Here is a 72089-nt window from a genome sequence, read left to right on the forward strand (position 1 = left end):
TGTGAGATGGGATGAATGAATCTCTCTGAATCTGAGGGCTTGTGCTTCAGACTCCAGCCACCACAAAGGTGGACAATGGAATGAATCTGTCTCTCAGTCCCACCTTGGCTGAGTTTGTCCCAGTTTATATGCTCTATTACAGTTAAATCCATTCATCATACTGAGTGTAAGTCAATCATTATATCACTAGGGAACCCTTATTTGTTGTAGGTTAAATCAATCATACTGAACTAGAGAACTATTAAGCACCATGCTAAACTAGATAACCATTGTTTCATCAATTCCACTGAGTTAATACCTTGTAAGAATCCTTGTTTCAAATACAGAGTTCTGGCCCATAACATTTAAGCATACCTCCAAATTGCTCTGTGACTTATTTTTTTCCTGCTGCTTTACAGTTAGCTTAGATCCTTTCTGAATTTTAGGTCCCAATTGTAGCACCCCTTATACTCTATCTTTCCACCCCAGGGTTGGCCCTCAACTTGGCCAGCTTATCTGCCTTCGGGCTCCAAACTGGATTACACAGAGACAGACAGACCAGCAAGTACAACCATTCTGTCTTTATTCAGTCATCCTCTCAGTGGGGGTAGCAGAAAGCATGAGCACAGGAGTACAAGAGTGCAGGAGTGCAAGTGCAAGAGAGTGAGTTCTGCTCAAGGCTGTCTATTTATGCTGTCTCTCTTCTGGTATTGTCCATGTCCAGCCACAGAACTGCATAGGTGAACCCCTCAGATAGAGGCTTCTAGAGTTAGTGCTGTATCCCAGGAGGAGATCTAGCAAGAGGACACACCACTTGCCACCTCAAGAAACCTATTAGAAGTTCCTTTAACTCCTGCCTGCCACAACCTCCTGCATCAGAGGCCAAGCCCTTTTTTACCTCCTGGGCCCGCCCTACCAGCTGACATGGCATACAGGCTCCACGGCACATCTCAAAGAGCGAGCAATGCTTCATTGCCCCTTACATCTCCCCCTCTTTTTATTAATAAGACCAAGTGTTCTCATGTTGACTAATGAGAAGGTCTTCTTTAAGCACCTCTAAAGAATTTTTAGGAATTCATATAAAGCATCCTAGCAAAGCAGGCAAAAGCAAAAGAAGTAACAGTACAAAAATGGCTACATAGAGCCCATGGGATACAATAGAAGAGGATGGGAAAGGAAGTATGTTGGATCCAATCACTAAGTCAGTCTGATAAGGGTGGTCATCTTTCAACTATAGTGCTGACTTGGGCATTTCTTAGGTCATTTCCTTCTCTTCTTCTTCAACCTCTGTTTTAATAGAGGCAACTTTTCTTTCTGGAATCCAGCAGCCTTCAGGATCTGCAAGACATAAATATCCCGGCCCTCTCCAAAGTACTAAGGATGGACCTTGCCCATGTCCTTCCTTGTCTTTCCAAAGCACCTTTTGAATGTTCTCCAGCACTTGAAGTGCTATTTTCCTGGGGTCTAGTTTTCTGTCCTGTCTGTAAGATTTTGTTAAATATATAATTCCTGGAGAGAGGCTGGTATCCCTATCCAAGCACCAAAAAATTGTAAGTATATAAGGCCTTATCCAAGTCCGCCTGTGTGGGCCATTGGGGATTCTGTCTCCTTCCTTCCCCTTTCTGTTTAATAAGGGTGGCCTTCAGAGAATGTTCAACTTGGGTCTGACCTTGTGGATTATAGGGAATCCCTGTAATATGTTTAATGGAGAACATGACCTTCTTAATGGTGACTTTCCCTCTGTTTGCTTTCTCCTGCCTCGTCTTATAACCCTCTTTTTTTCTCAAGATCATATTTCCCTCTGTTTACTTCCTCATTCCTCATCTTATCCCTGCCTCCCCCTGTTCCATCATATCTATTTCATGTTTCTTCCTCTTTACTTCCTGCCTCTTTCTCACTACCTCTTCCTGTAACATCACATCCACCTTCTTCGTCTTCTTGTTTACTTCCTGGTTCATTCCCACCGCTAAGATCTCCTGCTCCATTTTATGGAAGTGGCTAGTCCTGGTGAGTGCCAGTTTATGATCCTTATTTGTTTTATGACTCTCTTTTTGCACTTCATTATTTACTTTTAATGGATTGCGGCTTGCACCTCTTAAAGTGCTTCTATGGCTCCCTGTGTTTCATTATCATAGGAGGCTATCTGATTACCTACTACCTCCCACTTTTTAAACTCAATTTCCAATCCTGCTTGTTTTACTATTCTATAAACTTCTTTCCCTAGCACCTCCTGGTCTGGGACCCTCACTATAGTTTGTCCCGTACCTAACATTCCACCCACTGGAGTAGAGTAATACCTCCCTTTCCACCCTGTAGACCTGCTACATGGTGAGGTCCTAGCCACATAGTCCCCATTTGGTCACCACATGAAGTGTCCCTTAAGGCTACTCTTATCTACACACCCATTGGTGGGCCAGCAACTAGGCCAGCTTACTTGCCTTCAGGCTCCAACCTGGATCACACAAGATAGACTGGAAAGGAGGTGCAACCATTCTATCTTTATTCAGTCATGCTCTCAGTGGGGGTAGCAGGAATCAAGAACAAGAGAGCAAGCTCTGCTCAGGGCTGTCTATTTATGCTGCCTGTCTTCTGGGACTGCCCATGCCCAATGCACTCAGAACTGTATAGGTGAAGCCCTCAGACAGGAGGCTTCTGGAATTAGGGCTGCACTTCAGGAAAAGATCTAGCAAGAGGACATGCTTCTTGCTATGTCAAAAAACCTATTATCAGTTCCTTTAACTCCTGCCAAACACAACCTCTTGCCTCAGAAGCCAAGCCTTTTTTTAACCTCCTGAGCCAGCCCTACCAACTGATGTGGCATACAGAATCTGCAGCATATTTCAAAGAGAGAGCAATGCTTCATTGCCCCTTACACCAATAAAGAAACTCTGCCTGCCTGAACTCCAACCAAGCTTGGAATCAATCAACCAACTTCTTCATCACATCTGGGTCTAATTAGGAATGCCTCCTTCCACATCTGGCACTAATTAACTGTCCTCATTCAAGCCCATTCTTAGGTTGCTATTCAAGCTCCAACTTTGAACATTTTCTTTCCCCAACATATCTCCCTCAATTTCAAACAGGTTGAATTCCTTGCATGTTTACATGCATTCACTTCAGTTTTTCTGGGTACCATTCTTCAGCTCCAGAACTTCAATGGATCATCAAGGCCACATAGCACTTCATTTTATGGTTGTTGGAACAAAGACTTAGAGAGAGCAGGATCACACAGGTTATAACAGAAGCAGGATTCGAACCTTCCTCTTCTCACTCCAAATCCAGGGCTCTCCCCCTGTATCACTAAGTTGGTCAACTAAAAATTCTAAGGCACTGATATTCAAAAAAGAACACAATTTCCGCCCTCAAGGAGTTCTCAGGGAAAACAGCATGCAAACAATCCTGTGCAAGCAAGCTGTGGAAAGGATATATTGGAAATAATCAACATTATTGATATTAATAATAATCTAGAATTAAGGGATAATCAGGCAGATTTCCTGTAGGAGGTGAGCTTTTAGCTTCACACTGCTGAATTATACTGGCTTTGCCAGATTATTAAAAACCCAATTCTTTCCCACATAAACATGATTTCTATAATATTATAGGTGCAAGGTAGCTGGCAAGAAATGGGATAGTCTTGGTGATAGTTTCCAAGTGATTCTTATTGGCCAAAACCAGACAAGGGACCATCTATCCTTGGAAGGTCACCACAGGTGCCCAACAGCTCTCCATTCTCTGCTTCCCATGGTCTGGGGTCTCCGTTCTCTATTCCTAATCAATCTCTCCCCTTCTTTCCTTTGCCAACAGCCACGCATTGCCCACAGAAAGCCTTAGAACTGTGTTCTGGGTGATGAATTTTTATTATAGATAAAAATATTTGTGGGTAAACAGAAGAAAGGGGACAGATTACAGAGAGATGAAGCATCCTTCCCCACCACAGAGTCTGACTGGGAGGGTCAAGGGTGGGTGGAGGACAAATAAATGAAGCCCCCCCTCCTCAAAGCTGAGTCTGGGCAGGGCTAGTTGGCTGACTGGGTCAAGGGTTGGGGTAGGACAGGTAGATGAAGCTCTCTTCCTCCCAGGTGAGCCTGGGCAGGGCTGGCTGGCTGGGTCAAGATGAGGGGAGGGAGGAAGATAGCCATCTTCCTTCTCCAGGGCAGCCTCCTCAGAGCTTCTTCAGCTTCAGGTGGATCCCATTTTTGGATCTGAGGACCAGCTTGGAGGTGATCTCTGGGGGCTGAGTGTCATCAGGTGCCAGGTAGAAGTGGAGCAAGGTCAGAGCCACAGCCACCTTGATCTCAGCCATGGCAAACTGCTGCCCAATGCAGTTCCTAAGGACCGTGGACCAAAGGGAAGAGAAGCAAGGCGGGTTCAGTAGAGCCTGCCCCCCCAGTTCTTTTAAAGCCTGCCTCCAACCCCAGCTCAGAATTCCCCTTTATCTCCTCCCACTCCCACTTTCCTCTACCATAGACACTCACATGGGGTTTCCTCTAGATTCCATGACTCCAAGTCACTCTTCTCTCTATCTGCGCCCCTCCCACCCACTCTCCAAGGCCCATCTCTTCCAGGAAGCCTTCCCTGATTTCTAGTCTCCACTGATCTCACCTGTGTCTGAACAAATGCTACTCACCTTATCTCAACTACACTCTGCCGTGTCTAAGTAGTGTCTACCCAACCAGGAGCTGGATTGGTCAGGGAACAAATAGGAGGCAGGAAGAGGCATTAAGAGAGTGATCCAAAAGGGCTGAGAGAGGGGATGGAATGAGAGCTGCAGCAGCCCTGTAGGTCCTCTTCCCTGGGTGACCCCCCAATAATCCCTCTGTGCTCCTCCTAGGACTTGGCACTGCGAGAAAACTTCATTGCATTCACCAGTGTAGAAATGAAGGCTCCCAAATGGCAGTGACATGCCTAAGTGACACCGTGACACTTAACTGACCAGTCATTAGGGGCAGAGGCTGCATTACAACCCAAGTTTCCAGCTGCTCATCCAGGCTGCTCCACTCTACTATAGAGTGAGAGAGGAGGCTGATGGGAAGCTTGGATCAGCAGATGAGGGGGAAGCAGCAGAAAACAGGTGGTTTGGGGCTTGTGCAGAGTTGTGGGGGGATCTCGACATGGGTGCATGGAGCCCACACAGCCAGATGTATATAACACACAGATTGTTACCCAGACACTCACCTGGCACCAGCAGAAAAGGGAAGGAAGGCATGGCTGTGCCGGGAGGCCGAGTTCTCTGGGGAGAACCGCAGAGGATTGAACACCTGCCAATCAGAGCCAGCATCAGTGGGAGGCAGGAAGAAAGGCCATTCTCTTCCCCTGACCCCCCCCCCACCTCTGCCAACTCCAGGCCCTGCTTACCACCAACCTTTGGCATCCTTGGATCCTACTTGAACCTCCCTCTCTTTGATTTGATGCCATCCTCTGCCAACCCCTCAACTGTACCGGACTTATTCACCAGGCTTTCAAGCATTCTCCTCCTCTCTCCTTTACTCTTCATCCTCCAGTTTTTCAATATTCACACTGATCTCAGACCTTGCATCTCTCTGAACTACACCATGACCAAGATTGTGAAATCTGAAATTCCTCTTCCCCACTACAGCCTCCAGTCCTGCCTCCTCTCAGCTTCAACCTAAGGCTACTCTTAAGTAGGGACTTTGAGCTACCTGGCCCCTACCTGGATCCACATTCCTCTAGGTCCTAGAAGCTTTTATGACTCGGATACATAGGAACTGGAGCCCTCCTGACCAAATATCCAGGGTCCCTGACTGCCTGGCTACTGCCATGTTTGTGCCTCTCCCTTCCCATTCTAATCCCTCACCTGCCTCCACGTTGGCTTTGCTCCATATTGGTTGGCCCTTTCAACCTCTCATTAGCTGCTACACCCTCAATTAGAATCCCTTCAGTTCCTTCACTCTGCCCTGCCCTGTAGGTCCTCTTCCCTGGGTGACCCCCCAATAATCCACCCTCTGTGGTCCTATTCCAGGGTTACCCCAGAGGCAACTATGAAATGGAATTGATTCTATTCTATCAGCTACAGATTCATGGCTCTCCTGCCTCTGATGCTCAGTGGTCATATCACCTTCTAAGCCTCAGTTTCCTCACCTGTAAAATGAGGGGAGTGGGCCTTTGTGGCTTTCGATTTAGAATTCCATGACCCTCCCTGTTGCTTTCACTGCTCAATCCTTCTCTTTACATTAATTACTTCTTTAATTCCCCTTCCTTACTACCTATGGCTTCTCCTCTCCTTTCACCTCCAAGTCCAGCCTCAGATAGCCTACCCCCTTTCTGATCCTCCTCAGCTCAATATTTCTTCATTCCTCAAATTCCCTCCACATTTGGAAGGAGATGTCAGCAAACTCAGCAGGTCTCACAGTTCCCTAGTTTCATCACCACTTTATTTACCCAGGGTTTCCTCTGTCAGTCAGCCTTTCCTCCTTCCCTCCCTCCCCATCAATTATAACAGACCCTTGAGCCCATCCCCTTTGGGGGCAGACACACCTCTGGTTCTGGCCACACAGTGGGATTGTGGTGAAGAGCATGTATGTTGAGAGTGACAACTGTTCCTGGAGAGGCAAAAAGAAGCAGCACTTGAGAAACTGACACTCCTAACAACAACAAAAATAATAACAGTTAGCATCTATAGAGCATGTTTAAATTATTAGTCTTTTCAACACCATTAGCATCTTCCTTTTAGAGATGAGGAAACTGAGGGAGGTAAAAATTAAATGTCTTCAGCAAAGTGGCTACAGCAAAAGTCAAACTCAGGTTTACCTGACTCCATGTCCACCAGTTTTTCTGCTGTTCTACTTAGTAGCCCATAGGTGCTGGGCCCTCAGTCTACCCGGTTGGGAGCAGGGGAGGCACAAACATGGCAGTAGCCAGGCAGTCAGGGACCCTGGATATTTGGTCAGGAGGGCTCTAGTTCCTATGTATCCGAGTCATAAAAGCTTCTAGGACCTAGCCAGATCCCACTGGTACCTCGCTATCTCCAGTCATGATTGTGAGGGGGGAAGGGGGGGATACAGGCAGCCAGGGCACTGATTTTGGGGTTTGAGATTAGAAAAGTGCTCAAGCCCTTGGGAATCCCTGCTTAGCCTCAGAACAAGATGGAATCTAGGACTTGGCACTGCGAGAAAACTTCATTGCATTCACCAGTGTAGAAATGAAGGCTCCCAAATGGCAGTGACATGCCTAAGTGACACCAGTGACACTTGACTGACCAGTCATTAGGGGCAGAGGCTGCATTACAACCCAAGTTTCTAGCTGCTCATCCAGGCTGCTCCACTCTACTAGGGTGGCTTCCAGGGCTACAATGGACTTCCTGGCTCACCTCCATCCTCTGAATCTCCATGATCCACAGATCCCCCAATACTAACCCAGCCTGACTTTTCCTTTTTTTTTATTATAACTTTTTATTGACAGTACATATTCATGGGTAATTTTTTACATTATCCCTTGCACTTACTTCTCTTCTGATTTTTCCCTTCCCTCCCTCCACCCCCTCCTCTAAATGGCAGGCAGTCTTATACATGTTAAGTAGGTTATAGTATATCCTACATACAATATATGTGTGCAGAACAGAACTGTTCTTCCACAGGAAGAACTGGATTCAGAAAGTACATATTATTTGGGAAGAAAAACAAAAACGCAAACAGTTTACACTCATTTTCCAGTGTTCCTTCTCTGGGTGTTGCTGATTCTATCCATCATTGATCAATTGGAACTGAATTAGATCTTCTCTTTGTTGAAGTTATCCACTTCCATCAGAATACATCCTCATACAGTATTGTTGAAATATATAATGATCTCCTGGTTCTGCTCATTTCACTCAGCATCAGTTTATGTAAGTCTTTCCAAGCCTCTCTGTATTCACCCTGCTGGTCATTCCTTTTTCTTTTCTTTTTTTCATCCTAAAGTGATTTTTTTGTATTTTTTCCTTTTTTTATTTTTATAGCTTTTTATTTACAAATATATGCATAGGTAATTTTTTAGCATTGACAGTTGCAAATCCTTTTGTTCCAACTTTTTCCCTCCTTCCCCCAGAGGGCAAGGTTGACCAATACATGTTAAATATTTTAAAGTATAAGTTAAATATAATATATGTATACATGTCCAAACAGTTATTTTGCTGTACAAAAAGAGTTGAACTTTGAAATAGTATACAATTAGCCTGTGAAAATGCAGACAAACAAATATAGAGGGATTGGAAATTCTATGTAATGGTTCATAGTCATCTCCCAGAGTTCTTACCCTGGGTATAGCTGGTTCAGTTCATTACTGCTCTTTTGGAATTGATTTGGTTCATCTCATTGTTGAAGAGGGCCACGTCCATCAGAATTGATCATCATGTAATATTGTTGTTGAAGTATATAACAATTTTCTGGCCCTGCTCATTTCACTCAGCATCAGTTCCTGTAAGTCTCTCCAGGCCTTTCTGAAATCATCCTGCTGGTCATTTCTTACAGAACAATAATGTTCCATAATGTTCATATACTGCAATTTACCCAACCATTCTCCAATTGATGGGCATCCATTCATTTTCCAGTTTCTGGCCACTACAAAAAGGGCTGCTACAAACATTCTTGCACACAGGTCCCTTTCCCTTCTTTTGTATCTCTTTGGGATATAAGCCCAGTAGTGACGCTGCAGGATCAAAGGGTATGCACAGTATGATAACTTGTTGAGTATAGTTCCTAATTGCTCTCCAGAATGGTTGAGTTCGTTCACAATTCCACCAACAATGCATCAGTGTCCCAATTTTCCTGCATCCCTTCCAACATTCCTCATTATTTTTTCCTGTCATCTTAGCCAATCTGACAGGTGTGTAGTGGTATCTCAGAGTTGTCATAATTTGCATTTCTCTGATCAATAGTGATTTGGAACACCCTTTCATATGAGTGGAGATAGTTTCAATTTCATCATCTTAAATTGTCTGTTCATTTCCTTTGACCATTTATCAATTGGAGAATCCAGACTGGCTTTTCAGTTAATGTTGGCTTTCCTCCCAACTCAGCCTGTTTCCTCTTGCCCTATGCAAGGATTCCTACAACCTTCCAGTGTGCAAACGCACACCTGATCAGCAATTTGCCCATTGACATGTATTCTCTAATCTTGAGAAAGATGAGACATTCTTAGGGTGGAAAGTGTCAGCCTTGCTGGTTGAGAAAACATTGGGGGAGACACAGGACACCCTCAGGATAAGGGCTGTCCATAACTAGATTTCAGGGTCACTTCTCCTCAAACCCTGTACTTTGTCTCTGTCTGGGCAGGAGGTCAGTAAACTCCAGAGATCAAGATCCACGGGACTAGAGGAACACTGACTACTATTATCTCTGACACAGGGATGATAATCTGTGGGTCAGGGAGACAACAGTGAGAGGCAATGATCCTGAAAGGGGTACCAACTTCCCTCATACTCCATGAGCAGCAGAGGCAAGGAACCAGGTTGGATTGTGTGCTCTATAAGATTTCAACCAGCTGTAAATCTAGAACACCTCAATTAATACACCTGGAGGATACTCCTTCCCCTTTTGGATCTCTCTGATTTGGAGGAAGTTTTTCCTGATGTCAGATCTAAATGTGCATATCTAAGACATCCCACCCTGTCACCAAGAATAAGTTACTTTGGACAAGTCATCTAACCCCAACTGCTTTGCAAAAAACAAAACAAAACAAAACAAAAAGCATACACACATCAAATTGAGATACATATATACTACACAAAGTTAGTTGAAAAAGAAGAAATCCAATCTACCAAAAGACAGTCCTCCAGACAATTGAAGACAAGAGATTATATTCCCTCTGAGGCTGGGGGAGGAGGAAATAAAAACAGCAAAGAATGGTGGGAATTGAGTAGGCTGACCACACTGATTCCATCTTGTGACAATTCTGGAGCCAAATCAGTTCCCTTTCTATTCAGTCACAGATCTAATCCATTTTGTGTCTTGTGTAAAAACTTAATTCAGTTGTAAGAAATTGCAAGAACTACTGTATTGCACTGTTTGAAACTAGCCCTAAATGGTGGGAATCCATTCATTTTCCAGTTTCTGGCCACTACAAAAAGGGCTGCTACAAACATTCTTGCACACAGGTCCCTTTCCCTTCTTTTGTATCTCTTTGGGATATAAGCCCAGTAGTGACGCTGCAGGATCAAAGGGTATGCACAGTATGATAACTTGTTGAGTATAGTTCCTAATTGCTCTCCAGAATGGTTGAGTTCGTTCACAATTCCACCAACAATGCATCAGTGTCCCAATTTTCCTGCATCCCTTCCAACATTCCTCATTATTTTTTCCTGTCATCTTAGCCAATCTGACAGGTGTGTAGTGGTATCTCAGAGTTGTCATAATTTGCATTTCTCTGATCAATAGTGATTTGGAACACCCTTTCATATGAGTGGAGATAGTTTCAATTTCATCATCTTAAATTGTCTGTTCATTTCCTTTGACCATTTATCAATTGGAGAATCCAGACTGACTTTTCAGTTAATGTTGGCTTTCCTCCCAACTCAGCCTGTTTCCTCTTGCCCTAAGCAAGGATTCCTGCAACCTTCCAGTGTGCAAATGCACACCTGATCAGCAATTTGCCCAGTCATTGACATATATTCTCTAATCTTGAGAAAGATGAGACATTCTTTAGGTGGAAAATGTCACCCTTGCTGGTAGAGAAAACATAGGGGGAGACACAGGACACCCTCAAAATAAGCGTTTTCTATAAATAGATATCAGGGTCACTTCTCAAACCCTGTATTCTTCCTCTGTCTGGGTAGGAGGCCAGTAAACTCCAGAGATCAAGATCCATGGGACTAGAGGAACAATGACTTTTACTATTATTACTGAGAAGGGATGATAATCTGTGGGTTGGGAAGGCAACAGTGAGAAGCAATGACTCTGAAAGGGGTACCAATTTCCCTCACACTGAATGAGCTGCAGAGACAAGGAACCAGGTTGGATTGTGTGCTCTTTAAGATTTCAACCAGCTGTGAATCTAGAACACCTCAATTAATACACCTGGAGGATACTCCTTCCCCTTTTTGATCTCTCTGATTTCAAATCTAAACTTGCATATCTAAAACATCTTACCCTGTCACCAAGAATAAGTTACTTTGGACAAGTCATCTAACCCCAACTGCTTTGCAAAAAACAAAACAAAACAAAAAGCATACATACATCAAATTGAGATACATATATACTACACAAAGTTAGTTGAAAAAGAAGAAATCCAATCTACCAAAAGACAGTCCTCCAGACAATTGAAGACAAGAGATTATATTCCCTCTGAGGCTGGGGGAGGAGGAAATAAAAACAGCAAAGAATGGTGGGAATTGAGTAGGCTGACCACACTGATTCCATCTTGTGACAATTCTGGAGCCAAATCAGTTCCCTTTCTATTCAGTCACAGATCTAATCCATTTTGTGTCTTGTGTAAAAACTTAATTCAGTTGTAAGAAATTGCAAGAACTACTGTATTGCACTGTTTGAAACTAGCCCTAAATGGTGGGAAGCTGGACCATTTATTTCTACAAGCTGCTTAGAAAGTCTTAATTAAGGACCTCAGTTATGCTGAACAGAAACCCAGCCAGTTACAAAGAGCGATGTAACCCATATGTCTTATCTGCACACTGCTCTCATGCTGGTTAGTTATTGTGTCTGTTCCTTTGATTGCAGACACTTGGGGAGAGTGGGACACCTCTTTTTCTGATTTCAGAGTATTTCATCTGTTCACTCTCCTGCTCCTACTTGGAAAATCCTTAATTTTTCTTCCATTTAGAAATCAGATTGCCTGTCCACTGTTAAACCTTTGTTTTCCCAGTCACTTCCCGTAACACAGGGTAACCATTCCCAACCTCGCTCCAGTCACTGGCTTTCAGGCTTCATTTTGGTCCTCCCAATAATTCCCCATCCTCTTCCCTTGAAGGGGACTCTTTCTTAGAACCATAAATGGCATTGGAGTGAAGCAGCAGATGGAGAACTGGACCTGAAGTCAGGAAATCCTAAGTTCAAATTGGACTTCAGATACTCATTGTGTAACCTATGCCTCAGTTTCCTCAAATGTAAAAGAAGCATCATAATATAATTTGTAAAGCATTTAGCACAGTGCCTGTCACATAATAATAGGTCCTCATAAATGTTTATACCCTTATCTTCTCTAGGGAGTACTAAGTGGGGGAGGGGGGACTTTGTGGAACTTGGACGGTCCTATGACTCACTTTTTGAAGAGTTTTCACCACTGTTCTCTCAAAGTTGTCAAGTCCAATCTTCCAGATACACTGAGGGCCCCATGAGCTAGTAGAATGAACAAGTGGGTGTGCCATATTACCTGCAGGTAGGGAGCGGCCATCAGGGAAAGTAAGAGGCTTGCTGAGCTCCCTGTAGATGTATGGTACTGGAGGATAGAGGCGGAAGGATTCCTTGATGCACATGGTGGTATATGGCATCTGGCTCAAGTGCTCCCTGAAAGCACAAGAAAACTATGGGACAAAGAGACTGATGATGGGCTCAGGAAGGGGAGTTTCAGACTAGGAAAGGGACAACTGGGGGACCAAAAATTTGCTCCTCTGGAGGACAAAGAGTGAAAAACAAAGCAGACCCTGATCCCACAGCCACTCACCAAGTGATGGATTTCCCATCTCCCAGGATGCCTCTGATTTCCTCCCGGCATTTCTCCTGGTGCTCAGGATTCATGGCAAGAGAATAGAAAAGCCAGGAGATGCCACTGGCAGTAGTGTCGTGACCTTCAAACATGAAAGTGTCCACCTCAGCCCTCAGCTCCTCATCCGACAAGCTGTCTCCATTCTCTTTCTGGGTGAAGAGAAGTCACTAATGTCAGGGACCAATCAGCCTTTATCAAGAGTCTTCCATGTGCCACTACTTGTGCCAGAAAAGGAGTGAAATTTAAAGGAGATCTTAGCGAAGACCCAGACTTTGCCCTGAGGAAGCTTACAACCAGCCCAGTTGGGAGATAAGAGTCAAGTGCCCATAATGCCAAACTCCAATGACAAGTAACTTTAAAAGCTACAGAAAGGTGTAAATCAATAGTGGCTTCAGGCAAGTTTTCTGGGGGGAGATGGCACTCCATTTGGGCATTGAAACATGATATTTTTATTTTTGTATATTAGAGTGCCTGGTATACTTTATAAGTTCTTTCTGAATTGAAGTAGGAAAGAAAGGTAGTTTGAGAAATATAGATTATGAGTTCTAGTTGAGACATTGAATTTAAGAATGCTACAGAAAATCCAGTTTAAGATGCCAAAAAATCATCTAGGAGTTCAAGAATGGAGCTCAAGGTAGAAGATAAAGCTCAATAAGATAAAAAGGAAAAGAAAAAAACTTTAATGAATAGTGAGAATAATTAATGACTGGCCTAAATGATCCACTGATTTTCTTGAAATTTCAAGAAATCTATAGGAAGACCCCAATCTCTTGGGTGAACTCACTAAGGAGAAATATGTATAAGAGTCTCCCATACCATGGATGGGCTGCAATCAGCACCATTGGGAGTACATGAAGAAGAAATTTCTTTTTATCAAAGCATGGGCTTAGCCAAATCAGCTCAGAGGCTTTCCCTCTCTGTGACTAAACCAGAACGATTTCCTGGTGGTGAGTGGCAGGTTCTAAGAGAGCAGATCACAGCTATGAGAAGATGATTTAAGATATCCTATGTAGCTAGACCCATCAACTGCATAATAGCTCTAATAAGAAGGGACACACCCACAAGGTCACCCAGGTTCACTCTGGTCCCAATGCCTCTCAGGGCATCAACATAGGGAAGGGGAAGCACCAAAAAAAGAAAAAGAAAACAGGAGGAATGGAGAAGGGATGGGAAACTGCTTTCTTCCTGCCTAAAGGCAACCCCCAGGCTTGGCCAACTCTCACCCTGGCACAGAGGAGGATGTCCAGGAAATCCAAGTGTCGTTTCTTCAAGACAGCCTCCAAGGTTCCTTCCTGTTGCAGGTGCTGCTTCCTCTTCCTAATCACTTTATCTGCAGGAAAGTGGTTCATGCTTATGGGTCAGAGAATAAACTCCTTTGTCAAGCTGTGAGCTCTGTGCCCATGCATTATTGGGTTACACACACACAACTCTCCTTGTGCTGCTTCCTTGGGGAAGAGAGCACTGGATTTGAAGTCAAGAAGAATCCGGTTCTAATCCTGCCTTGGACATTTTCTAGCTGTTTGACCCTGAACAAGTTATTGGGCAGACCCTGTCTGCCATGGTTTCATCAACTGTAAAATGAGCAGGTTGGATTCAATAGCTTGAAATCAAGCTATGATCTTCTGAACTCATGCTTTTATCTCCCCTCCACAGAAGAATTCTAGGAGTAATATTGTACATGTGTATGTATGTATTCTTTCATGAGAGATTGTTTTTGAGATTAGCATTCTAAGTACTTTGTTTCTGAAATTACTTCCCATTTACCCTGTACATTTCATGTATGGACATAATTGCATATTTGTACATATTCTTCGTACCTAGTACATCATAGGCACCCAATAAATGCCTCTTGGATTGAATTTCAAAGAGCATTTGCTTTCCTTGGCATCCCATAGACTTAGCATTGTGTTTTGTATACAGCAGATGTTTAATAAATAAATGCTTACTTAGTTTTTATTAATGAATATTGAGTTGAGTTGAGTGTATTTGATTATATGAGTATGTGTGTGTGTGTATTCATGAAAGTGTGTGTATAAGAGTGTACAAATGTAACTGGGGTCTTAATTTGATTACATGAAACTCTCCTCATTGGTGGAGAGATCCCCAAAGAGAATCTGGAAGCAAATACCTTCTTTCTTTAAGCAGAGCTGGAAGACTGAGAATTTGTTTTCTCAAACTCTTGCCCTCAGGCAGAATCAGAGCACCAACCAATCAGTCCCCACCAATGAGGTGTCTTATGCTATTGGGCTTGAACTATTGCTTACATAATTATGGGATCCTGCATGTAGCCATCAATGAATCAATAAAAAAGAAGTTTTAATTAAGCACCACCAGGTATTGTGTTAAGGAGTGAAACAACTTCTTACAAGTAGTGTTTGAATGATAGAATCTCAGAGCCAAGACCCAATCAAATACACAAATATACACTCTAACAGACTTGACACATTGCCATGGTTTAGTTATTAGCAAGGATTTCTTGCTGTTCATCCAAAACCAGTTTCCCAGTAGACAGGACTATTCGAATGGAGCCTTCCCTCTGAGACAAACAAAGGTCATACTCAGAGATTTTTTATACCCAGATGAGCCAAGCCTCATTTCTGTCACCCATCCTTCCACAAATCTTTTCCTGGATCTAGCAGATACTAGGCTCAGTGGGAAAGATGGGAAAGACTAGAACCTCTCAATAGGGATTCAGAGTTCAGGGGATCATGAGAGGATCAGTTGTTGTCAGATAGTCATCTTGGAGAAAAGAAGGCTCAGCAAGGCTAGAATCCCTGGTTCCAATTGTCAGAAGGGCTGTGGTATAGATCTGGCCGAGAACCTAGAACTGGGCACTCCAATTTCAGCTCATGAGAAGCAATAGGCCAGCCTGGGAGTCCATGACATCCCCATCAGGCAGAAGCTAGATGAGAACCTGCTAGGGATAGTAGGGAAGAGGGTTCTTCACTGGTTGGTGTCTTTTCCCTTCTGAGATCCCTCAATGCACAAATTACTTTTGCTCTCAGTACCTGTGTGTTCATGGGCCCAGCGAGCAGCCTGGCGAGCCTGGTAGCCCTGGGGAGTCAACCAGTAGATGAAATCATTGTGATAGAGGGCAAACCGAACGCGAGCAAATATCAAGATTGACTGTTCCCACACAGCCTGGATGTAGTAGTTGGCATTCCTGTAGAGAAGAATGGCACTGGGTAGGTGAAGGGCCCAGATCAGCCAGAACTGGGAAGGAGCACTTTGTGTGGCAGGAAGAGCAGGGACAGAGATTGGGCCTGTGATAATAAAATCAGGTAACATATAAAAGTCTTTGCAAACCTAAAAATGTCGTGTAAATGCTAGCCATTCATGGTATTATCATTTCATTGGCATAGGGAACTTCCTGGTGTGAAAAGTCTTTTCCCGATGCCATTCAGCATCTTAACTAAAATTAGAGTAGCATGGAGCATTGAGAAGTGAGGTTATTTGCTGGGATCAAATCTAGATCATTTCATGTTGGAGACTGGGCTTGATCCCGGATCTTACTGGTTATGAGGAGTTCTAACCATTGTCCCACACAGCCTCTTGACTGTTCAGAGATGAAATTCAATTCTAGAAGTATTCATCAAGTGCATATGACATGGCAGGTACTGGGGATATGTATAAAGATAACAAAAATAAACCCATCTCTGTCCTGGAGGATCAGGGAGAAATTAGGGAGCGAGCCTGAACAAAGAAAATTGAACCTAGATCAATTATTTCTGCAAGGTGACTTGGAGAGAGGGGCAGCACTGGTCACTGGCAGTAAAGGAGGTACAGCAGGCTGGGCTTCCTGTAGGAGGTGATGAGGGAGATGGGCTTTAGAGGAAGGGAAAACAGGGACCAGACCAACAGTAGCACCTGGGCTGCCCGGGGAGTGTGGCCAATCCGGCCATCACTGACCTCTCCATCTGGCAGTTGCTTTCATGGCTAAAGGCACATTTCATGATGGTGTCCAGGGTCATCAGGCTGACATGATCAAAGACCTCCAAGCTCAAGCCTTGGCTGATGAGCTTTCCCCATTTATTCTGCAGCAGAAGAAGGCAGCTCTCAGCATACATGACTCCCCAGCTGCAGGCAAATCATCCCCTTGTTCTCCATCTCTGGCAAAATGGATATCCCATACTCCACCTCTCCCACCCTCTCCTGTGGTTGCTGACACCATCCACCAGGCCTGGAATTCCACTCCTCTCAACTTCCCAAGGGTCTTGATTCCTTCCAAGCCCAGCTCATTTGCCACAGTCCTCCCTAGAAAACCCTCCATCCCCACATAGGAAAGGGATCACCCCTTCCTCAACTTCCCCAGTACCTGTTGTCTAGATTTTTTTGCATTTGATCAGAGACAAAGCCTTAGACTCAGAGCTGAGGTAAGAAGGGAAGGAACAAAAATAAAATAAAAATTATAAAAAATAAAAAAGGTCAGAGATGAGAGTGGCCTTAGAGCAGAGAATATCAGAGCTGGGAGGGAACATAAAACAAGGAATGTCAAAGCTAGGAGGGACCTTAGGAAAAAGTGTTTTCAGAGCTGGAAGGGAACTTAGAACAGGGAATGTCAGAGCTGGGAGTGAACATAGAACAGGTAATGTCAGAGTTGGGAGGGACCTTATTAAAGGGGATGTCAGAACTGGGAGTGACCTTGGAAAAGGCTACCAGGTCAGGCAAGATCTGGAGAAGTATCTGCTTCAAGCCACCAAATCAAGGCTGTAGTTATTCAATCTACTTGTAGATATACAGGAAGAAACACTGTGATGGGCCAGAACTCTGGAGAAAGATATTAACTCAGTGGATTTGATAAGACAATGGTTATCTAATTTAGCATGGTAATACTAGGTCAGTATGATTGAATTAATCTTACAACAAATAATGGTTCCCTAGTAGTATAATCATTGGCTTATATTCATTATGATTAATGGATTAAATTGTAATAGAGTATTTAAGAGGTCAGAGTCAGACCTAGAGGGGGGAATAGACTCAGGGAAGACAGAGGACTGGAGGCTGGAACCCAAGCTCCTGGACTCAGGGAGACTTCAATTCTGAGACCATCATAGTGATCCTTTTGCCTCCCCCACAAAAACCAAGACACATTTCTGGAGGACCTCCAGAAAGCTAGCCCAGCCCAGGCTGGGAAGGAGATAAAAATTTTTGGACTTTATCTCTGGCTATTCTTGTGGTGATTACTCTGTTGAAATGAAGGCTGGTTGTACCTGATCTAAAATTAAATTATAAAGCAGCAGTCACCAAAACCATTTGGTATTGGCTAAGAAATAGATTAGTGGATCAGTGGAAAAGGTTAGGTTCACAAGACAGAATAGTCAACTATAGCAATCTAGTGTTTGACAAACCCAAAGCCCCTAACTTCTGGGAAAAGAATTCATTATTTGATAAAAACTGCTGGGATAATTGGAAATTAGTATGGCAGAAATTAGGCATGGACCCACACAACACCATATACCAAGATAAGATCAAAATGGGTCCATGACTTAGGCATAAAGAACGAGATTATAAATAAATTAGAGGAACATAGAATAGTTTATCTCTCAGACTTGTGGAGGAGAAAGAAATTTGTGACCAAAGATGAACTAGAAACCATTACTGATCACAAAATAGAAAATTTTGATTACATCAAATTAAAAGGCCTTTGTACAAACAAAACTAATGCAAACAAGATTAGAAGGGAAGCAACAAACTGGGAAAACATCTTCACAGTTAAAGGTTCTGATAAAGGCCTCATTTCCAAAATATATAGAGAACTGACTCAAATTTATAAGAAATCAAGCCATTCTCCAATTGATAAATGGTCAAAGGATATGAACAGACAATTTTCAGAGGATGAAATTGAAACTATTACCACTCATATGAAAAAGTGTTCTAAATCATTATTGATCAGAGAAATGCAAATTAAGACAACTCTGAGATACCACTACACACCTGTCAGATTGGCTAAGATGACAGGAAAAAATAATGATGAATGTTGGAGGGGATGCGGGAAAACTGGGACATTGATGCATTGTTGGTGGAGTTGTGAACGAATCCAACCATTCTGGAGAGCAATCTGGAATTATGCCCAAAAAATTATCAAATTGTGCATACCCTTTGATCCAGCAGTGTTTCTATTGGGCTTATATCCCAAAGAAATACTAAAGAAGGGAAAGGGACCTGTATGTGCCAAAATGTTTGTAGCAGCCCTATTTGTAGTGGCTAGAAACTGGAAAATGAATGGATGCCCATCAATTGGAGAATGGCTGGGTAAATTGTGGTATATGAATGTTATGGAATATTATTGTTCTGTAAGAAATGACCAGCAGGATGAATACAGAGAGGACTGGTGAGCAGAACCAGGAGATCATTATACACTTCCACAACGATATTGTATGAGGACATATTTTGATGGAAGTGGATTTCTTTGACAAAGAGACCTAACTGAGTTTCAATTGATAAATGACGGACAAAAGCAGCTACACCCAAAGAAAGAACCACTGGGAAACGAATGTGAACTATCTGCATTTTTGTTTTTCTTCCCGGGTTATTTATACCTCTGAATCCAATTCTCCCTATGCAACAAGAGAACTGTTCGGTTCTGCAAACATATATTGTATCTAGGATATACTGCAACATATCCAACATATAAAGGACAGCTTGCCATCTAGGGGAGGGGGTGGAGGGAGGGAGGGGAAAAATTGGAACAGAAACGAGTGCAAAGGATAATGTTGTAAAAAAAAATTACCCTGGCATGGATTCTGTCAATATAAAGTAATTATTAAATAAAAACTAAAAAAATAAATAAAATAAAATAAATAAATAAAAATAAAAAGAAATGAAGGCTGGTCCAGAAACCTCCAGAAAACTAACCAGAATATTACATTTTGGCGTCTGAATGTGGGTCTAAGGATTTACATTCAGAAGTCCAGACTGACACGATCCTGAGTTCAGTGAAAAAGTCTCCATGACCCAGAAATTAGAGTGAGTACAAAAATAGACAAGAAGGAAACTTTGTTAAGGACTAAACTAATGTTTCAGCTGAAATGGGACAAATATTTAGAAAACAGCCTTCTCTGTAGTATGTAGAAAGCAGTGTTAGACTAATAAAAAACCAAGGTTTGATTGTAACTTGGGTGCAGATCATTGAACTTTTACAAACATTACAGTACTCGTCTCCTTGGTTCACTAAGGAAGACGAATTAGATCTAGAGAAGTGGAAACTAGTGGGAAAGCAATTAATTGAATATTACAATGATAATGGTCCTGATTCAATTCCTAAAGAAACATTCTATATATATAACATAATACAATTGGCTTTAAGGAATTACATAAGTTTTAAAAGAAGGAAAAAGGAGAAAGAACGGAAGGGGGATACTGACAAACTAGGTGAAAAACATGAAGAATTAGACAAAAAAGGAGTTAAATATAATGCTGATGAAATTAAGGAATGTGATGCTTCATAGCAGGAGCCATTAGGGCATTTCCCCATATCCTGACCTACTTCCCTCAATTAACCCTTCATGGGTAGAGAAAGAAGGAGGAGGGGGAGGGGCAGTCACATCATCCGCATCATTCATGTAGGAGCTTTGTCCACCCTCTATGACAAAATTACAAATGGCACTAGTTAAAGCTAAAAAAGGACAGAATATATCTGATTTAATAGAAGCATACCCTGATATTCAAGAGTTTGACTCTTCAGGTTAAGAAAGGAGAAGATACACTCCTTTTGATCTGAAAATTATCAAAGATATGAAAAAGAGTTGTTCTCTTTATGGGACTACATTGTCTTATGTTAAAATGATATTAGAGAATTTGGATTATGAAATTTTAACCCCTAGTTATTGGAAATCTATAGCAGGGACATGTTTAGAACCTAGACAAAACTTGTGGCTTTTGGAGTATAGTGAACTATGTAGAATACAAGGCCAATGAAATAGGCAAACTGGAGTTTTATATATACAAGTTATCTTTAATCAACTAGCAGGTAAAGGTCAGCATGCAGAGACTTCAGTACATATTAATTAATTACCCTTTGATAGCATGTGAGTAAATTGCTGCTGCTGCTATAAAAGCATGGGATATCATCCAGAGAAAATAAGATAGAGGGGAAGCCTTCACAAAAATAGAGCAAGATCCAAATCAACCCTTTGCTGATTTCGTGGGATGTCTGCAGACAGCTGTCATACGAATTATTGGTGAAAAAACAGCAACAATAATAATGGTAAAACAACTTGCTAAAGAAAATGCTAATGAGTTTTGTAGAAGAATTATACTGGGACTACACAAAGATGCTCCTTTAGAAGAGATCATAAGACATTATACCACAGTGGGGACAAATGCCTTTTATACCCAGGCTATGATGCAGAACATGGGAAGACAGGGTCCCTCTTGGCAAGGGACTCCCAGTGAGACTCATCAATGCTTTCAATAAAGTAAAGTAGGGCATCTGAAAGTTCAATGTTGGCATAGAGATAGAGAGGATAAGGTGAGAACAAGACCCCAAACCTTATATCCAACATGCAACAAGGGCTTCCACTAGGCCTCAGAGTGTAGATTGACCCAGAGAAACGAGAGATAGAGCCCAGCTTCAAGACCTCAAACAAAAAATAGGTGGAGCATGATGGCAGCTGAGGTTACACCCAGAAAGTCTTTAGAAGTTCAGGATTCTGATGTGATCAATCAGCAGAGAAGCAATCAGATGGGAGAAAGAGATTACAATTAAGGAGAATACAGGCTTTTTAATCTGAGAGAAGGGCAGTGTCCAATGCAAGCAGCTCCAATATAATCTCCAGGTGATGTAGAGAGATCCAGAAAGTGGTGAATTGAAGGGACCAGATAGGCTAACTGCTTGGTGGAGAGAGTTTGCTTGTATCTCTACAGATGGATAAGGAATCAGATGGGTGCCAATGAACACTTTGAGCCAGAAAAAAGAGAAAAATCTTGAAACAAAGGAGAAGACTTAAGAAACATCTGACACTAAAAGAGCATGGTTGATAATGAGACTGTAACAGAACTGCCAAACCCGCAGGAATCATTGGATTCCCTACATATGTGAGGTAATGAACAATAGATTGGATTTGGACTATTTCTAGAACTTAAGGATGTGTATAATTTCTCATATTGATTCATGTTGTTTGTTACATTCCTAGCCTGAGTTATATGATTGTGTGCTTGTATAATACCTCCCATGTTGATGGATTTATGTATACCTGTTTCAAGTGAGACCCTTCAGAAACCCGCTAACAAAATTTGGTTTGACTCTCCATTTCCTTTTGGTGTTTTCATCTCTCTTCCTAAGAAGTCAGGGAGGGCATGATCACCTTCTTTTTTGGTGTTTTTATCCCCTTTTCCGAAAAGTCAGGAAGAGCATGATCACCTCTTTTTTTAGGTTCTCACCTCCCTGAGAAGTCAAGGAGGGAGCAACCACCTATGTTCTAAAACAAAAGAAAGCAAGAGATGTAATGGGCCAGAACTCTGGAGAAAGGTATTAAGTCGGTAGAATTGATAAAACAATGGTTATCTAGTTTAGCATAGTGATTACTAGTTCTCTAGTTCAGTATGAGTGAATTAATTTTACAACAGTAAATATAATGATTGGTTCATACTCAGTATGATGAATGGGAGGTCAGAGTCAGACCTAGAGGGGAGATTAGAACAGACTCGGGGAAGACAGAGGACTAGAAGCTGGAGCACAAGCTCTTGGACTCAGGGAGAGTACAAGACAGAAACCATCATGGTGGTCCTCCTACCTCCTCCACAGAAACCAAGACACATTGCAGAAGACCTCTAGAAAGCTAGCTGGGATGGCAGGTAAGCAGACAAGACTGTGAAGGAGGCAATAAAGACTTTTGGCCTTTACCTCTGGCTATTACCATGATGATTGCTGCTGAAATGAAGGTTAGTCCAGAGACCTCCAGAAAACTAACCACAACATTACAGAACACTGTCACACTACCCTGAGAATAACTGTCAATAGGTAGTAGGGTTCCATGATCTCCTTTGAATCAAAGATGTTTGTTAATTTGGCCTCTAGATTATAAATTCTTGGAGAAGAGTTATCTCTGGGCCTTGTACAGATTACTCATTTAGTAAATACATTTTTAATCAAGTTAATTTGTTTAGACCTGTGTCTGACAACTGACCTGATCTTTCAGGTTGTGAAAGAAGGGCTCACAGTATATGCTTAGGAAGGGTACACCACTTGAATTGAATTGTGAATTTTCAGGGAACACTTTCCTTTCAGTGGTTTTATGCAGTAATTTATTGATTTTATCAGTTCACAATATACAAGAGTTACCTGAAGTCATACACACAAACACACACACACACATGTGCATGCACTTGTGCACATGTGTTTTGATGGTGCTCTGTCTTGAAGAGCTAGAGAGTTCTGTATAAGTCATTGTTCTGATGGGGCACACTACATAACAAGATTCTCTTGTGTCATCTGAGCCAACCCTGCTAAGTGACAATATTTTTGCTCTTTCCTTCAAAAAAATGCTTCAAAGCACTTCAGGGGTGGTAAATCAAGCAGAGCCCATCAAAAATGGAAGGATTCACTTTTTGATAATCTCTGTATGAGAAATAGAATCAAGGTCCTTATAGGGTATTGAACTTTGGTGATGACGGTGGTGAAAAAGAGTTGAGAATTGAGAGGGAATGTGAGCCCTCTTGATGGAGAGAAGTGCTGGTTTTGGACTCTATAAGTCATTGACCCTCAGAGACTTCAAAGGCCAGGAGAATCCAAGCCTAAAGGGAATTTTACCCAGACTCTCTGAAAGGGGAAAAGAACTAACTAATCAAGAGTTTTGAATTACAGGATTGTGAAAATCTACATAGAACCAACAGAAGGGATGGAATGTATATGAATAAGTGTTTGAGTCACTGGATATCTGCACAAGGGCTAACAGAGCTTCATCATAGACTTTGAAGCAAATTCCCAGACCTCCACAATGATTACCAACAGGCAAACATATATTGCACATGCACCATGGACTTGACACTGCTTGACCAGTCTCCTCATTACTTACTCCACCCTGCTATTCTCATCTCTCTGGCATGCATTTTGAATCTATTGTCCTTATCCAGAACAGTAATTTAGAGTAATGGAGAGATTATTTTCCTTTTCTTCCCTAATGCTAGACAGGAAAGAATCAATATGACTTTTGTTTTTATGATCATAGATTTAATTTTTATCTTGGAGATTGTCCTTGATATTGTGAATATCTATAATGTCCTACTTGCTTAAAAAAAAGTATATAATAAATCCATTCTGTTACTATCCTCTCTGGGGGAAAAAAAGAGTTGTGAGTTACCCCTTTGTCACATATGCCCTTTGCATGCATGCTTCACTACTTCTGTGTTTTAAGATTGTGCCCATTCTCTCCATGGGTGCTATGTATATTCGTGGAAGAATGTGCCCCAGATTAGGGAGGACAATGTTTTTGGTAACTTCTATTCTTGTTAATGTCTTAGTAAATGTCTTTGCTAAAAGCCAAAAAAATTCTGCCTGATAGTTAGTGGAAAGCACACTAGTTGGGGTTCATGAGCAAAGTACCAGAAATCTAACCCCTTCAGAACCCTGAGGAGGAGGAGCGAGCAGCCCACTGGAGACTCAGCCTAGCAGTACAAATGTAGGTTGGGTGAGTAACCTAAGCAGGATGCTATGCTTACCAAAGACTCCTTAACTGAAGAGCCAGAACAACAGATTTTCAGAAAATCAAGCCCCCAGAGCCATGTGATTATATTGGAGAAGCAGCTTTTGGCTATTACAACAGGTTCTTCTTGATTCAATACTAACTTCTTCTTTAGATTGGAAGCAGAGAGGATGGCCACCAGAATCCCTCTCCTGCCATGACTACCCACAACTGACCTGGTCTGGGTCTGGCCTTAGGCCTACATACATGTGTCAGGCTCCATTCCCCACTCAGCTTTCATGCTTAAATGCTCTGCTCTCACTTCACGGTGGTCACAAGCGATACTGTCCCCTGCTTCTTTCCATCACCATTTCCACGGTCTCAGTGGTGCTCTTTGTTTCCTACTTTCTACCTCGGCTCCCACAGTCTTTCTTTGGACATAAAATATCCCTTCAGAAAATGGTGTGGACCTCCTTACTTGCCTTAGCAACCATTTCCACTCTCTCACCATGACTGAATTCCATTACCTTTCTTCAGCTCAGTGCTCACACAGAGTATCTACCCCTGAGTCAACATCTCTGACTGAGTCTTTGGACACTGGCTGCCATTTGCCTTTTTGTCTCTCATCCTCCTCCTCCTGGATTGGGGATAATCCATGAACAGTAAGTACCATGAGGTCCAAAGAAGCTCAAGAAACCATGAGAAACATCATTGGAGGAAGAAGGGAGAGTGGATAGCCTCCTCCAAAAGCCCTGCTCCCCTGCCACAATGTGTGTTAGATGGGGACTTCCTGAGGGTATATACCATGACTGCCCAAAGGATTATATTAACAAACACCCCCTCACTGGAAGTCTGCAAGTAGAGGCTGGGCGGCCTCTTGTTGGATATTGTAGTGGGGCTTCATCTCTAGGTATGAGGGGTGCCCTAGCTAGCTTTCCAAGTCCCTTCCAGCTCGGGGATTTTATGAAGGCAAGGGCATTGTGAGTTGATATAAATGTGTCAGTGTGCATTGGCCCATCAGGGTCTATATGTCCACCTGTGCATGTGGGCACCCTTATGGGAGACTCACCAGCATCACTCGGACAGACTCAGCCATTAGTACCACATAGTACTTCAGGATGTCATAATGGAAGGCAGGCGTCAGCAGCCGCCGGTGCTGGAACCAGGTTGGCCCATTCAAGATCAGGAGCCCTCTCCCTGAGCTCAGGAAATACAGACAAAGGGTCAAAGGTGAGGCAAGGTGAGAGCTTCAAGGGTCCAGGTGGCCCGTGGTCTGAGAAGAGAGAATGCATGGGAGGACTCTCCAAGGAGAAACTTGAACACATTCTTACCACTGGCCCATCCCTTGGGATGCCTTTTTCCCTTCTCCATTAAAATCCTACCCTTCAAGGTCCAGGTATCATGTTACCTTCCCCAGGGAGTAATTCTTCTTACCTGGCAGGCATTTCTCCCTCCTCTGTACCCCACAAACACTCTCCTTCAGCTCTTCTTACTTTCTCATGCATCATGGGTACAGCCCATATCTTTTCTAAGAAACTGTGATTTCTTTTTGTGACAGAGACCATGAACATGTCTATATCCCCTCTTCAACACACACACACACACACACACACACACACACACACACACATCCCAAAACTAAACACTGTGGGAGTGCATGCAATATTTGTAATGAATCAATAAATAAAAGAATTGTGCCTTGTACATTTTTACAACCACAAACATGGGATTGTGGGAGGGAAGTATGGGGAAAAGCAGTGGTATTTCAGGTAAAGGATGGATAAAAGTGCTTTGAATAGAAATCCCAGGTTGTGTGCAAGGGATAATGAAAGGTGTCATTTGGCTGGCATAGCAATGTATGTGAGGGGGAAGGGAGGACTGTATAAGGCTAGAAAGGATTTTGTGAGTGGATTCTATGGGAGGTCTACATACTGTGGACTTTATTCTCTGCTGAGGAGAGGAGAAAGAAGGAAATATGCATTGGTCAAGTACCTACCAGGTGTCAGGCACTGTACTAAGAGCTTTACAGATATGATCTCACTGGATTTTCCCACATCATCAGTGAAAAACCGATGAAGGCTTCTGAGGAAGGAGAGGCAAAATTGGAGGGAGAACAGGCAGCAGGTAGGGAGGCTGGTTAGCAGAATGCATCAATAGTCTAACAAGAGTGAAGGAGATGAGGCAGCTCAATGGAACAGTGGGTAAAGCCCTGGCCCTAGATTCAGAAGGACCTGAGTTCAAATCCGACTTCAAATACTTAACATTTCCTAGCTGTATGATTCTGGGCAAATCACCTAACCAGAAGTGCCTAGCCAGGAAAAAAAATTAATGAGTGTCCAGAACAATGTGGCAACAGGTGGGTTGAAGGTAATATAGGGGGAAAACAAGGACTTGATAGAACACAAGTAGTAAATGGGGCCCCAAAAATCTTGGGGACTTGAACATACCAATCCAGGGGATCAAGAATCTGTAGATTAAATTAGATTTTGGATCTGAAACATAAAAAAGGGAATATACATGATCTGAAAGGCAGCCCTTCCCAAACTCCCCTTCCTTTAGAGATTCTTCCCAGGGGCAGGTGGGGACACACCTTGGAGCAATTACCCATGAGATTGGGGAGGATCCTATAGGGGAAGAAAATGGGAGGGATTGGATTGGTGGGGATGAGCAGAAAATATGGGGAATGGATAAGGACAGGACACCTGTCAGAGAACTGAGATGGAATTTTTGAAAAGGGTCCTGAGGGAGAAGGAAATGAGAAAAGGACATATAGGGGTGCTCTTCTCACCTGATCTGCCCAGAACAATTTTCATGTAGTCAGGGTCATAGATTTGGAGAGTGGCCATAAACCCAGTGAACCATCGAGGGAAGGCACAAGGGAATTTCCGTGCCCAGGACACAATCAGCTTTAATTCTTCTTTCTTCTGAAACTGCAAAAGAAACAGCCATAGGTGAAGGGGGAGGCTCCACTGTGTCCAGTGAGTGAGGCAATCTGTGGTATTTGTTGTGATCTTAGCCCTCAATCGCTGTGAGAGCAACCAGGGGAGATGCCAGTCCTCCCAGTTCTCTGTGCCCTCTGCTTCTGGCTTAGCCCCTAGTACTGAGTCTTGTACATAATCAAAATTCAGGACCTCCAGGATTGAGCAATCAAGTTGTCGATTGAATTGATAAATTAATATATTGAGTAATATAATAACAATAATAATAACTAGCATAATCTCAATTGATTCTCAGAACTCTGGGATGTAGATTCTTATTATTCCCCTGTTTTACAAACAAGAAAACTGAGACTTAGATTCTTTTGATTGATCCTGTCTATAATTTGTATACACATGTTTACACATAGTCTTCCTCCATCAGACTGGGAATTCTTTGAAGGCAGAGACTGTCTTTCGTCTCTTTTTGTATCTTTAGCACTTAGTACAGTGCCAGACATATAGTCTTTTTTTAAATTATAGCTTTTTATTTACAAGTTATATGCATAGATAATTTTATAGCATTGACAATTGCCAAATCTTTTGTCCAATTTTTCCCCTCCTCCCCCTCCACCACTCCCCCAAATGGCCGGTTGACCAATACATGTTAAATATATTAAAGTATCAATTAAATACAATATAACTATACATGTCCAAACAGTCATTTTGCTGTACAAAAAGAATCGGACTTTGAAATAGTGTACAATTAGCCTGTGAAGGAAATAAAAAATGCAGGCGGACAAAAATAGAGGGATTGGAAATTCTATGTAGTGGTTCATAGTCATCTCCCAGAGTTCTTTCGATGGGTGTTGGCTGATTCAGTCCATTACTGTTTTATTGGCACTGATTTGGTTCATCTCATTGTTGAAGATAGCCATGTTCATCAGAATTGATCATCATATAGTATTGTTGTTAAAGTATATAATGATCTCCTGGTCCTGCTCATTTCACTCAGCATCAGTTCCTGTAAACCTTTCCAGGCCTTTCTGAAATCATCCTGCTGGTCATTTCTTTTTTTACTTTCTTTCTTTCTTTTTCTTTTTTTTAAAAATTTTATTTATATGTTTGGATCATTTTACAGCATTCTGCTGGTCATTTCTTACAGAACATTTCCATAATATTCATATACCACAATTTATTCAATCCTTCTCCAATTGATGGGCATCCACTCAGCTTCCCATTTCTGGCCACTACAAACAGGGCTGCCACAAACATTCTTGTACATACAGGTCCCTTTCCCTTCTTTAAGATCTCTTTGTGATATAAGCCCAGTAATAACACTGCTGGATGAAAGGGTATGCACAGTTTGATAACTTTTTGAGCATAGCTCCAAATTGCTCGCCAAAATGGCTGGATGTATTTACAATTCCATCAACAATGTTTCAGTGTCTATTATTGCTCTGTAAGGAATGACCAGCAGGATGAATACAGAGAAGCTTGGAGAGACCTACATGGACTGATGCTAAGTGAGATGAGCAGAACCAGGAGATCATTATACACTTCGACAACGATATTGTATGAGGATGTATTCTGATGGAAGTGGATTTCTATGACAAAGAGACCTAACTGAGTTTCAATGGATAAATGATGGACAGAAACAGCTACACCCAGAGAAGGAACATTGGGAAACGAATGTGAACTATTTGCATTTTTGATTTTCTTCCCGAGTTATTTTTACCTTCTGAATCCAATTCTCCCTGTGCAACAGGAGAATTGTTCAGTTCTGCAAATATGTATTATATCTAGGATATACTGCAACATACTTAACATATATAGGACTGCTTGCCATCTTGGGGGGAGTGGGGAGGTGGAGGGAGGGAGGGGAAAAAACGAAACATAAGCGAGTGCAAGGGATAATGTTGTAAAAAATTACCCTGGCATGGATTCTGTCAATACAAAGTTATTATTAAATAAAATAAAATTTAAATAAAAAAAAGAAGAACCAAAAAACAAATAAACAAACAAACAAACAATGTTTCAGTGTCCCTGGTTTCCCATATCCCCTCCAACATTCTGCGTTATCTTTCTCTGTCATTCTAGCCAATTTGACAAGTGTGTAGTGGTATCTCAGATTTGTCTTAATTTGCATTTCTCTGATTAATAATGACTTCGAGCATCTTTTCATATGGCTAGAAATAGTTTCAATTTCTTCATCTGAGAATTGTCTGTTCATATCCCTTGACCATGGATCAATTGGAGAATGGCTTGATTTCTAATAAATTAGAGTCAATTCTCTCTTTATTTTGGAAATGAGGCCTTTATCAGAACCTTTGACTGTAAAAATGTTTTCCCAGTTCATTGCTTCCCTTCTAATCTTGTCTGCATTAGTTTTGTTTGTACAAAAACTTTTCAATTTGATATAATCAAAATTTTCTATTTTGTGATCAATAATGATCTCTAGTTCTACTTTGATCATAAATTCCTTCCTCTTCCACAGTCTGAGAGGAAAACTATCCTATGTTCCTCTGATTTATTTATAATCTCATTCTTTATGCCTAGGTCATGAACCCAATTTGACCTTATCTTGGTGTATGGTGTTAAGTGTGGGTCAATGCCTAGTTTCTGCCTTACTAGTTTCCAATTTTTCCAGCAATTTTTGTCAAACAGTGAGTTCTTATCCCCAAAACTGAGGTCTTTGGGTTTGTCAAACAATAGAGTACTAAAGTTATTGACTGTTTTGTCCTTTGAACCTAACCTATTCCACTGATCAACTAGTCTATTTCTTAGCCAATACCAAATGGTTTTGGTAACTGCTACTTTATAATATAATTTTAGATCTGATACAGCTAGGCCACCTTCATTTGATTTTTTTTTTTCATTAATTCCCTTGAAATTCTTGATCTTTTGTTTTTCCATATGAACTTTGTTGTTATTTTTTCTAGGTCATTAAAATAATTTTTTGGGTGTCTGATTGGTATAGTGCTAAATAAATGGATTACTTTAGGTAGTATTATTATCTTTATTATATTTGCTTGCCCTATCCAAGAGCATTTAATATTTTCCAATTGGTTAGATCAGACTTCATTTATGTGGAGAGTGTTTTGTAGTTTTGCTCATAAAGTTTCTGATTTTCTCTTGGCAGATAGATTCCTAAATATTTTATACTATCAGTAGTTACTTTAAATGGAATTTCTCTTTGTAGCTACAAATGTTGGATTTTGTTTGTGATATATAAGAATGCCGATGATTTATGTGGGTTTATTTTGTATCCTGCAACTTTGGTAAAGGTGTGGATTATTTCTAATAGTTTTTTAGTAGACTCTCTGGGGTTCTCTAAGTATACCATCATATCATCAGCAAAGAGTGATAATTTGGTTTCCTCATTACCTACTCTAATTCCTTTCATTTCTTTCTCAACTCTTTTTGCCAAAGCTAGCATTTCTAATACAATATTGAATAGTAACGGTGATAGTGGGCAACCTTGTTTCACTCCTGATCTTGTTGGGAATAGTTGCAATTTATCCCCATTACATATGATGCTTACTGATGATTTTAAATAGATACTACTAATTATTTTAAGGAAAAATCCATTTATTCCTATATTCTCAAGTGTTTTTAATAGGAATGAATGTTGGATTTTATCAAATGCTTTTTCTGCATCTACTGAGATGATCATATGGTTTTTGTTAGTTTGGTTATTAATATGGCCAATTATACTGATAGTTGTCCTAATATTGAACGAGGCCTGCATTCCTGGTAAAAATCCTACTTGATCATGGTGTATTATCCTGGGGATGATTTTCTGTAGTCTTTTTGATAATATCTTATTTAAGATTTTAGCATCAATATTCATTAGGGAGATTGGTCTATAATTTTCTTTCTCTGTTTTCAACCTACCTGGTTTAGGTATCAGTACCATGTCTGTGTCATAAAAGGAATTTGGTAGACCTCCTTCATTCCCTATTTTATCAAATAGTTTATGTAGTATTGGGGCTAATTGTCCTTTAAATGTTTGGTAGAATTCACATGTATATCAATCTGGTCCTGAGGATTTTTTCTTAGGGAGTTGATTAATAGCTTGTTCCATTTCCTTTTCTGAAATGGGACTATTTTAGCAATTTACTTCCTCTCTCTATTTTCCAGATCTGTCATTTTTCCAAGTAGATATTTCACCTTTTTTCCTAATTTTTCATTTTTTTTTTTTGGTTTTGCTTGACTGATTCTTGGTGTCTCAGTGAATCATTGATTTCTATTTGTTCAGTTCTGATTTTTAATGAGTTATTTTTTTATTAGCTTCTTTTTTAACTTCTTTTTGTATATGTCCAATTGAGTTTTTAAATGAGTTGTTTTGCTCTATGGAATTTTTTTCCATTTCACTAATTTTTTTTTAGTGAATTATTTTCTTTTCCAATTCACAAATCCTATTTTCTTGAGAATTCTTTATCTTTTCCAATTCACAAATCCTTCTTTCCTGGGATTTTTTTTACCTTTTCCAATTCATAAATTCTGTTTCCCTGCACTTCCTGGGAATTCTTTACCTTTTCCAATTCACATTTTAGGAAGTTATTACTTTCTTGAATAGCTTCTCTTTCCTTTCCCCATTTTTCTTCTAGCTCTCTTTTAAGATTTTTAATGGTCTCTTCTAGGAGAGTGTTATGTGATGGGGGTCAGGTAACATTCCTCTTTGGGGTATTGTCTGGAGGCTGTGTGCTATTAGTCTCCTCAAGATGTAAACCTGTTCTCTTTCTGTATAGAAGCTATTGATAATCCTTTTGATTTTTTTACTCATTTTTTAAAGGGTCTGCCTTCAGGGTAAGGAAGGTTTCCTGCGCAAAGCAGGACTAGGTATAAATGGGCTGCAAAGAGCAGTGAGGTATGGGAGTGCTCTGGGAAAAAGTTCCTCCCCTCCCTACCAGAAGTGATTCAGACCTGGTTAGCATGGGCTGAGCTTCAGAAGTGCCCAGTGAAGAACCCCACTGTGCAAATTAGCGACTGCCCTGAGGTTAGAGGTTGAGCAGTGAAAGTGTCACTACTCCAGGCCAAAGCCCACCATGGGGCTGTGGGGCTGTGAGGCTGTGGATATTAGCAGCTGGCCCGCAGGGACTGGAATTGTCTCTGCCCCGCGAAGCACAGTCTTGCTGCAGAAGTTCTATTGCCATAAGCCAAGACTCCCCACTGTGCAGATTAGAGGCTACCCTGGGCTGTGCCCACCTGCTGTGCAGATTTGTAACTGCCCCAAGGAAAAACCCCATACTGTGGAATGTGGCTGTAGAGTTGTGTTACAGTCTGCGCTGAGTCCCTCGCTTCCAGTTTTGGATGGGTATAGCCAGATCTTGTTAGGTTCTGGCATTTTTTAGAGTACTCTCTGCTGGTTTACTGCTTTGTAGTCAAGGCAGAGCAGTCAGTCTATGGCAGAGTCGTCTCTATAATTTTTTTTAGCCCCAGAGGTCACCCCTGCCCCTGGTCTGCTCCAGAAGCTAGTCTCTCCCTGCCTGCTGCTGGTCTGTTCCTGGCCCCTCAGGACAAACCTTTCCTGGTGATCTTCCAGATTATCTTCGGCTGGTAAGTTGTTGTGCTTCTAACTTTGTGGGTTTTACTAGTCAAGCACTATTTTTGAGGCTGAATTTAATAATTGGTCATGAGGGCATGAGAGGAGCTTAGAAAGTCGTGTGTGCCTTCTCCTCTATCTTCAACATATAATCTCAATGTGTAAATATTAAACGAGAATTAGATAAATATTTATTGGTTTACTCCTTTCTTTTTGGAAGGAAAACTAGGGCTATTTCTCCTCTATCTTGTTGGTTTTTCCTTTTTTTCAGTTGACAATTCTACTCATTTATGTTTATATTTTTTATTAAAGCTTTTTATTTTTCAGAACATATGCATAGATAAATTTTTACATTCACTATTGCAGAAAACCTTGTATTACAAATTTTTTTTCTCCCTCCCTTCCCTCCCCCCCTCCCCCAGGTAGCAAGTAATCCAATATATTAAACATGTGCAATTTTTCAATACATATTTCCACAATTATAATGCTGCACAAGAAAAATCAGATCAAAAAGGAAAAAAGAGAAAGAAAACAAAATGCAAGCAAACAACAACAAAAAGGATGAAAATAATACAACTAGTTGGTATAATGGATAGAGCACCAGCCCTGAAGTCAGGAGGACCTAAATTCAAATCTGGCCTAAGATACTTAACACTTCTTGACTGTGTGACCCTGGGAAAGTCACTTAACCTCAATTGCTTCAGAAAAAAAGGATGAAAATACTGTGTTGTGATCCATACTCAGTCCCCATACCCCCTATCTGGCTTCAGATGACTCTCTTCATCACAAGACCATTGGAACAGGCCTGAATCACCTCATTGTTGAAAAGAGCCACATCCATCAGAATTTGAATTGATATAATCTTGCTGTTGCTGTGTACAATGATCTTTATTTCTGCTCATTTCACTTAGAATCATCTTTGCATTTACCTGGAAAAATAAAATACTACTTGACTTTTAAAAACAAAAAGATCTATGTGTTCCTTCCAGACTCAGGGCAAGCATGATTTTCTATATGATTGTCTTCCTGACTTCCCTTTTCCCTTCTCCACCCCTCAGTTTCTCATATATAGATAGACATAAATAAAGATGCTGATTCTTCTGTTAGAGTAGAAACTCACTGAGGAATAAGAGTTTTATTTTTGATTTCATATATGTACAGCCAAACACAGGGCCTCGCATAGAGAAGATGATTAATAAATAATTATTGAGTGAGTAAATGTGTGACTTCTAGTTGGAGACATAACAAGCCAGTGAGATATCAGCCTTCTGGAGCTGTCCTGATTAGCTTTGTCATCTCAGAGTTTTGGGATCCTAAAGCTGCCAATTAAATATGGAAGAATTTAGGCTAAGAAAAGATCTGGGAAAGTATGAAGATCAGTTCTTCTCTTACATACCCTTGATGTCCATCCTCCATCCCCTTCTCTCTGCTGCTGCAGCCACCACTGTAGGATGCCCTCTTGCTAGTACTTGCCTGCCCTAGCCTCCTGAGAGTATTCTTGCCTCTCTTCTCAACCCAGCTAGCACCAGCTGCCAGAATTTCATTCTATATACAAAGATAGGATCAGATCAGTTTTCTGATCAAAATTCTATTGCCTATAAAGATAGAACTTCATCTGACATTCAGACCTCTCAACAGCTAGAGCCAAGCTCACTTTCCTTTCTCATCACTTTTGCTCACATTATTCCCTAAGACTGGAATGCATCCCACGTCCAACTTGGTGCATTTCTATCCATATTGAAAACCTAATTTTCTTGATATACATAAAGGTATCTGTGGAAGACCAGCTCTAATGAATAAGATGAGTGTGAAAATGAAAAGGAAAATACACGAGCTAGACAGAAACCATTCAGGCAACTCTGTTTACTAATCTGAGAGCCAGGGTTTATATACTCTCTAAACTAATATGCAAGAATACCATTTTTTTTCATTCTATATAGTGTATTTTCCAGTATCATTTCCAACATTTTAGCTTGACATTAATATTAAATAGTAACTAGTAGTAATAATCTGCTTATCTAACAGTCACAAATTGGAGCAATAAGCAGTAGTAAACTACTTATCTAACAAAGTCATAAATTGTATACTTTGTGATGCCTTGTTCCAATTAGATGCATTGTCCATCAAGATACCTTAAATTTATCTCAAGCATGTCTTTCGTCACTGTCAGGGAAGAGGGTGAACCAATGCTTTGAAGTGTGAGTACCCTTTACAGAGAGCAGGTCTCAAATAATAGCTGAACTAGACAATTCCTATACATGGACATATCAATACTAGCCCTCTGCAAATATCATATTTCTTCCCTTCCCAATGGGAAGAAAAGAATTTGAAACTGAAAATTTAAATTAAAAAAAGTTTAATTTAACTCAATTTGTAGAAGGCTGAAACTCTGAAAAGGTGTACTTGAATTAGACAGCAGAGCACTTAAGGCTAATTACTTATTTGATGTGAAATAATGGTTCTATATACATATATTTAGATGATATGGTAAGTGTTGGTTCTCCTCACGATTGGTGCTTGCTAAATGTGTGGTGATGAGGTAATCATAGGCAAGGATTGGAGGGCAGAGGGAGAGAAGTAAGTGTCACTCTACCCCAGGATGAGAAAGAGAGAAAATTAAGGCTCTGGACTCCAGAGTCCAGGAATCATCTTTGGCAAGCTGCCATGCAGCTTGCCTGCCTCCTTCATTTCTCTCCCTAAGGACCAAGGACACTTATAAACTTCTCTAAGTCCTTGGAATTCCCCTGTATTTGTGGTAAGAAAGAAATCTGGAAAATAGAGGATGTTGACTGATTTAAGAAAAGTAAATGAACAGATGGAAACTATGGGAACTTTTCAGTCTGGACTTCCATCTACATCAGTTGCTTAGAGAATGGGCTCTTTGGATTATAGAAATCAAGAATTGTTTCTATTCTATACCTCTAGATAAAGACGCTATGATTTGCCTTTTCAGTACCCAGCATTAACTTAGCTGAGCCTTATAAAAGATATGAATGGACAGTTTTGCCACAGGGAATGAAAAATAGCCCTACTATGTGCCAAATGTATCTTGCTGCTGCTCTTACTCTAGTAAGAAAAGCATTTCCAAAAGTTATGTTGTTACATTACATGGATGATATGTTGGGGTATGCACCTGAGGAGCAAATGTTAGAAGCATGTCTACAAAAGACCTTAGAAACACAAAGGAACTACAAATAGCATATAGCTCCAGAAAAATTCAAAGACATGTTCCTTTTCAATATTTAGGATATGAAGTATATTCTAAGATGCTTACAGTACAAAAACTTTCCTTAAGAACAGAGAAGCTAAACACCTCAAATGACTTTCAGAAGTTGATAGGAGATATCCAGTGGATGAATCCAGTATTAGGCTTAAGTACCTATCAATTACGACCATTATATAACATATTAAGGGGAGACAGTGCTTTAAACTCACTATTCCAGTTTACAAAAGCAGCTCAAGAGACTTTGAGAGAAGTTGAACTGCCTTTATCCAATTTGGTTGAAAGAGTCACTCAAAAACCCTTGGGAATATCAGTTTTTGCTACACAAGAGGCACCCACAGCAGTTCTTCATCAAGGAGACAATGTGATAGAGTGGGTGAACCTCCCAGAACTGGTCCCAGAACCAGAACAAAGCCTTACTCCTTACCCAGTGCTTGTGGCTAGAATTTTATTAAAGGCCATTAAGCGAGCAGTACAACTATCTGGGATAAGACCTGAAAAGATTTACACCTTTTATATCAATGCACAAATTAATGTGTTCTGTGAAACCATTCCAGAATGGAAAATTTTATTGGCCACAGCTTCAAATTTTACACATGGTTCTCCATTAAAGATAACCCAACTATTACATAATTGGCAATGGATTCTTGAAGAAAAGGTTTCTAAGATTCCTCTTAAAGGACTAATTATCTTTACAGATGCATCCAAACATAATATTTGCACTGTATACTCTCATGACTTAACTATAGAGTAGTCAGAACTTTTCAGTCCATTTAGCAGAATTAATTGTATGCAATCATTCTAGTTCTTTCTTATTAACCAGGAGATATAAATATAATATTTGATTTGGCCTCTTCAGTAGTGATGGTACAAAGAATTGTCACAGCCCAAATAAAATTTGTAGCTTCTAATTTATATCAGCTCTTCAAGGAACTTCAAGAGCAAGTGAGAAAGCATCCAAGGAAGATTTTTTAATGGGCTGAGGCTTGAGTTGATGCACTGAGGTCCCAAGCACATGAGGCTAAATAGTACTTGGACTATACTCTATTAATATATATGCTTGGAGAAAGAATGGCTCCTGCCCACTCTTTGTACAAGTCCTGATGTGTTGTATAGGAAATGATGATTTTGGTGGGTGGAGGCAGAGGAGTGGAAAGGGAAACAGAAAGAGAAACTGCTGGCTGGCATCTTGTCATAGCTGCTTGCATTGCTATCATGATCGTCCTTCACCTCCGATCCCCTTTTCACCTGCAACTTCACCTCTGCTAGCTGGTTTCCTGTCGCAGCTGCCCTTATTGCTATCACAATCCTTCTTCACCTCTACTGAGAATAAAGAGCGAAGATTTTTCCCTTAACCTGAATTCCTGACTCTGGCTGATTTTAAATACATGGTAATCACAAGATTTATATCTTTCATGTCCACTCACATAGTGGATTTCCAGGTCCTCTTTTTGATGGAATTGACCAAGTATTAGGGCATAAAAATCTCATAAACAATATAAAAAAGCAGAAATATTAAATACACCCTTTTCAAATCATAATGCAAAAAAATTACATTTAATAAAGAGCTGTAAAAGCATAGATTAAAAGCTAATTGAAAATTAAATAACTTAATTCTAAAGAAGGAGTGAATCAAAGAACAAATCATAGAAACAATAAATAATTTCATTAAAGAAAATGACAATATTGAGATAATACTCCAAAATTTGTGAGATGAAATCAAAATAATAATTAGTGGAAATTTTATATTTCTAAATGCACACATCAGTAAAAGAGAGAAAAAGCAGATCAAGGAAATGGCTGTGCAACTAAAAGAAAACTAGAACAAATTTTAAATGTCCAATTAAATGCCAAAATGCACATTCTGAACAGCAAAGGAGAGATGAATAAAAATAAAGTTAAAAAAAATTTATTGAAATAATAAATAATATTAGAATTTGATTTTATAAATAACTTTTAAAAATCAATAACCTATAGGCTAATTTTATTTTAAAAAGAAAAAAGACAAATTATTAGTATAAAAATGAAAAGGGATAAATGCATCACAAATTAAAATGAAATTAAAGTAATTATGAGGAGTCATTTTGCCCACTTAATATGCCATTGGCCATCGAAGTGAAATCAATTAATATTTATTTTTTAAAAATTGCACAGGTTAACAGGAGAGGAAATATAATAAGTACTTAGATAATGCTATCTTAGAAAAATCAGTTGAGTGAATCATAAATATACTATCTGATAAAAAATCCCCAGCATTGGATGGATTCACAATTGAATTATACCAAGCATTTAGGGAACAGTTTATCACAACATTATATAAACTATTTGGAAAATAAGAGTCCTATCAAATTCCTTTCAGGACATAAATGTGGTTTTAATACCTAGAACAGTGAGAGCAAAAATAGAGGGGGAAAATGAGAGAAAAATTGTCTTAATGATTACAATTTTTTAAAATAAGATACTATCTAGAAGATTACAACTATAAAATCTCAAAAGTCACACACTATGACTGCATGTGATTTACACTAGGAATGCAAGGCTGGTTCAACATTAGGAAAACTATCAGCATAATTGAGCATATCAATGATAAAAACAACAAAAATTGATTATAACAAAATATGAAGAAAAGACCTTTGACAAAGTACAACACCCATTCCTACTAAAAACATTAGAAAGCATAAGAATAAATGAAACTTTCCTAAAAATAATAAGTAGTATCTCTAAAAACAAGAGCAAGCATTGTGTGCAATGGAAATAAACTTAACGTCTTTCCTATAAGATCAGGATTGAAACAAGAATGCCCATTAACACTACTATCATTCAATATTGTGCTACAAGTAATAGCTTTAGTAATAAGACAAGAAAAGGAAATTTAAGAAATAAAGATGAGGCTGTAAGTTAACAAAATTAGCACTCCTCATAGATGAGATGATGGTATATTTAGAGAAATATTGAAGTAATTAACAACTTCAAGAAACTTGCAGAATATATTATATGGATTTATTTAAAACTGACACAAATCATCAGCATTTCTGTACACTCTATAAATTCCAGCAAAAGAAAAATAAATTCCATTTAAAATAACCATAAACAATACGAAATACATGAAAGTCTATCTGTCAAGAAAAACCAAGGAATTAGGTGAATAAAATGACAAAAAACTTTTCACATAAATACAGACTTAAACAAAATGCTCTAAATAGCTACTGCTTAGAAAAATACAAATTAAAACAAATCTGAGATGTACCCTCATATCTATCAATTTGCCTGACAAAACAGAAAAGAAAATCACAAATGCTGGAGCTGAATACAGAAAAAAAAAATGATGCACTAATGCATTGTTAGTGTAGTTGTGATTTAGTCCAACCATCTTAGAGAACAATTTTTAACTAAATCCAAAGGGCTATAAAATTGTGGATGTTCTTTGACCCAGCGATATCCCTGCTAATCTGTATCCCAAAAGATTAAAGGAAAAGGGAAAGGATCTATATGTACAGAAATGTTTACAGCAGCTCTTTTTGCGGTAGCAAAGAATTGTAAATTGAAGGGAAATGGTAGATGTTTGTGATGGAAGACTATTGTGCTATAAGAAATGATGAGCAGAATGGTATCAGAAAAACCTAGAGAGACATAATATGAACTGATACTAAGTGAAGTGAGCAGAACCAGCAGAATACTGTACATGGTAACAAAATTATAAAAATGATCAACTGTGAAAGTCTTAGCTACTCTGATTGAGACAATGCTACAAACAATTCCAAAATAACTCTGATGAAAAATTGCTATCCATCTCCAGAAAAACAACTGGTGAGCTCTGAATGTAGATTGAAGCAGACTTTTAAACTTTATCTTTATTTTCTTAATTTTATTTTGTTTCTGTTTTCTTTTGCACCATGGCTAAAGTGGAAATGTTTTTCATATCCTCATATGTATAATCAAAATCAGTGCCTGTCTTCTCGAAGAGGGAGCAGGAATGGGAGGTAAGGAAAGAATTTGAAACCCAAAAGTTTGAAAATTGCTAAAAATTTGCATTACATGTATTGGGAAAGCATTAAACAAAATAAATGAAATTTGTTTTTTAAAAAAGAAAATAACAAATAGTGCCGTTTTCATGGTACTCTAAGATTTATAAAGAGTTTTTCCTCAGGTAATAGGGATTTTATTATCTCTATTTGACAGAGAAGGAAACTGAGGCTCAAAAAGTTTAAGTGATTTTGGCCAAAGTTACACATGTTCCATGTGGCAAAGACAGATCTCTTTTAAACAACTTTGAAAGACTTCAGGACACTCATCAGTGAAATGCAAACTACTGAAGAAGGTGAAACTCACCACTCACCTCATGCAAGAGATGTCAATGTAAAATTCAGAGAGACATACATATTGGGACTTGGTATGTATATAATGAGGGGTTTATTTTTAGGTGTGTTATTTATTGAGTAATGGTAAGGGGAGAGAGGGGGGAGGGAAAGAGACCAAAAGACACAGAGAGAAACAGAAAAAGAAAAACAGAGAGAGAGAGAGACAGAGAGAGAGAGAGAGAGAGACAGAGACAGAGACAGAGACAGACAGAGACAGACACAGAGACAGAGAGAAAATCTTTAAGAAACAAATTCAAGTGTCTTGATCCTGGCTCTGCCACTTATTAACTATATGACTTTGGACTGGTCTTCCAGATTCCTCTCTGTGGTGCTCAATTTTTTTTTTATCTATAATATAATGATAACCTAATTGATCTCTAAGAACATATAATTTTGTGTGATTAAGACCCTAAAAGACTCACATGCTCAACCCAATGGGAGTTCAGAAGAGAGATTCACTGCTAGCTAGGAAAATCAGGGGAGGCTTTCCCAAGGCATTTAATGTTGGAACTGAGTCTTGATTGTTGGATGGAAAGTCCACAATGAGGAATGTCTAGCAGAGGTCCTCAAACTTTTTAAATAGGGGGCCAGTTCACTGTCCCTCAGACTGTTGGAGGGCCAGACTATAGTAAAAACAAAAACTTTGTTTTGTGGGCCTTTACATAAAGAAACTTCATAGCCCTGGGTGAGGGGGATAAACGTCCTCAGCTGCTGCATCTGGCCCGTGGCCGTAGTTTGAGGACCCCTAGTCTAGGGGATAGACAGCAATCCATTTTGTCCAGAGCATGCATATAGTAAGTGGAAGAGAGGGTGGAATAATCACACCAGTCAGATTGCTTCAGTTTTACACAGTGTTTCCTTCAATCATTCTGTGATATGGGTAGTAGTGATAGCTGGCAAAGTGATTACTTATCTTTATCATAACTCCAAGAAACTCATCATCCTGTGAGATCCCACCAATCCATGTGCTCATACCTCTATATACACTTTACTTCTAGGACCCCTCTGAATGGACTGTGGATTGTAGAACTGCTCCCAAAACTCTATTCAAGGACAGTGCAGGATATCTAGATCTTCATTTTCACACCAGTTAAACTCTTTTTTACTTCTCCTCATCTGCCTTTTAATTTCCTTTTATATGTTGTCTCTTTCTCTCTCCCCATTAGGATTTTTTAAACTTCTTGGGGACAAAGACTGGCATTTTTTTGGTATCTATTGCCAGAATTTAGCACAATGTCTGGCATACAGCCAGTGCTTAATAAATGTTTATTCACTGAATAAATTGACTTTGGCCATGTTTTGGCCCAATCCTCAAGCATCCAAGCTACAGGTCAGAGTTAATTAAGTCTCTAATTCAGTTCCTGATGATCAACAACTTGTTGTCCATTGTAGGTAGGAGAGAGCTTATAGTGTCAGACTCTGCTCCCAGTGGACTTGTGGTCTTTGGCATCCAAACTACAAGATTTATGTGTTCTATACAGCTTAGTGTAGCTGATCCTCATTCTTGGCAACAGATCCCAAAAACTCAGATCCCAAAACCAGGAGTCTGAGGAGAACCTCAATGTGCTGTAGTGGGAGAAAGATTTTCCCCCTACCAAAGTCAAGTAGACCTGGCCCTGAGGCCATGTTCCTTCCACTTGCCAACCATATGACCATGAACAAGTTATTGTAGTCTCATCGAGCTTCAGTTTCCTTACCTTCCTCAAAACCTACTCTCCTCATACTTCCTTCTGGGCTTTGCTTACCTCCAGACTATGCCCATAGAACCAGTGGGCAGGAGGGCCTGGAAAGCTCTGGAAGGTTCGAAGAAGCCTCTGCCTGTGCCAGTACAACTGGCCACCCTTCAGCAGCAGTAGGACCAGACCCAACAGGACTGAGGTCTGGAGGATGCTGGCGAGGTCTCCCAGGAGCCAGGCTGATCCCAAGCCAATGTCCATAGTACTGAGTGAAGCTTTCTCCCAGGAGTGTGCAGAGCCAGGACACTTTAGAATAGGGTGCAACCTTTGTATTTTATATCCTGTCACAAGATCTGGCCAAGGGTCAGTGATGAATTGTTTGTTAGTTCTCTCCCCCTAGGGTCAGTTCATAGACAAGTCACTGGCTGCTCCAAGCCAGAGGAGGGGCTGAAAATCCTTTTGGGGACCAATGATGGACAGAAAAGACCCACCTGCTGGCACAGCTAATGAGAGGCCAACGAAGTGTAAGCCAGGAGGCAGGGTTGGAGGCCCAGGGAGAGCAGGATACACAGAGGCCTGGAAACCAATCCTCTTAGAGGTAGCCCCAGGCTTGGGCCAGCCCTCCAAACCTGTTTTGTTAAGCCATAATTAATATGTGTTCCTCTGTATGAGACAGTTGGCAACATAGAGAAGAGCACTAGCATGCTACATGTTGAAGTGATACTAGCCATCCTATTTCTTTCTCTGACTTCATTGTCCTAATGAATAAAGTGATATGGTTGGATTCAATGGAACTTCAGGGAGATTCCCAAGAGCCCACAGCTGGAAGGGGCCCTAGACATCTGGCCAAACTACTCTGGACAGCCTCCATGATAGGAAGCCCCCTAACTCTCCTGCCTGTCTGGGAGCAACTAGGTTAAAGTCTGTCTCTGGGGCTCCACCCACTCACCCATCGACCCACTAATGCTCCAAGTTCTTCTAGTCCTCTGGAGCCCAGCCAAAAGAGGCTAATCTCAAAACTCAACAATCTAGCCTCAGCTCAACATGCATTTATTAAGAGCCTACTTCAGGCCAAGCGCTGTGCTAGAGATTGGGTCTACAAAAAGAAAAAAACAAGCTGAATTCAAGAAGCTTGCTTTCTAGGGGGGTCAGGAGAGGGGGAAAATTGAATGGGACTAAAGAAATGCAAAGTGACCCAAAGAGAAAAATCTCTTCTAGAGAAGCAAAGCAAGAAAGTCCCAAGCCTTCTCTTTCCCAGGTTAAAAAATTCCAACTCCATTATCTAGGGTTTGCACAAGCTCTCTCTAGTTCCATTAGGAGCTTTTCCTGAGAATTAGTCCTCCTCTGGACACTTATGGACAGGGAAAGGGGTCAAGTTCTGACCCAATCAAGAGGGTGAATCCTCCAACCCAAAGCCTCTGGTCTCTGTGAATGCTGCCAGTTTCCTGGAGCTCCACCTTCTCTAGAGGCCTGGGACCCCAGAGCAACCACCTCTTACTTCCTTCTAACCTCTTCTCCCAACTTTCACTTGCCAACACGGTAAATCTCCTTGAATTTCATTACCCAGATCCAATATCTGTCTCCCTCTCCCTTTAATTCTACATCCACATGACCCAGGACCCAAGAGAAGTTTCATTTTGTGTGGGAAAAAGTGAAGAACTTACAGATTCTAAAGTAGATCAAGCCTTATAGGCCTCAGTTTCGGCTTCTCCGGAGTCACGTGATTTTAGATAAGGCCTGGACTACGTGGCTGGAGAAGCTGTATATTATCTTGTCTACTACATTCCACTGACCAACTAGGGGAACAGTAGATTTATGTGACCAATCACAACGTATAGAGGGTGGGATTTTGGAGGTTCTTTGTCTGAAATGTATAAAAGCTGTAAGCATTTTCAAGGCTCTGGCCCTATCCTGCTGTGAAATTTAGCTCGCAGACCAGGATGGGGTCTGCTTCTCGAGATTCTAATAAATAATTCTTCTTTCTATGAGTGATCTCTGTAGTAGTCAATTTGGGTAGGTCTATTTGTCCCAAACAATTTGGACTATGATTTAAGAAGTAGAGCTCTTATAAATAAGGAGCAGAGGTAATGGAAACCCTTCTATCTGTGTAGATTAAGGGACATCTCTTCTTTATGATAAAAAATTGGAAGGGACATCCATGTCACCAGTGGTGACTCAGCCTCTCCTGGAAGGAGTCCATCCATCACCTCCCTAGGAGATCTATTCCATTCTGAGACAGCTCTCGTTGTGAGGAAGTTTTTTCCTAATATTCAATCTAAAAGCACCTTTTACAGTCACCTCACCACTACCTCCTCCCATCCAGAGAGAGAAAGAGAGAGAGCGAGAGAGAGAGAGAGAGAGCGAAAGAGAGAGAGAGAGAGAAGAGAGAGAGAGAGAGAGAGAGAGAGAGAGAGAGAGAGAGAGAGAGAGAGAATCTCCTGGTGCAGCTCTCTGGGTCTAAGCAGAAAAAGTACATTTCTTTATCTTCATGACTGTTCTTCACATTCATGACAACAGCAACCATGTCTCTTGTGAGTCTCCTCCATTTGATGGGTAGATTGTGAAATGATTGAGGAATTCAAGGTTTGAACTTCTGAGCAGATTGTTTTAGTAAGCAATGTATGCCAATTGCCCAAGAAATTAGGCTTAAGCCCCTCAGCCTTGGCACTGGAACAAGAAAAGAGAGGGAGACAGATTTTTATGCAATAAAAACAATCAAATATGACTAATTCAAGAAAATCTGTTAACTACAAAATTCAGTCATTTGGTTTCTAATTGGAGGAAAGATTAGGAACTTTTCAAGTTGGGATGTGAATGGGACAGAATCAATCACAAAAACAATCAGAGGCTCTCAGAATGAGCTGGGCACCTGCCCAAACAAAACAATAGTATTTAATCCCTAAACATTTAGGTACTTCATTCCAATTCTTCCTAACGGCTATCTTCTTAGGACACCAGATAAGTCCAGCTACATTCTTTTTCTAAGGTTCACAGTATCTTATCCTCTTTTAATGAAGGACTAACCCAATCTTACCAAAGAAAAATAGCAGAATACTTATGGACTCAAACCGCCTAGGATTTTCCCAGTATCAAGATACTCACCAGTTGCTTGGCATAGAAAGTCATCTTCCATATAGAGTATCTCCTCCCCTCACTTCTTGACATTCAAGTTCTTGACATTCAAAGGGAAATGAGAGCTTTTTACAGATTCTGTCTAAATTCTCCCAATCCCAATCCCAGAAGCTCACCAATACTTGAAAGATCTCTCTTCCCCTCACCAGTTATTACCTTTACCTGGATTATGCACAAATTACTTGACTGATTGCAAACTTTTCTCAGCTGGTTTATTTCCTGGGATAAATTAATCCTCTACCTTTACTAGCCTACTTCCGTTTTTGACTTTCTCCAAGTGTCTCTCTTCAGGAGTTCACCTGATCAAAGAAGGAGTTCCTGAGCCACTTCCAACAACCATCATAGAACTCTTTGGAGGGTGCTTGTCCAAGAACTCAATACTGGAAAGACCCCTCACGAACAGGAAATATCCCAGAACAAGCTTTCAAACTGTGAGGCAGTATAGACCACAAAAACAATCAGAAACTCTCAGAATAAGAAAAAAAAGAGAAATTTATTACATCTTATGAAAAAGGATATTTCCCATCTGACAAGGTGTTTATTAGTAGAAAGGGTGCAAAACAGCAATTTAAATAGAAGTCCCTCCCTTTAACCTTTTCTCTTGTTGTTTGGGGGATTCCAGGCTTACACTCTAAACCTGCAAATTTATCTCAGAAACAAAAAAATGCAGGTCAATAATAATAAATTCTTAAATTAAATTTCCCTAGAGAAATACTATACAAGCATATGCCCTTGGATAAGAGAATTCAAAACCCTCATCATCTTTAAAGGAAGTACTTAACTGTTAATTAAGAGGTGGTGGGAAACAGGAGGGGAATGTTCATTCAATCAAGACAATCGAACACCTGCAGCTTTTTAGCTATAGCTCTACTTGTTGTTATAAAGTCTCATGTCACAATTAAGGTATAGTTTAAGACTATATTCCCCTGAGAGATCTTCACTCAGTTAATCCCACACAGGAGGGAAAGTGCTCCGAAATCAGAAAAAAAGAGTTGTCTCACTTTCTTCAATATCCATACGCAATCCAAGATCTCTCTTAAGAATTGTAGAATTGATTATATGACATGGTAAACACTGGCACAGGACTGTCCAGCATGGTGTGCCTTCATCAGACACATTAAAGGAGATGTGTTCTATAAGCAAAGCAGAATATGAGTAAAGTTCAGAAGAAACTCAAGATGCACAATATTAGAGAAGCCACCCCAAATGTTTAGAGGGACTATTTATATTCAATCTGTGGCAGAGCACTCTGAACTTGTAGTAGTCTGATCACAGTCAGACACACTGTAATGTGACTCTAACATAGTGATGTTCTTTTGATCCTCTGTGAGAACAAAGGACAGCAACCAACCAATCTGTATTCAATCCAAGGAACATAGACAATAACTGATTAACCAGTACAGAACAAGTTTTTAGATAAGACATGTGGGTTACTAGAAATGTACAATTGTGAGAAAACTCCTTGCATCAATTTTTGGATCTGACTGGGTTTCTGGTAAGCATAACCAAAGTACTTAATTAAGGGTCTCTAAGCAGTAGGGTGAGGTAATCCACCTTCCTAGCCATGTAGGACTAAATTCAGAAAATGCAATGAAGTTTTTTTTCACAATTATCATACTTGAATAAAGTTTTCTCACAAGACAGAAATGGGATTAGACTCACACTGAATAGAAAGGGAACTGAGCTGGCTCCAGAATAGTCATAAGTGGAGTCAGTGTGATCTATTTAATTCCCATCACCCCTTGCTGTTCTAATTCTCTGACCAATATAAACATCCCTAGTTCTTTCAACTGATCCTGATATGTAATAGCTTCAAGGTCCTTCACTATCCTAGGTCTTCTTCTTTGGACACCTTTAAGATTAACAGATAGTCTCACTGCCATACTACTTGATGGGCCTCATTTGGAAGATTGTAGTCAGTCTGTGAAATCTAGGCTCATCTCACTCTTCCTGGAGGCTCAATGCACAAGACCAGATATCATTAGCATTATGGAACTTTTTCATTACATGGCAGATTCATGTTGAACTTGTGATTTCCAAACCCTCCCCAACCCACCAGATTAGTTTAAGGGTTTGCTGGAGTCACTTTTAAACTACTGGTAAAGACAAACTCTTAGGTTTTTAAGATGAGCATTTATATCTCAAAAACCAGCAAATACTATAAATATGAGTTTGATGTATTGTTTTGTAGACTGTTAAGATTCAAGAAAGTAATTCAGAAAATATTTATCAGTACAGATTTAACTTAAAAATAGGCAAAACATTTCAGAGCCAGTTGTTAAACATAGACCAACATACCATTGTATGTTTCAGAATATATCCTGTTTAATCATGCTTCTGTCATTTTATACTTTGTGATGTTGATTTTTTTGTATTCATGTTATGCCAGTATCCTTTTATTGTTCTGCCACAATTTCCCTAAATTGCTCTGCCTTAGTTTCCCTGAATAGTTTTGCCTCAATCCCTCTGGTGGCAATCCCCCTTCCTGACCATTAGGATGGAGATAATTAGGCTGAGAGCCCTGGCTACTCTAACATTTCAAAGAGTCATATACTGTAGATGATTAATTTCAAGATAGGTGGACATCTCCTATCTCAGACTCAGTGGCTCCTATTCTCTCAACTTATGAGAACTTATGATCCCTTTTTACCCCCAACCTATCAGAACCGAATTTGTGGTTCATTCCTGGAAGTTCCTGTTCACCAGAGCTCTAACCTCTGTCTTTGTTCCCCTGATTGCTGGAGCCCTATAAGAATCCCTGGAATCCTTCACTCCTTGCTGGATGCTTTGAGACAAGAGTCCCATCCAGTCCACTCATGGATCCTGTTTTGCCCCCAATCAATATCAAATGAAACATTAAAAACTCTTTTATCTTTATTTTGCCTCAGTTTCTCTGACATCACACTCAGATACAAGACTTTATATTGATTCTCTAGTGAATTTATCATTTTAAATTCAGTCCAAAACACTAGCCTGTCAAGACCCTTTGGGATCCTGATTCTCATTCAGCTCAATCTTATGGGTATATCGTATATTCTTTCATCCAAGTTATGGATTAAGAATGCCAAATTGAGGTACTATAAATAAATTAGGAGAGCAAGATATCAGATCTTTGGGAAAAGTGGGAATTTGTGATCAAAAAAGAACTAGAGAATATTATAAAATAAAAATGGACAATTTTGATTACATGAAATAAAAAAAAGTTTTGCACCAACAAAACCAACTCAGCCAAAATTAGAAGGGAAGCACAAAGCTGGGGAACATTTTTTTAAAACCAGTGTTTCTGATAAAAGTCTCATTTCTAAAACATATAAAGAACTGTGTCAAATTTATAAGAAAACAAGTCATTCCCTAATTGATATATGTTCAAAGGTTATAAACAGTCAATTTTCAGGTGAAGAAATTTAACATCATCTAAAGTCATGTAAAAAATGCTCTAATTCACTATCAATTAGATAAATGCAAATTAAAACAACTCTGAGGCACCCCCTCATACATCTCAAATTGGCTAAGATGACAGGAAAAGATAATGATAAATATTGGAGAGGATGTGGGAAAACTGGAACACTAATACATTATTGCACCATTGTGTGTTGCACCACCATTCTGGAGAGCAATATGGAACTATGCCCAAAGGGCTCAAATTGTGCATACCCTTTGATCCCTCAGTGCCAGTGTATTCCAAAGAAATCATAAGAGAGGGAAAAGGATCTATGTATGCAAAAATATTTGTAGCAACTCTTTTTGTGGTGGCAAAGAATTGCAAAATGAATAACTGTCCATCAATTGAGGAATGGGTGAGTAAGTTATAGTATAGGAAAGTAATTGGATATTATTGTTCTATAAAAATGATGAACGTGCTGATTTTAGAAAGGCCTGGAAAGGTTGCATGAACTGATTCTGAGAGAAATACACAGAACAGAAAAACATTGTACACAGTAACAGCAAGATTGTGCAATAGTCAGCTATGACAGAATTGGTTTTTCTTACTTCTTCAGGGGTCCAAGGCAATCCCAATAAACTTTGGATGGAAAATGTCATCAACTTCCAGAGAGAGAATTAAGAAGACTTAATGTAAATCAACATATAGTGTGTTCAATTTTTTCTTTTTCTTCTTTTTTTTTCTCTTGTGGTTTTCCCGTTTCTCCTAATTTTTCTCTCTCAACATAATTCATAAGGAAATATGTAAAAAAATTAATGTACCTGTATAACAAAAAAAGAAAATGTTGTTTGTACATGTAACTGGAGAAAATAATATTTTTAAAATGCTAAACTGAAAAGGGCCAAGCATAGATCCCCAGAGTGCTCTATTGGAGACTTTCTGCCACATTGACACAGAATCAATAATGAAGCTCTGAATCTAGCCATTGTCAAATCCATATCTCTTTATTTTTTTTCCTCAAATACAGCACAAAATATTTTCTCAAAGACTTAAATGAAATCCAAGTAAACCTGTATCTCCTGTACCCCCTCTTCATTGAGCTTAATGACTTAAAAAATAAAATCAGATGAATTTAGCATGACCTGTTGTTCTTGAAGAAGCCACATTGGCTCTTGCTTACTATTGTTTCCCTTAAATGGTGCTTTTAGAAGATTCCCAGAAAGCAAAGTCATGCTAAAAGCCTAGAATTTGCAGGCTATTCTCTCCCTGTTTTGAACAATGAAGTCCATATTAGCCTTTCTCTAATCTTGTGATACTCCTTCCATTTTCCATGCATTTTCAAACTTCACTGGTAGCATCTCTGTAGTGCCCTATACCTGTTCTTTTAGGATCCCGGATATAGTTCATCTGAACTCACCAAGGGCCATAGATGAACTTATATAATTCACCAAGGGCCAAGAATCCTTTCCTTACTTATCTTTAGATGTAAATTTCCTGTCAAGGAGCTTTGTGCTCCTATTTCCAGAGCAAAGATTCTCATTGCCAGAAAAAACAAAAGCAAAATACACATAGAGCAGCTCCTCTTCTCTCTGTCATCAGTCATCACCATTTCATCCACCCCAAGCAGCAGTCCTCTTCTTTCATTTATCCTCCTTTCTCTCCCACTGGCAATTTTTAGAAACTCTTTTTCTTGTTCTTGGAGCTCCCTCTAAGCTGAAGCATTTCTTGATTCTTTATGCATGACTGGGCCAGACTTTTACATTCATTCTAACACCTTGCCTTTCCTCCATTTTCTCCACATTTCTTTGAAAAATCTAAGTTTGTTGGGAACTTTCCCTGTGTAATTATAGGATTTCTTCAACCAAATCCCACTTTTCCTCCTCACTGAATCTTTTTCCCTTTATCTCTTAAAAATTTCATTCCTTGAGCATCTACCAGCCCTCCAGGGCCAAGGCATACTACTCTCTTGGAGTCAATCTACCATAGAATTTTAAGTATTTGAAGCACAGGCTTTTAGAGCAGGAAGATTTCTTAAGGCTAATGAGACTAAATCTTCACTTTACAATTAAGGATCATTCAGTTCAGAGAGGAGAGGAAAGGAGAGAAGACAGTAGCAGAAAAGTCATTATCCTGCCAACCTTTGTTAACCTCCCACTTCCCAGTCCAAGCAATCCATCAAAGAACAATTCTAGAGAAATAGATAACATCTGTGACCTGTACTATAACCCCAATATGCCTCCCTAATGATATCAGTTGGTGTGGAGGATTTGAATAACTACAATCTCCTCATTTTTCCAACCACTATAAAAGGAAGCAACCAAATTAACCCCAAGACTCAAAAAATATCCATTCAGAGAGTAGTTCTTCAACCATGAGTGAACTCTCTTCCTTCCCCCCTCCCCGCTATGACTCAGTAGAGATAAAAAAAAAGTTAGGCTGAATCCTAAAACAGAAAGTTTATCTTCACATTGGTCAGTTTGTCATCAGGGAGGAAAAGAGGAAGTAATCATGTCTAGATTCTTGGCCTTTCAAAATCAGGTAGTCATTACATGTTCCCACACTTAGAATGCAAGAGTAACAGAATGTTACTTTTTTTTTTTTTATTAAAGCCTTTCATTTACAAAACATATGCATGGGTAATTTTTCAGCATTGACCCTTGCAAAACCTTTTGTTCCAACATTTCCCCTCCTCCCTCTGACCCCTTCCCCTAGACGACAGGTAGTCCAATACATGATAAACACGTTAAAATATGTGTAAAATACAACATATGTATGCATATTTATACAGTTATCTTGCTACACAAGAAAAGTCAGATCTAGAAAGAAAGAAAAAAATTAGAGAAGGAAAACAAAAATGCATGCACACAATAACAAAGAGTGGAAATGCTATATTGTGGTCCACACTCATTTCCCATAATCCTCACTCTGGATGTAGATGGCTCTCTTCATCACTAAACAATTGGAACTAGTTTGAATTATCTCATTGTTGAAAAGAGCCATATCCATCAGAATTGAATATCGTATAGTCTTGTTGTGGCCATGTATAATGATCTCCTGGTTCTGCTTATTTCTCTTAGCATCAATTCATGAAAGTCTCTCCAGGCCTCTCTGAAATCAGCCTGCTGGCCACTTTTTACAGAACAATAATAGAATGCTATTTTAGAAGTCAGTTAGTCAATACATATTTTTAAGAACTTACTATAAAATCAAGCCATTCTCCAATTGATAAATGGTCAAAGGATATGGTATGAACAGACAATTCTCATGACAATTCAGATGAAGAAATTGAAACTTTTCTAGCCATATGAAAAGATGCTCCAAGTCATTATTAATCAGAGAAATGCAAAGTAAGACAACTCTGAGATACCATTACATACCTGTCAGACTGGCTAGAATGACAGGGAAAGAACATGGAATGTTGGAGGGGATGTGGGAAAACAGGGACACTGATTAACTATATGACCTTGGACTGGTCTTCCAAATTCCTCTCTGTGGTGCTCAATTTTTTTTAACTATAATATAATGATGACCTAATTAATATCTAAGAACATATAATCTTGTGTGATTAAGACCCAAAATACTCACATGCTCAACCCAATGGGAGTTCAGAAGAGAGATTCACTGCTAGCTAGGAAAATCAGGGGAGGCTTTCCCAAGGCATTTAATGTTGGAACTGAGTCTTGATTGTTGGATAGAAAGTCCACAATGATGAATGTCTAGCAGGGATCCTCAAACTTTTTAAATAGGGGGCCAGTTCACTGTCCCTCAGACTGTTGGAGGGCCGGACTATAATAAAAACAAAAACTTTGTTCTGTGGGCCTTTACATAAAGAAACTTCATAGCCCTGGGTGAGGGGGATAAACGTCCTCAGCTGCTGCATCTGGCCCGTGGCTGTAGTTTGAGGACCCCTAGTCTAGGGGATAGAGAGCAATCCATTTTGTCCAGAGTATGCATACAGTAAGTGGAACAGAGGGTGGAATAATCACACCAGTCAGATTCGTTCAGGTTTATACAGAGTTTCATTCAATCATTTTGTGATATGGGTAGTAGTGATAACTGCCAAAGTGATTACCTTTCTTCATCGTATCTCCAAGAAACTCATCATCCTGTGAGATCCCACCAGTCCATGTGCTCATACCTCGATATACCCTTTACTGCTAGGACCCCTCTGAATGGACTGTGGATGGTAGAACTGCTCCCAAAACTCTATTCAAGGACAGTGCAGGATATCCAGAGCTTCATTTTCACACCAGTTAAAATCTTTTTTACTTCTCCTCATCTGCCTTTTAATTTCCTTTTATATGTTGGCTCTTTCTCTCTCCCCATTAGAATTTAAACGTCTTGGGGACAGAGACTGACTTTTTTTTGTATCTATTGCCAGAATTTAGCACAGTGTCTGGCATACAGCAAGTGCTTAATAAATGTTTACTCACTGAATAAATTAACTTTGACCATGTTTTGGGCCCAATCCTCAAGCATCCAAGCTACAGGTCAGAGTTAAGTAATTCAGTTCCTGGAGATCAACAACTTGTTGTCCATTGTAGGTAGGAGGGAGATTGTAATGTCTTTGACTCTGCTCCCAGTGGACCTGCAGTTTCAGTCTTTGGAATCCAAACTACAAGATTTATGTTCTGTATAGCTTAGTGTAGCTGATCCTCATTCTGAGCAACAAATCCCAGAAACTCAGATCCCAAAACCAGGAATCTCAGGGGAATCTCACTGTGCTGTAGTGGGAGAAAGATTTTCCCCCTACCAAAGTCAAGTAGACCTGACCTTGAGTCCATGTTCCTTCCACTTGCCAACCATATGACCTTGAACAAGTTATTGTAGTCTCGTCGAGCTTCAGTTTCCTTACCTTCCTCAAAACCCACTCCCCTCATACTTCCTTCTGCGCTTTGCTTACCTCCAGACTATGCCCATAGAACCAGTGGGCAGGAGGGCCTGGAAAGCTCTGGAAGGTTCGAAGAAGCCTCTGCCTGTGCCAGTACAACTGGCCACCCTTCAGCAGCAGTAGGACCAGGCCCAGCAAGACTGAGGTCTGGAGGATGCTAGCAAGGTCTCCCAGGAGCCAGCCTGATCCCAAGCCAATGCCCATAGTACTGAGTGAAGCTTTCTCCCAGGAGCGTGCAGAGCCAGGACACTCTAGAAGAGGGTGCAACCTTTGTCTTTTATATCCTGTCACAAGATCTGGCCACGGGTCAGTGATGAATTGTTTGTTAGCTCTCCTCCTAGGGTCAGTTCATAGGCAAGTCACGGGCTGTTCCAAGCCAGAGGAGGGGCTGAAAATCCTTTTGAGGACCAATGATGGACAGAAAAGCCCCACCTGCTGGCACAGCCAATAAGAGACCAAGGAAGTGTAAGCCAGGAAGCAGGGCTGGAGGCCCAGGGAGAGGAGGGTACACAGAGGCCTGGAAACCAATCCTCTTAGAGGTAGCCCTAGGCTTGGGCCAGCCCTCCAGACCTGTTTTGTCAAGCCAGAATTAATATGTGTTCCTCTCTATGAGGCAGTTGGCAACACAAAGCAGAGCACCAGTATGCTACATGTTGAAGTGATACTAGCCATCCTATTTCTTTTTCTGACTTCATTGTCCTAATGAATAAAGTCATATGGTTGGATTCAATGGACCTTCAGGGAGATTCCCAAGAGCCCAAAGCTGGAAGGGGGACCAAGTATCTGGCCAAACTACATAGGAAGCATCAGTTTGGACACCTTTCATGACAGGGAGCCCCCTAACTCTCCTGCCTATGTGGGAGCAACTAGGTTAAAGTCTGTCTCTGGAGCTCCACCCACTCACCCTCCATGCTCCAAGTTCTTCTAGTCCTCTGGAGCCCAGCCAAAAGAGGCTAAACTCAAAACTCAGCCATCAAGTCTCAGCTCAACATGCATTTATTAAGTGCCTACTTTGGGCCAAGCACTGTGCTAGGGATTGGGCCTACAAAAAGAAAAAAACCAAGCTGAATTCAAGAAGCTTGCTTTCTAGGGGGGTCAGGAGAGGGGTGAGAGAAGGGAAAATTGAATGGGGCTAAAGAAATGTAAAGTTAGCCAAAGAGAAAAATCTCTTCTAGAGAAGCAAAGCAAGAAAGTCCCAAGCCTTCTCTTTCCCAGGTTAAAAAATTCCAACTCCATTGTCTAGGATTTGCACAAGCTCTGTCCAGTTCCATTAGGAGTTTTTCCTGAGAACTAGTCCTCCTCTGGACACTCATGGACAGGGAAAGGGGTCAAGTTCTGATCCAATCAAGAGGGTGAATTCTCCAACCCAAAGCCTCTGGTCTCTGTGAATGCTGTCAGTTTCCTGGAACTCCACCTCCTCTAGAAGCCTGAGGCCGCAGAGCAACCACCTCTTACCTCCTTCTAACCACTTCTCCCAACCTTTGGTTGCCAACACGGTAAATCCACTTGAATTTCATTACCCAGATCCAATATCTGTCTCCCTCTCCTTTTAGTTCTACATCCAAATGACCCAGAACCCAAGAGAAGGTTCATTTGGACTATGATTTAAGAAGTACAGAAAGTACAAATTAGGAATAATGTAATGGAAATCTTTCTATCTGTGTAGATTAAGGAACATCTCTTCTTTATGATAGAAAGTTGGAAGGAACATCCATGTCACCAGTGGCGACTCAGCCTCTTCTGGAAGAAGTCCATCCATCACCTCCCTAGGAGATCTGTTCCATTCTGAGACAGCTCTCGTTATGAGGAAGTTTTTCCTAATATTCAGTCCAAATGGACCTCTCTACAGAGATTCCCCACCACACACACACACACACACACACACACACACACACACACACACACACATGCATGCCTAACATTTTGGGATTCCATGGAATGAATGCAATCCTGAGGCCAGGACCTAATACTGGGCTGGATATTATTAGTCAATTGGACTGACTGATCTCTCACATATCATTCCCCACATGCACACACACACACACACACACACACACACACACACACTATCAATCCTGGTTCAGCTCTCTGGGTCCAAGCAGAAAAAGTCCAATTTTTTCTCCTCATGACTGTTCTTAAGATTCATGGCAACAGCAAACATACCCTTTGTGACTCTCCTCCAGTGTGATAAGTAGAATCTGAAATGACTGAGGAAATCAAGATTTGAACTTCTGAGCAGATTGATTTATTAAGCAATTTGTGCCAATTGCCCAACAAACTAGACCTAGGCCCCTCAACTTTGGCACTGGAACTAGAAAAGAGAGGGAGACAGATTTTTATGCAAGAAAAACAATCAAATATGAATAATCCAAAGGAAACTGTTAACTGGGATACAAAATTAAGTTATCTGGTTTCTAATTAGATGAAAAATTAGGAACTTTTCAAGTAGGGAGGGGAATGAGTGATCTGAAATCAGAAAAAAAAAAAAAAGGTATCTGACTCTCTTCAAATATCCATACTCAATCTAAGGTCTCTCTTAAGAACTTTAGAACTGATTTATGACATGGAAGTCACTGGCACAGGACTGTCCAGCATGGGTGCCCTCATCAGAGAAGGGGGTGTGCTCTATAAGTAAAGCAGAGTTGAATTAGCTCAGAAGAAACTCGAGATGCACAAAATTAGAGAAGCTACCCCAAATGTTGATAGGGACTATTTGTGTTTGACCTGTGACAGGGCACTCCTACCTCCTACTGGTCTGATCAGTCACAGACACACCATATTTTGACTCTAACACAGGTGATGTCATTTTGATCCTCTTTGAGAACAAAGGACAACAACCAACCAATCTGTATTCAACACAAGGAACACAGACAATAACTAATTAACCAGTACAGAACAGGTTTTCAGACAAGACATGTAGATTACTAGAAATGTACAATTGTGAAAAAGCTTCTTGAATCAATTTTTGGATCTGACTGGGTTTCTGGTTAACATAACTGAGGTCCTTAGTTAAAGGTCTCTAAGGAGCAGGTCGAGGTAGTCCAGCTTCCCAGCCATGTAGGATTAAATTCAAACAATGCAATGAAGTTTTTTTTTCCCACAATTATCATACTTGAATAAAGTTTTCTCAAAGAACAGAAATGGAAATAGATTTTCACCAAATAGAAAGGGAACTGAGCTGGCTCCAGAATTGTCATAAGGAGTCAATGTGATCCATTAAATTGCCCATCACTCCTTGCTATTCTAATTCTGTCACTAAGATAAATATCCCCAGGTCTTTCAACTGATCCTCATATGTCATAGTCTCGAGGTCCTTCACTGCCCTAGATCTTATTCTTTGGATAATCTTAAAATTAATAGATAGACTCAATGCAATACTACTTGATGGACCTCATTTGGAAGATTGTAGTCAGTTCTGTGAAACCTAGGCTTATCTCACTCATCCTGGAATTCAATGCACAATATCAGATAGCATTAGTATTATGGAACTTCCTCATCACAATACAGACTCATGTTGATCTTGTTGTCTTCTTGATGAGGTTTAGATTTGGGGAACCCAAATGAAATTAGAGTTTCTGGTGGTCAGGGAGTTAAATGAGGTCTAGTGGCAGGTTTGGGGTTCAGGGTAGGCTTCAGCACAAGGGTAGGGAGTTTGGGGGACTCCCTTCTGGCAGTGCAGCAATCCTCTGTAAAGAAATTTACAGACCCGAAAACCTTGATTGATAAAAGAGGTTTATTATTATTGGAAGTAAGGTTAAAGTCTGGTTAGGGAAATAGGTGAGGGTAAAGAGATGATGGCACTGGAAAGAGTATTCCAATGGGCAGAGGCCCTTGGCATGCCAAGCATAGCATAGCATGGCATATTTGGAACCTCTGCAAAGAGAGGATTTTAGTTTGGCTCTTTTAATAATGAAAGATTTAGCTAAAGGAGGCCCATGGGTAGAGTCCCAAGTTGGCGCCTTGCTAGGTTTCAGCTAGGACTAGAATTTGAATTGAATTCAATGAGTTTCAGGACTGAGCCAACCCCAACCCGATAACAAAGGTGAAACCATTTGTCCCTTGGAGCAGGGTCCCTCATTGAGGGAGAATTGAAGGAGATTTTCTCCTTTAAGGATTTTCAGAGTTTTGGGGTCCCTTCTTCATTCTGACCTTCCCTAACCCCATCGCCAGATTAATCTAAGGGTTTACTGGACTCAGTTTTTAACCTACTGTAAAGAACAAATTGTTAAGTTTTCAAGATGAGCATTTACACCTCAGAAACCAGCAAATACTACAAATCTGAGTTTGATTTATTGTTTTGTCTACTATTTGGATTTAAGAAAATGATTGAGAAATGTTATTAGTGCAGATTTAACTTAAAAACAGGCAGAACATTTCAGAATCAATTGTTAAACATAGAGATGTGGTTTGAATGGTTTCAATTCCTGGTGGTCAAGAGGTTGGTTACTGGCAATAAGAGTTGCTAAATATCCCCTTTAAATCGGTTGTAGGTTTAGGAGTGAAAGAATTCACTCATTCCCAAATTATTAGTTGCAAAATGAAAGTTTATTGTTGGATAGAAACCAGTTTCTAGTGGGAAATGGAGTTTTGGCACTGAGAATGCTTTTTTATTGGAATCCTTACAAAGTATTAAGTCATTAGAGTTGATAGAGACAATAATTATCTAATTAACCATGGTTCAGTATGATAGATCTGATCCTATGAGGAGATGTTATGGGCAGGAATTTGAAACAAGGTACTAAGTAGAACTGATAGGAACAATACTTGTGTTCACACTTTTAGAGAACTCATACAAGCAAGAAGCTCTTAGGGCCAGAGAGCACTTTGGGAGGAAACCCATAATCCCACTCTTGGATCCCACAATCCCACTCTTGGAGAAGGAGCATAAATAGAGCTTCAGTGAGCCAGTCAAGTGAGTGCAGAGAGAAGCCCTCTCTCAGAGGCAAGACAGATTCATTCCAACTTTACCTTGGTGCTGGCTGGAGACATTCGGAGTTGAGCTAGAGGAGTCAGATGCATTCCATTTTCCACCTTTATGCTGGCTGGAGGCCGAAGGACAAATCTTTGGATTTGGAGACATTCGGAGGGAGCTCTTGGAACCAAGCAGAGAGATAGGCCACCAAGAAAACTAACCGGGCTGTTTTGGAGGAAGCAATAAAAGATCTGAACTTTTATCACCTGACTACGTTTTGAAGTGATTATTACTCTTAACTAAAACTAAAGTTGTCTCGAGAAAACCTCCCCAAGAAACCTGCTATAGAGAACAACTATTATATTTTAAAGAAGAGAACACCACACTTTTTGGTGGGCAAAAGAGTCCTGGCAGCTATTTAGGGCCATCTGCAAAGACCTTAGTTGAGGGAAGTTGTTACAGTGGGTATTTTGATGGGGACTGGGACAGCCTGAGCTGATCAAACAAGGATTCTTGGTGGGGGCTGGGACAGCCCAAGCTGATCAGATCAGGATTCCTCAATTGAATGAGAATTTAGAATTTCTATGGGAGTTGATTTGTATTGCTTCTCTTATCGTGAAAGGTTTGGGCTCTATCTCTGACTCCTTAGAGCCTGGAAGATCCTGATCAAAGGGGACACAATCTCTGAGTGATAATCTTAAAGGGAACAGTTCTCTTTCCCCTTCAATAAGCCAGTATGCTGCTATCTGTTTAAGAATACATGCTGTTTAACCATGCTTCTTCCACCTTACATTTTTTTTACCCAAATGCAAGATTTTATTTCAATCCATAGTGAATTTTGTTGTTTTAGATTTAATTCAATACACTAGCCTGTCAAGACCCTTCGAGAGCCTGATTCTCAGTCAGCTCTCCCTTCTAGCTTGGTGTTGTCATAAAATCTGATGGGCATATCATATATGCTTTCATCCAAGTAATGGATTAAAAATGCCAAACTGAGATATCATAAATAAATTAAGAGAGCAAGGGACATTTTACCTATCAGATCTTTGGAAAAGGGGGGAATTTATGGTCAAAGAAGAACTAGAGAACATTATAAAATGCAAAATGGACAACTTTGATTATATTAAATTAAAATGGTTTTGAACAAATGAAATCAACACAGCCAAGATTAGAATGTGTGGAAAGGTGAAGAATTCACAGATTAAGCACATATTGATCAGAGACTGTTTTATATCTATATCTATATATCTATATCTATATATATATGTCTATATCTATATATCTATATCTATATATATATATATATATATATATATATATATATATATATATATAATATATTTATATTGTCTACTACATTCCACTGACCAAATAGGGGAACAGTAGACTTATGTGAACAATCACAACATATAGAGAGTGGGATTTTGGAGGTTCTTTGTCTGAAATCTATAAAAGCTGTAAGCATTTTCAAGGCTCTGGCCCTAGCCTGCTGTGAAATATGGCTCACAGACCAGGATGGAGTCCGCTTCTTGAGATTCTAATAAGTAATTCTGCTTTCTACAAGTGATCTCTGTAGTAGTCAATTTGGGTAGGTCTTTTTGTCCCAAACAGTTGGGGGCTCATCAAAGATGAGGTCTTTGGGAGAGATGGCTATGCATCCCGGACAGAGACAGGCACCCATGGAGCAGTTTTCTCCATGATCTCTGGCTCTGGATGTGCAGCCTGTCTCCCTCTTAGACAATGACCCGAGGTGGAGATACTCAGTGGAAAGCAGAATTGAAGACTGAAGGAAGTAGAGTCCTAATGGCCAGCACTGCAAGCTTGAAAGATATGTACACATGTAAACTCGAGATGTCTGCTCTCAGGAGTCTGGGGGTCTATTGGCTGGGTTGAGGGAGACTCTGAGGGATTAGTCCTCCTAAATTTATTTTTGTGTTGGGACTGCATTAAATCCCAAGGAAAGGACTTTCCTGAGGAAGCATGTAAATGGCTGCGGGGCTTGAGGAAGGCCTCTGCCGAACACCTGGACTGGGTCCAGGGTGGTATAGAAGCAGTCCAAGAATTTGTATCAGGACATTATAAAAGGGAAAATAAGAGCTCTGCATCTGTCTGTGTGTGTATGTTTGTTTGCTTTGCATTTTGTATTCCATGTTAAAAAGTTAGCAACCTTGTAAGAGATAAGAATTCAGCCTCTCTGTTGCAGGCTTAAAAAAATATCAGGCCAAATTGTTGGGAGTTGGAATTCATTCAGAGTAGTAATTCTTTCAGAGTGCTCAGAATGTATTGGTCTTAAATCATGAAAAGGTAATTTGGGCTTCTCTCTCCCCCTGTTTCTGGCTGACTGCAATGGCTTTGCAGGAAGACGGGGAGAGAAGGGGGAAAAATAAAAACATAGATTGAAAGGAATTTGAAATTTTGGAAAGTTAAAAAAAAAACAGAAGAGCAGTGTGCCAACATTTAAAGAAAAGAATTTTGACTGGAGTATCTAGGCATTCTCTGTGAAGGCAGAGAAATGTACTAAACGGGCTTAGAAGGTTAGAGAATCTCCTTTGGATTCTGGGAGGAAAGAATGTTCAAGGTGAAACCACTTCTCCCGGGGAGGTCCTGGGAAAAGCTGCTAGTCTGTTTTGTTGATTTAAAAGCTCTGTTAAGTTTTAAGAAAAATGATTAAGAAATTTGGGAATTGGTTATTTTAATGTTACTTAGTATTAAAGTTGCTTGTGATCAGTTAAACTTTTTAACCAATATACTAATTTATAAGCAAGAAAAAACTGGGCTGAAGAGTTTTCAGAGTCTGCTAGAGTAAAGGGCAATAAAACCTTATCTTATCAAAACTCAGGCAGGAGAAAAACATTTGATTAGGAATGTTGGGATGATTCTGAAATTAGTATAATTTTGCTATTGCCTTTACATGCTAGATGTGTTTATTCTGAATCTAAGATCTTGGGATTTGTTTGACTATTGAAACCTTTATTACTAAAGAGGAAAAAGAAAAAAATTGTCTATTTTAAGAATGGGGAAAAAAGCCCCCCCATTCTTAAATGGAATTTAAGTTAGAGAGGAGAGGGAAAAAAGCAATAAAATTCAAGCTTAGCTTGGCCTAGGCAATAAAAAGTTCTGGAGATAAGATGCTAATTGCTGTGAGATGAAATCTGGCAGAAGAAAGAAAAAAAACTTTTAAAAACAGTGTAATTATTTTGATTCAGTATGTTACCTTCTGAAACATATTGGGTAATTTGTTAACATTGTAAATTATGTTTTATGGAGTTATTATCTAGCTATTCACTTATTGTGAATCTTAAAAGTTTTGAAGGGAAATCAGAGGAGAATGCAAGTGATTTATGAAGGATTGATTTGTAGGAACAACTAAAGGTTTGGATGATTTTAGGGAATAAGAGAAGGCATTGGGAAGGTATTTGGGAGTAGGAAGAAGGGGGAAAAGAGAGAAACAGGAAGAGGATCCTTTGTCTTCAGAGGTAAAGATTCAACTGCTCCCCCACACCCACCCCCGCCACTACTTTCTGTTACTTTAGTAATGGAGCATCTAGTTAGGAAAGTTGTTAGAGATTGTTTAAAACATGTAGCAAGAAAGAAAGAGAAAGTTCAGAAGCCTGGTGGACTTGGGAAGAAACTTGATATTGGGAGAAAGTAAAACTGATTGCCTAAATCTTGAGAAGGATTCCTGTATAGGAAATTGAGCCGGGGGAAGGGTAGCAGTGGAAACTGCTGCAACCAAATTGCTGAAGAAAGCAGTTTAATATTTTAAAGGAATAGGCTGCTCTCATAGGGTGATAATTGACTGAATATTTGTTTCTTTGAAACATAATGGTTTTCTTGTTTAAGGAATATGATCATAAATGCGATATATAGTTTGAAAGGGTTATTTCAAAAAAGTTTAATTGGTCTTTTAAAGAACTTTTCAGATTCTTTTATGTGAAAATAGGAAGTTTTAATTAACTGTATTGATGATAATTATTTAAAGGGACTCCAAGAATAATAGTTTTTGCCCTTGTCCTTTTGAAAATGTTGTTATGAACAATATGTACTTTGGGATTTTCCTGTGTATTGGTTATTTTAAAAGCAAAATGATTGATATAATATTCAATTTATGGAACATCTACTTGGGTATGTGAGAATTATGTGAACATTCTGGGATAAATTTCTTACTGTTAAAAGTCTTACAATCTGTAGATGATCCTCTTGTGGTAGGGAGGGAAAAGAGTGACCTTGTCCAAGTCACTATCAGTTTATTAAATTATTTCGAAGGACAGGGACTGTTTCTTAAGACAAATTGAAATTTGTGAAATGTGAGGTAAAATATTAAGGTCACTTCATAAGTGAAGGGAAAAAGAAATTAGATCCTGTAAATTACTTGAGGGAAAGAATGGAAACAGTAAAGGTAAGGGATTGGCACACAGGGCATTGGTCACTGAAATTTTGACTAATCTTATGTTATCTAAGAACATTGCAGTGATTCATGTGCAGGGGCACCAAAGAGGAGATTCATTTGAGACAAGGGGAAACTGCTTTGTGGATAAGTAGGCAAAACAGACTGGAGAAGAGGAATCTGTAAGTACAGAGGAAATGATGGTGCTAATTCTGGCATTTCTGCCTTAAATGCCTCCAACTTCCCTTACCCCAGAAGAGAAATAGAAAATCCAAAGTCTTGGTGCTCAGGAGGATAAAGAGGGACACTGGTTCCTCCCTGATGGCAGAGAGGTACTGACCACAGTAGGTATGAGACATGTACTCCAACATTTACATCAGGGCAGTCATTGAGGTGTGCAAGACCTGTGTGATGTGGTGCTGACTAAGTTTGCAGCACTGGGCTTGTACACAATAGCAGGCAACTTGTCAGAGGGTGTCCTGTTTGTTAGACTCTGAATAGGATGGACCAACAACAAGTCCAAAGAGGAGGAAAGCCCGCTGATAGCAGGCCTTTCCAAAGCATACAGGTGGGCTTTACTGAGCTGCCACTAGTGGGGTGTTTGAAATTAAACAACAACTTCAGAGCTGGCAGGGACTCGAGAACAGAGAACATGAAGTTTCAGAGCTGAGAAGGAACTTAGAATAAAAATAATTTAGTAGAGAGGATATCCCACCTGAAAGGAACCTGAGAATAAAGAACTTGAAAGTGCTTCAGTACAGATTGGGTCTTGGAATATATCAGAGCTGTGAAGGACCTAAGAGCTTGGAAGCCAGAATGTCAGAAATGAGAGGCTTTTTAGAACAGGGGAGTCAGGAAGGATGCCCTTTTAGCATACCATTGAGTTCTATTGAAATTGTGGTCAACCAATCAATTACAGTATTTATTATCTCTCATATCAAGCACTGTGGATATAAACATAAAAACAAAAAATTAAATACCAACTCTCAGGGGATACATCCTACCAGAAAATGAATCTGTCCAGTGTCCCATAATGCCATTAAGTCCAATATCCTGAGTCACCAAAGTCCTGAGTCACCAAATACAAAGTACCTCATTTTACACAGTGGGAAACTGAGACCTAGAGAAAGTCAAATAATCTCAATAATGAGATTGAAGTCAGCAATCGCCACATCAAATGATGAGGTTGGGATTCCACACCAAATCTTGGGATTTGGCGCCAAAAGATGGGGTTTGGTAGCAATTCACATGCAAAGAATTCACCATGGCTTTCTCTTTGTCAAAAGATATTTTTATTTGTGAGAAGAGATTACAGACAAAATGAAGAAGCAAAATAGGCATAAGTAGTGGTAAATATGAACTAGATTTAGGAGAGTAGATAGTTAGCAAGGAAAAGGATATTTATGACAACCACGCTAGCACCAGGATACCTTAGAATCATCCAGAGTCAGGATAAGCAAAAGTCCTTAGTCTTTATTCTTGGTCTTTAGGGGTAGAAGTGAAGGGGATGGAAGTAGAATCTCCGCAACCTCCTTCTTCCTCATCCACTGCAAAAGTGACCCTGGCTAGTCTAACTCCACCCCCTAGTCCCTCCTACAATTCTTTGTATACACCAATTATTGAGCCAGCACAGGATAGTGGGAAGGGCCATTTTCCAAGCATATTCCCATAGAGTATTGTCCAATGAGTAGTTAACCTCAAGTGCTTGGCTGTCCTGACCTCAGTGCATCGACTCAAGAGTTTCAGCCCTCTACATATATTAACAATTAATAAAAGACAGAGCCAGATTTTTCAAGGATGAATGTTGGGGACTATGTTTGCATATATTTTGAAAAAAAAAGCTATTATTAAATTTTTTTTTAATGGAAAAGACAAGTTCCCTAGTGGAACAATTAACCAAAATAAAGGAATATACCAATGAGGCTGAAGTACACTAAACCCATAAAGGAATTTAGTACCCTAAAAGAGTTAGTTAGCTACTGCAAGGAGAAAGACACCATGAGGCATGGGGGAGGGGATGAGGAGAATGATCCCAGGAAGCAGAACTCCTTGGGTTACAAAAGGGCTTTAGCAAAGATGTTGTATGCTATGGTCAAATTTATACAGGACATTTAAAACCTTGGGAGTTTGATATAACTTGACTTTCTGATTGGATACTCTAAGGCAGTATTACTCAAGACCTTCATGGGGGTGGGATTATAACTGAGCTGATCCCTGTCAATGCCCTTCCCTGCTTGCCTTGGGGACTGATCTCATTGGTACTTCAGGCTTTGTCTACCAATCCTAGATCATCTTAATGACACAGGACCTAATCATAAATACACACAGACATTATACAATAGAACTGGGATCTAAAGAGATCAAAAAGTTCTATCTGTGCAGATTTTTTATCTGGTGAGCTTTGTTCAGAGGACAGTTCACCCACTCTAACCCCATCCGTACTTGTTTGCATATAGCTGTTGACGCATTGTCTTCCCCCAACTAGATGTGAGCTCTTTGAGAGGAGGAACCATTTTTTGCCTGTCTTTGTACCAGGACTGCCATTGCTGCTGATTCAGCCTCCATTCCCAAGCAGAGCAAGACTAATCTCTCCTCTATATAACAAATACTTGAACAAAAGCCCTCCCTGTGCCTTCTCTTCCCCAAGCTATAGATGCCAAATTTCTTCAACCAATTTTCATCAGCTCAGAGTAGCTTCAGCTAGAGATTTGAAGGAACAGAGATGCTTATAAAGTGGAAAAAATGAGAATACTGGGGCCAAAAACTAAGTTCTCCAACCTTCCCAACATCTATGGCATCCTAGGAAACTAGCCAAAGTAAAGTATTACAAAGGTTAGGAAGTTGGCCCTTACCAACATCTATGGTGTCCCAGCATGCTAGCCTGAAGTCAAGTAGGTCAAAAATTAGAAACTTGGCCCTTCACAATATCTATGATGTTTCTGGAGGTTAGCTCAGGTCAGAGTCAAATAGGCCAAAAGGTAGGACATTGGACTTTGACAATATCTAGGAAGCTTTCATACCTTGTTGTTTGTATATGGCTATTTCCCTCTGACCTCAGCTTTATGCTCTGCACCCCCTCAGTCTAAACTGAATCTCAGGTTTTCTTTCTTCCCATCTATCATAGCACACCAGCTCCAAAGGCCTGGCCCTGCTTCAAAACCTGGACCTTTCAAGCCAGAGAGACTCGGAGCCCATCACAGACAACTGGAATACTAGCTTCCCAAAGCAATCCAGGTGAGGAATATTTTAGGAATTCAAAGGCAGAAGAGGAAACTATGCAGTGTGACTGGCTGGGGAACAGGGGAAGAATCAAAGAAGGCTTCTATAAGGAAGTAGCTTGAAGGGATGGTGTGAAGAATGGATTGCCTAGGACAAAGCCATCAGTCCAAAGACAAACTCTACAAATCATGCTTAGGGGGCCACAGGAGGAATTCACCCCACTGTTTCCTTTTTTAATTAGTTGTTTTTGCTCACTAGTTGCTAAGCTCTGTGATTTCTCCCCACTGAAGGCCACCTATGCTAGGTAATACAGCATAATGAACAAGATACTGGATTTGGAGTTGGGAAGACCTGGATTCAAATTCTACTTCCAGAACTTATCAGCTATGTTAGCCTGAGAAAGCCAGTTCTCTATGTCCTCAGCTCTCTCTTCTGTGAAATCGGGGACTTGGACTCCATGGGGTCTATTTCATTATAGGTCTACATCTATGTTCTGATGATACTAAGTTCTCTATTTCATTATAGGTCTACATCTATGTTCTGATGATACTAAGTTCTCTCAACACCATCTAAATTTAGCACCTGAAGAAAAGCATTGCCTGCCATATTCTAAGTAAGCTTCAGGATTGTGGCTGTGGGGGGGGGGCTACTTATACCCTTCATATTCTCTCCCCCTTCAAAAATGAAATACTTCTCTTTCCCTTTCAGGCAATAGTTTACAATGGATAGGGCTGAGGAAAGCTGAGATTTGGAGATTGCATCCCAGTGGCCACTGAGCTCACCTCACCTCACCTCAGAGTCTCTTAAGTCTATTTTTTTTCTTCCCTGTCTCCTAGTATCTAGGAGCTCCATAGAATCTGGGAACAAGCAGAGGCTCTCTGAAGACAGGCGTCCCTGGGTTTACCCCCTCAGACCATAGATTATCCAGGACAGACCTGTGTCTTCTCTCAGACCAAAGGTCCTTTAGGACAAAAACACAGCTACTCAGACTAGCCAGTTTCTGTTTTCTTGTCATCCTTCCCTATAGTGCCCTACCTAGGGCTCCGTATCTCAGGACAGAGCCTTTTGAGATTCTAAAGCTGACAGCCCTGACCAGGGACAGAAAACTCAGCATATATCTTCTTAGAGATACAAGCAACTGTTTCCTTACTGTGGGACTTGGCTTGACCTCAGTAAGCCTCCACTTCCTTCTCTGTCTTAGCTGGATGATCATTAGCATTTTCCCAGCCATAATCTCCTGTTATTCTGATTCTCTGATCTGGACTGGACAGCTCCAGGTAGAATACCTCCCTGTGTTAGTCCAATGGGCAGCAGGGGGCAGCAAAGGGCTATAAATGGTAGTGAGTTCTGCCAAACTCTGAGCAATAATTCAGAAATAATAACTACAATCATAAATGTACTGGATCAGTCACAACAAGCAAGTGACTGCTCCAGTACAAAGTTATGACTGCAATCATTGTCCTCTTCCAGAATGGAGGACAAACATCCTCTGTGAGTAGAGCTACCCCAATCAAGATCTAACTGCAAGTGCCCAGTTGAGAAGCTTTCCTTCCCTTCTCATTCCTTCCTTCCTTCTTTCTTTCCTGCCTTCCTTTGCCTTCTTTCTTTCTCTTTCCTTCCTTCTTCTATTTCTTCCTTCTTTTCTCCCTCCCTTTCGTCTTTTTCCTTTTTTCCTTTCCTTCTCCCTCCTTTCTTCCTTCACCTTCCCTATATCCACATAGTATATTGATATGAATCCTGAAATCAGCCTATTCTCTCCCCTTTTTCAGGAAATGCTAAAACGCTTATTCTGGTAGTTTCCCAGACTGTCTTATTACCATAGTTAAAACAACCATAATGTGCTCAGATCATCTTGAATAGTTCTCTCCCTGGATGCAGATGGCAAGTTTCATCACAAATTTACTGGAACTGCCTTGAATCATCTCACTGTTGAAAAGAGCCAAGTCCATCACAGTTGATCATCACATAATCATTTTTTATTAAAGATTTTTATTTTCAAAACATATGCATGAATAATTTCCAAAATTCATCCCTGCAAAATCTTGTGTTCCAAATTTTTCCCTATCTTCTTCCCACTCCCTCTCCTAGATAGCAAGTAATCCAATATATGTTAAACATGTGCAATTCTTCTATACATATTTCTACAACTATCATGCTGCACAAAAAAAATCAAATCAAAAAGAAAAAAATGAAAAAGAAAACAAAATGAAAGCAAACAACAACAAAAAGTAAAAATACTATCTTGTGATCCATACTCAGTCCCCATACCCTCTCTCTGGGTTCAGATGGCTCTCTTCATCACAAGACCATTTGAACTGGACTGAGTTATCTCATTGTTGAAAAGAACCATGTCTATCAGAATTGATCATCATATAATCTTGCTGTTAGCATGTACAATGATCTCCTGGTTCTGCTTACTTCATTGAGCATCAGTTCATATGTCTCTCCAGATGTTGAGGTTGGGAAAGGGACCCCAAAAGCTTGGGGTCACAAACTGATGTCACAAGGTGTCTCAAAAGAATTTATAAGGATTGAACCCATTTTCTGGTAAAGGGGCAAAGTTTATTGGAATTGTAATGCCAATTAAAAAAGGCTAAGTTTCAAGGGAATTTAGCAAAGGGACAGAAGCAAAGCATTTATCTAGTTCTTCATGTTATAAATATGCTCATTTTATGGCCCAGAGGAAGGACCAAGGAGTAGTCTTAGGGATTTGATTCTCATTGACCAATAGATTAGGAGTGATCTATTCAGAATCAGACCTCAAAATCATTGCTGTTTTCCCTGAAAGCTATATTACATCACTTTCCCCCTCAATCAGTCACATTCCAAATCCATTTGGGACAAAGGGATGGAGATCTCATCTTGTGGAGTTGCTTCAAGCTGATAAAGGGTATAGAGCTGTCCCTGCCTAATGGAGTCCAGACTGAGGAGGGGGAGGCATGTGACTTGAAAATGGCAGCAGCAGCATTCAGAAAGGGTGCTAGATGTCAGAATCAATTAGCCAATGGTATTCAGGGTGAACAAATAGTTAGAAGTTCACAGCTTGGAACCTGGAGGAAACAAATCTCACAAATAGGTTAAAAATGTAGGAGCCAAATATGAGCAAAAAAAAAAAAAAAAGATTAAAAGTGGAGTTAGGAAGATGGTGGAGAGCAGACATGATTCTCTGTGACTTCCTCTGACCTTCTCTGAAATCAACAGCAGATTAACTGATTTTGGAGTCAAAGATTCCACAAATATTTGAAGTATAACACATTTCTAGAAGAAATTACCTTGGAAGAGCTTCAGAACAGGTCTGTTTCAAACGGGCAGGAAGATAGTCTGCCAAACCCAGATCACAGCACTGGGAGATTAGGACAAGGAGATGGGGCTGGGAGTCAGTGTTGTAGCTTCCACACACCTGGGAATCTTCTGTGAGCCTCTTAGGCCACTCTATCCTGCTTGCTAGCAGGTGGTTTGGCAGATTTGCCTTTCATAAAAGGCAAATTGTAAACCATTGAGCCCCAGAAGAATGTCAGACCTAGCTGCCATTATTCACCACTGGAAATCGATCTGCAGAACTGCCCCAGGGCAAATTAAAGCAGCTGTCACTCCTTTGCATTAAACAGACCTTAAGCCTTAAAAAAAAAAATGAATAAAAAAACAAAAAGAACTCTCACCATAGGCAGCTTTTATGGGGAGAGAGAAAAGACCTCAAATCCTGAGGTTCCTACAGGCAAAGCAACTCCAGATGAAATCCCAAAGAAAGACATGAGCTGGTCCCCATCTCACAAAGCTTTCTTCAAAAATGACACAAACGACCTTAAAAGAGAGTTGGAAAAAAATGGGAAATGAAATGAGATCATTGCAAGAAAAAATGGAAAAAGCATATAATGCCCTTCAAAAGAGATATGAAAAAAACACCAATTCACTGAAAAATAAAATTTGTGAAATGGAAAAAGAATGCAATGAACAAGAAAAATTCAATTGGCCAATTGCAAAAGGAGCTAAAAAAGGTAACCAAAGAAAATAATACACTAAAAATTAGAATTGAACAAATGGAAGTGAATGACTCAATAAGATTTCAAGAATCAGTCAAACAAAAACAAAGAAATGAAAAAAAAGAAGAAAATATGAAATATCTCCTAGGAAAAACAATTGACCTGGAAAATAGATCTAGGAGAGACAATCTAAGGATTATTGAACTTCCTGAAAGCCATAATGGAAAAAAAAATAAAGTTATCAAATATGAAGCAATTATATCCAATAAAGTAATTAAGATTCATATCACATGTTTTATGCCAAACACTTTTGCAATCATGTTATCTTCACAACAATCTTTTACAAATCAGAAAACTCGACAGAGATAAAATAATTTGCCATAAATTACACAGTTAATACATATCCATAATTGAAACAGAGAATGGTGATCTTACCAAATGCAGAGGCTGACTGGCTTCCTCACCTCACACTGCCATGCCAGGAAGTTCCTGGACAAAAATCTCTTAAAAGCTGGGATGACTGGTACCAGGATATACCTTTGAAGGTAGTTAAAGGGAGCCAGGGTTCAGGGAATGCTGATCATTGAATCTTATCCCCACTCCTTCAAAACTGGGTTTGGAAGGTATCTGGGCAAGGTTGTGTGGGGTCCCCATAGTTGCTTCCCCTATTTCTACTTCTATTTCTATTTTGACAGAATTTGAGTTTTAATCTGATTTGAGATGAGAGGAGTTCGCAAATAGAGGGACTTAAGCTATATCGATCTCATTAGCAATCCCCATAACTGAAATACACTCAAAATCACTCCAGAGAGTGGAGTGTGTCCCTTAAAACCTTCTGGGGTGCTTTCTCAAAGGAGCAGAAGGGGACTCCAGACAAGACAGGAATCAAGAAAAGATTAGCAAAAAATTGCTGTTTAGCTGGTTTGTTTCCTTTTTTCTTTTATTCCAGAATGGGATAAATTTCTGGAATTACCCCCAATGTTTCAGGAATTTTTCTTAAAATGACTAATTGCCAAACTTCTTAATCATTGCTTTCAAAATTTTGAGAATCTCATAAGATGTTCTTTTAATTTTAATTAGCTAGCTTCTTGTGTAGCCCCCTGCTTGGACAGAGCTGAAGTCCAAGGAAAAAGGTTAGACTTTTAAAGAAATTTTCCCAGCATTCTAACTACCGCATAGAGGTTTTTTCTTGTTGATTGCATTTTAAATCTTTCCAGGTAACAAAATCTAGCTCATAGAACAAACATGACACAGATATTCTGCACAGAGGCACAGGCACAGACACAGACAAAATGACATGAAAGAGGACTGTCCCATCTTTGCCAAAAGCCATAAAAATTTGTCAAAAGCTATCCTGTGGCATCCCAAATAAGATGGAAGGGTGACAAAGGTTAACTTTGCCAAAAATTACAAAAACTCCCCAGTCTGAGTATCCCTAGTCAAGGAAAACTTGCTGAGTGTGGCGCTCATGGCGACCCAGACAAGTCTTCTCCTAATAATGGCTTTGAGTGTTCCAGCTATAGGATTGTAGAAGGAAAAAAAATGGAGGGCTTACCACGAAAGGAGGGAATCAAGCCAGAGGAGATCAAACTTCCCCATATGGGCTACTAAATGTTGAGGACCCCAACAGTTTGGGATCACAGACCAGTGTCACAAGGTGTCTCAAAAGAATTTGCAGGCTTGAACTCATTTCCTGGTCAAGGGGCAAAGTTATTGTAATTGTAACACCAATTGAAGCAAGCTAAGTTCCAAAAGAATTTAGCAAAGAAGAGACACATTTATCTAGTTCTTCATATGCTAATTTTATGCCCAGAGATAGGAATATGAGTCTCACTGACCAACAAATTACCTATATAACAATCTGCAAGGAACTGAGGAGTAATTTATTAGAATCAGACAAGATTGTTATTCTTTGACTGGGTGTGGGAATTCCCTGAGGCAGACTCCAAAGCCAGAAGATTTAGAATCCCTGAGTTATTGTTAGAATAGAAGCCCCCTAAGGTCAGAGGACTTCAAAGCCATATTACATCACAAGCCTCTCTGAAATCCTCCTGCTGATTATTTCTTACAGAACAATAATATTCCATGACATTCATATACCATAACTTATTCAGCCATTCTCCAACTGATGGGCATCCACTCAGTCTTCAGTTTCTTGCCACTACAAAAAGGGCTGCCACAAGCATTTTTGCACATGTGGGTTCCTTTTTATTCTTTA

At 40.1% G+C, this 72089-nt stretch overlaps 1 protein-coding gene across 4 annotated transcripts; it reads right to left on the bottom strand.

The window, feature by feature from the left end:
- Positions 1–3817: 3817 nt before the first annotated feature.
- On the bottom strand, positions 3818–53662 carry LOC127563367 (cytochrome P450 4A6-like). 4 transcript variants are annotated; one of them, XM_051999781.1, is made up of 12 exons: positions 53386–53662; positions 27037–27178; positions 26696–26740; positions 25318–25445; positions 16537–16661; positions 15636–15790; positions 13851–13957; positions 12586–12776; positions 12295–12428; positions 6475–6581; positions 5155–5237; positions 3818–4307 (listed from the first exon to the last, which is right to left on the bottom strand). In XM_051999781.1, the coding sequence occupies exons 1-12, from the start codon at positions 53575–53577 to the stop codon at positions 4142–4144; spliced, it is 1575 nt and encodes a 524-aa protein (XP_051855741.1). In that variant the 5' UTR covers positions 53578–53662; the 3' UTR covers positions 3818–4141. The 4 variants fall into 4 exon arrangements, with proteins under 4 accessions (XP_051855741.1, XP_051855742.1, XP_051855740.1 ...); XM_051999782.1 differs by lacking the exon at positions 53386–53662 and adding an exon at positions 42038–42244 and having other exon boundaries at positions 6475–6539; XM_051999780.1 differs by lacking the exon at positions 53386–53662 and adding an exon at positions 42038–42244.
- Positions 53663–72089: the final 18427 nt, after the last annotated feature.

Source organism: Antechinus flavipes, chromosome 4 (assembly GCF_016432865.1).
Source record: "Antechinus flavipes isolate AdamAnt ecotype Samford, QLD, Australia chromosome 4, AdamAnt_v2, whole genome shotgun sequence".
NCBI lineage: Eukaryota > Metazoa > Chordata > Mammalia > Dasyuromorphia > Dasyuridae > Antechinus > Antechinus flavipes.

Coding starts and splice junctions, on each gene's coding strand:
- LOC127563367 (XM_051999781.1), bottom strand. CDS start 53,577: ATGGGCATTGGCTTGGGATCAGGCTGGCTCCTGGGAGACCTTGCTAGC. Junction 6,582..12,294: donor TGGCCGCTCCCTACCTGCAG/GTAATATGGCAC, acceptor TGTTGTTGTTAG/GAGTGTCAGTTTCTCAAGTG. Junction 4,308..5,154: donor CCCTTTTCTGCTGGTGCCAG/GTGAGTGTCTGG, acceptor CACGGTCCTTAG/GAACTGCATTGGGCAGCAGT.